Source organism: Cibotium barometz, chromosome 41 (assembly GCF_041138505.1).
Source record: "Cibotium barometz isolate CiBa-2024 chromosome 41, ASM4113850v1, whole genome shotgun sequence".
Classification (NCBI taxonomy): Eukaryota; Viridiplantae; Streptophyta; class Polypodiopsida; order Cyatheales; family Cibotiaceae; genus Cibotium; species Cibotium barometz.
The window spans coordinates 16586846-16658934 of NC_141086.1; the positions used below are offsets into that span (position 1 = coordinate 16586846).

The 72089-nt window shown below is 39.2% G+C and overlaps 1 protein-coding gene across 2 annotated transcripts; it reads left to right on the top strand.

Moving 5' to 3' along the window:
* Window positions 1-18852: 18852 nt before the first annotated feature.
* On the top strand, window positions 18853-21700 carry LOC147614718 (pentatricopeptide repeat-containing protein At3g09040, mitochondrial-like). 2 transcript variants are annotated; one of them, XM_086780055.1, is made up of 2 exons: window positions 18853-19139; window positions 19238-21700. In XM_086780055.1, exons 1-2 carry the CDS (start codon window positions 19137-19139, stop codon window positions 21140-21142), a joined length of 1908 nt encoding a protein of 635 aa, XP_086636181.1. In that variant the 5' UTR covers window positions 18853-19136; the 3' UTR covers window positions 21143-21700. The 2 variants fall into 2 exon arrangements, with proteins under 2 accessions (XP_086636181.1, XP_086636180.1); XM_086780054.1 differs by having other exon boundaries at window positions 18853-21700.
* The last annotated feature ends 50389 nt before the right edge of the window (window positions 21701-72089 follow it).

Below are 72089 nucleotides of genomic sequence, written 5' to 3' on the forward strand. Positions count from 1 at the left end.
CAGTCGAAACGCTCCAGTCATATCTCAATTCTGAGATCGTTTGCTCACCGTATGAGCAAAAGACCACAGCGCATGAACCCTCTTTTAAGGCTAAAACCTCTTACTAAAGTCCACGCAAATGGGGGGGATTGTGAGATGTCCTTAACACAAAAACGTTTTTGCTGAAGGGGAGAAGGGCTGCTGTAAGTCTCTTCACACGGGGGGTGGGGGGTGGGGGGGGGAAGAAGAGTTAAGGACACTGCCTCCTAGCAAGAGGGGGATAGAGGAAAATTGCCTTATCTGAAAAGTGGCAAATGAGGGGGTGTGGAGAGGGGTGGCTGCAAGGGGCAACTGTACTACAGCAAGTACACTGCACAGGGATAGACGGTGGTACGGACGGCGGCACAACAGAGCATAAGCTACATAGAAATGCGTGTTGCCCATGGAGCACCCCGGGGGTTTATATAACTGTGGGGTACGGGTGTGGCCACTACGCAAAGCAAGGACGAAAGGACGGTGTACCAGCAAAGGCTGTGGATTAGTGGCCTGCATGGCTCAGGGAAAAAGGTACAATGTCGGTTGACAGGGAAAGGAATGGTATGCATGTACCTTATCTGGTCGTCAGGGGCAGCATGTACCTTATCTGGTCAGGGACAACATGGGTGTCCACGTAGCAGTATACGTGTGGACCACACAGTGGGCGGCCGTTCTTTGGTTCTTGTGCGGCCATCGTATGGGCACCCTGGTAAGTGTGTATGGTCCAAATTTTGGGGTGGGGTCCCCAAATTTGGGACGCCAACCTCGATTTGCGTGTTGGACCGCCCCGGGGGGCGAATTTTTTTTTTGTGCGGGATGTTCTCCTGGTCGTTGGGGTGCAGACCATTCGTCAATCAAACGCCCGGTCGTGCATTTATTAAGGTTTAAAGGTCATCACTTTTTAACTAAAAATGACTGAAATTTGCGTATAAGCTTGATCCGGTGTCCGTTTTGGATGCTGTAAAATCCTATATTAGGATAAAATCGCACGCAGATTCCAAGTTTGGGCTCAGAATTTGAAGATTCTAAGGAGAAATGACTCATTTAATAAAATCATTGATTTTTATAAGAAATCCAGATGTCCTCATCTCGTCATGAATTGGGGATAATCCTTTAAGAGTGTAGCTTCATCTTCCCCCAAGTTGCATCCTCTTCAAGGTAATCTTTCCACTGTACTAGATGTTCTACAAGAGTTCTATTTCGGAGTTGCCTTTCCCTAGAATCTATGATGCTACTGGGCTGTAATTCGGGCTGTAATTCAAGGACTCCTTGAGTAGGGATTACAACTTGTTCATCATCAAGAATATGATCGAGACTGGGTACATAAGGTTTTAACAAACTTACATGAAATACATTGTGGACTTTGATATGGGCTGGGAGTTGGAGTTTATAGGCACTTTTACCTAGACACTTGATAACTATATAGGGACCACAATACCTAGGGATGAGCTTCTTATATTTCCCAAGTGATAGAGAACTTTGTTTGGGTTGCACTCGTAGAGAGAAGAACTTTGTCTCCTTCCTTGAAGATCCTTTCAGACCTCTTGGTGTCAGCATAATGCTTTTGTCGATCTTGGGCAGCTTTAATATCCTTTTGGATTGCCTTGGTTTGTTCCTCCATCTCTTTGAGCATTTTTGTGGATGCCTCAACTCTTATGGTTGGATCAGAGAAATTTAGAGGAGACAAGCATTCTTGCCCATAGAGTGCTTTGAATGGTGACATTCCTATGCTCTGATGATAAGATGCATTGTAGGCAAATTCTACCAGAGGAAGGTATTGAATCCACCTTCTTGGTTCCCGTCCACAATATGCTCTGAGAATGTCTTCAATTACTTAATTGACTCTCTCAGTCTGGCCATCGGTCTCTAGATGATAAGCTGTGCTAAAGCAAAGTTGAGTTTCGAGGGCTTGAAATAAGGACTGCCAGAACTTTCATGTGAAGTCAAAATCCCGGTCACTTACTATCCTTTTTGGGAGACCATGAAGTTTGAGGACTTCCTTGATGAATATTCGAGCAACATCAAAAGCTTTGAAGGTCTTCTTTGGCTGGTATAAGGTGAGCTACTTTGGTAAGTAAGTCCACTACTACTAGAATGGAGTCATATCCTCCTTGAACAGTGGGGAGACTTGTGACAAAATCCATACTAATGCACTTCCACTTCATTTGGGGAATATCCAAGGGTTGAAGTTTCCCAGGCATCTTGACCCTTTCAGCTTTGATCCTTTGGCATGAGAGACATTGCTTCAAGTACCCAAGGAGATCATTTTTCAAGCCTACCCAATGAAAGCTCCTTCTTACAGCATTTAATGTTTGTGCATAGCCTGGGTGTCCTGTAGCAGGACTATCATGAGCTTCATGGAGGATTAGTTTCTTTAAAGCATGATCCTTAGGGATACATAGCTTGTGATTGAAGTAGAGGCTTCCTTCATGAGTGGAGTATCCCTTGATTAGATTCTTCTCTTTCTCTGAATTTTCCCCTTCTTCTACTAACTTCATCATCCTCTGAAAATCTGGATCATGAGATGAGACTTCTTCCACCTTGACCAGTATGGGATTATTTGGCATTGAAATTGCACTTAAGAAAGATTTGCGGCGGCTAAGTGCATCTGTTACCACATTATCTTTCCCAGGGCAGAATTTGATGTCGAAGTCATATTCTTGTAGAATTTCAATCCATCTCCTTTGCCGCATGTTGAGGTTAGGCTGTGAAGATCCACTTCAGACTTTTGTGGTCAGTTACAAGCTGAAATTTGCCCCCCAAGAGATAATGTCTCCATAATTTGAGGCAATGAACAACTGCTAAGAGCTCCAAATCATGGGTGGCATAATTTGCTTCATATTGCTTTTCAGCTTGCGGCGGGAAGTATAAGCGACTGGTCTTCCTTCTTGGCCTAAGACACCACCAAGTGCTAGACTACTGGCATCAGTAACCACTTCAAATTCCTTGGTGAAATCAAGAAGTTTCAGGACTGGGGTAGAAGTAATAATGACCTTGAACTGATTAAAACTGTTTTGATGGATTGGCAGCCACACTATTTTGCAATCCTTCTTAAGAAGATCCGTCAAAGGTGTTGCTACCAAGGCATAATCTTTGATAAAAATCCTATACCATCCCGTGATTCCCAAAAACCCATGAACTTCACAAACTGATTTAGGGGGTGGCCACTCCAGAATATCTTTGACCTTGGGGGGGGGGGGGTCTCATCTTTGGAGACGATGAATCCAAGATACTTAATTTGATGAGTAAAGAAGGTACATTTTCTCTTCTTGGCATAGAGTTTGTGTCTGCGTAACAATTGCAGAACTCTACGCACATGCTCTTCCATTGATTTGGAGTAGATTAAGATATCATAAAAAAAACAAGCACAAATTCATCCAAGTAAGACGGAATATATCTTGCATTAGGCGGTTGAAGGTTGCAGGAGCATTGGTTAACCCGAATGACATTAGTAACCAGACCTCAAATCTATTTTTGAGAAGACTTTGGCCCCATGAAGCCTGTCAAGAAGTTTGTTGATGTGAGGGATAGGATAGTTATTCTTAACAGTGACTTGGTTTAGCCCTCGATAATCTATGGAGAGGCGGAGAGTTTCGTCCTTCTTTTTTTGGAAAAGAACAGATGCCTCCCAAGGAGAGCTATTGGGGCGTACGAATCCTTGCTCAATGAGTTGGGAAAGTTGCTCTTTAAGTTCAATGGCTTCAGGAAGGGACATTTTATAAGGCGTTTTTGAGACGGGTTGAGCTCCAGGGATCACCTCGATTTCATGATCGACTTCACGAGGAGGCGGTAGCCCTGTAAGCTCGTCAGGGAAGATGTCAGAGAATTCTTGGAGCCAAGAGGGTTCTGTCTCCTTACTAGGTTCAATGGCTTTGTTGAGCTTGACTAAGAAAACTTGCTGACCCTTACGTGTTCCCTTGAGAAGATGTTTTGCCTTGACTACACTAGATTTAGGTTTTTCTGTTATCCCCTGAACGGATATTACTTGGTTCAGCCATTTCCAAGGTCAGTTCTTCACTTATAATACAGGCGGTCCTAGCAACTGCTCCTCCGCGGCCTCTACCACGCCCACCACCTCTTGCACCTTGGTGGATAGGGGTTCCATGGCCTTGATTTCCTCTGCCACCTTGGTGGATAGGGGTTCCATGGCCTTGATTTCCTTTGCCACGCCCACCGCCTCTTGCACCTTGGTGGATAGGGGTTCCACGGCCTTGATTTCCTCTGCCACCTTGGGGAAATGATGTTGCCATCTTGGGACAGTTGGCTCTAAAGTGTCCCGGCTCATTGCACTCAAAACACAAAGGGCCTTCTCTGGAAGAAGTAGTATACGAGCGGGGGACAAAAGAGTTGGTTTGTCGCCCTCTGTTGTAGTAGGGGGAATTGGGCTCAGAATTTGAAGATTCTAAGGAGAAATGACTCATTTAATAAAATCATTGATTTTTATACCATAAAAACTCATAAATTTATCTATTACATGGACATTTCTTTACTAGTGAAGATGGGTATGTTACATTCTTCCCCCCTTAAAGAAATCGAGATGTCCTCATCTCATCATGAATTGGGGATAATCCTTTAAGAGTGTAGCTTCATCTTCCCCCCCAAGTTGCATCCTCTTTAGGGTAATCTTTCCACTGTACTAGATGTTCTACAAGAGTTCTATTTCGGAGTTGCCTTTCCCTGGAATCTATGATGCTATTGGGCTGTAATTCAAGGACTCCTTGAGTAGGGATTACAACTTGTTCATCATCAAGAATATGATCGAGACTGGGTACATAAGGTTTTAACAAACTTACATGAAATACATTGTGGACTTTGATATGGGCTGGGAGTTGGAGTTTATAGGCACTTTTACCTAGACACTTGATAACTGTATAGGGACCACAATACCTAGGGCTGAGCTTCTTATATTTCCCAAGTGATAGAGAACTTCGTTTGGGTTGCACTCGTAGAAGAACTTTGTCTCCTTCCTTGAAGATCCTTTCAGACCTCTTGGTGTCAGCATAATGCTTTTGTCGATCATGGTGGGCAACTTTAATATCCTTTTGGATTGCCTTGGTTTGCTCCTCCATCTCTTTGAGCATTTTCGTGAGGATGCCTTAACTCTTATGGTTGGATCAGAGAAATTTAAAGGAGACAAGCATTCTTGCCCATAGAGCGCTTTGTGAGTGGTGACATTCCTATGCTCTGATGATAAGATACATTGTAGGCAAATTCTACCAGAGGAAGGTATTGAATCCACTATGCCTTGTCAATGGAGATATCTTATGTGGATAAGTAATATGGATGCTATGAATGGTTAGTATTAGGGGTGGCGGGTGCTGGTGGGAAGTTGGTAGCAAAGGCAAAGGCGGATGACTAGAGGTGGTTGGGTTGAAGGGAGAGCACACAACATGCTTGATTAGGGATGTTCAGAGGTAGAGTAGGTAGCAGATGTAGGCACAACTAGGGGCAATCAATGGAGTAGTGGAAGGATATGGTTGGGCCTTGGAGAGCCACACAAGGGATAGGTCTTTGTGGCTGGGGGAGAAGACCCAGCCTTGTGACCACACTAGAGGCACTCTTCAAAAAATATATATATATATATTTTCAAAAACGTTATATAGATAACCCACGACAAACATTATGCTCTAATTAGTGCGGTTGGGAAGTACTATAAAGTAATAATAGGTGGGGTTTTACAAGGAACATAAAAATAAAAAAAGATACTAATTGGAGCATAATGTTTGTTATGGGTTATCTATTCTAGCTTGGTCTGTCTCCTCAATTTCTCAAATGGTTTGAGATTTTCTTTCATCCATTATTGAACTTCTTCCCAAGCCTCTGGCTTGCATGCCAGATATGTGGCCATGGTTATCATGATTGGGGCTGAGAGAATTGCTCTCAAGGCTGAGAGAATTGCTCTCAAGGCTCCAATTTCTTCTTTCAATGTAGGCCTTAAGGATGGCATGTTTACAACTGTCATCAAATCCTTGTCTATACCCATGTAGGACCGTGCGATAGGTAAATGAGCTAGGTTTAGGTTTGTATGGTACCAATGACCATTCTAAAGGCACTCTCTCAGTGTATCTCCCCATTAGGGATTCCACCTGGGCATATTTCCTTTCTTGGGTGAGCCACTCTCGTATGCTATGCTCGTGGAGAGTAACCTCATATTCTTAGTTTCTTCTAATTCTTGAAGCTCTTGTAATGTTTTTGTTTCATTTTTAAGCTCTTCATGAGACACTCTCTTTTCCTTAGGTAATTCTTGTTCCTTACTTTGATACACTCCCCTCAATTGATTCCTCTCTGACCAGCTCCACTGGTGTTGTGTGATAGGGATTCCATAGGTGATTCTTGTTCCTTACTTAATACACTCCCATCAATTGATTCCTATATAACTGGCTCTAATGGTGTTGTGACGACAGGGATTCTTTGTGGGAACATAGAGACTGGTCCTACCCAACTGGCCCTTCTATTTCTAGCTCGATCTATTGCACCAATTCATGCACGCCATTCAACCTCAAAATTTTCTCTCTCGGGTTAGGGTAAGCTTGTAACTTATTGGGAAGGGGTTCTTCTAATCCTTTGAATTTATATCTCCCTTCCATACCTTTCTTGGCCATTTTAAGAATCTCATCCTTTTGGTCCATTGTGATTGATCTGTCTTTACTCTTCCTGCCGTATAAGGGTAATTTGAACTGGTGGTTCTGTGATGATTTCTATTTCTACATAACTAAAATTTTCAATTGCTTTTACTTCCAGGGTTGTTCGTTCTTCTCTATACGATTGCAAAGCTCTTTTTGCTTTTGCCCCTAGAGTCTTGGGGTTCTCTCTAGGAAGACATGCCCCTTAGGACCATTTAACCCCTTCTCTTTGTCCAATGTTATTTGACTTACTGAATCAGAGACATCTTTGATCTCAGCATAACTTGGATTTTCCTTTGGGTTTCTTACCCTTGACTCCTTACCACTAGGAATTTTTTGAGGTCCCATGTTGATTGGGTATTTAGTTGGCTCCCAGGAAGGTAACATAGATTTTCTTACACCATTGGCATGGTTAGTGAGATTATGAGTGATATGCTACTAGTGGTTTTTAGGGTGTGTGACAATAACCACTTTGGTTTACTAGAGTTATGACATAGTTGTAGTGAAGTTTACACTATGGACATAGTTATAGTGCTAATCATGTAGTGAAGTTCACACTATGGATAGACCATTGTATGTTATAGTAGGAGGAGATTACTTTCCTTGATAGAATGTTACCTTATCTCTTTAAGTTATGGTTATAGAGAAGAGAAGAGAATAGAAGAAAATTAGCCATCCATCTCTCTTGTGTGCTTCTTTACTCTTGTGTATGTGCGTTTGTTTGCATGGAGCTCAAGCTCTCCCTCTCCCCTACTTACTGTCAGAATGCACAACGGAAATGAAAGACAACTGCTGTAGAGAGCAAAACGCTGAATAGAGAGAGAGAGAGAGAGAGAGAGAGAGAGAGAGAGAGAGAGAGAGAGAGAGAGAGAGAGAGAGAGAGAGAGAGAGAGAGAGAGAGAGAGAGAGAGAGAGAGAGAGAGAAAAGCTGTATAAAATCTGCTCTATACACAAGATCCGATACACATGATACAAAAGGTGTGGGGGGGTAGGGCCATCTATATATATGGCCCTAGGGTGCTAGTCGGCTAGCCCAAAACAGGCAGACATTAGCCCTAACTACTCACGACCAAGAAAATCAATAGTCAGCCAGATAAAACACAATCAACCAGGACTGAATGAAGTCGGCTAGCAACACGTACAGTTGGCCAACAGATAGATTCGGCCAGCACATGGCATCCCCCCATGACCTAAAAAAATGAGAAAAATAGAGAAACACCTAAATGGGCGGGCACACCCACAACAATGGCCCTGGTGTGTAATGTACAGACAAGAGATAACTATTAACACCCCCTCTCAGCTCCTGGATGTGGATCCAACCCTAGTGAGCTAGAGTGCTACCAGAGCAGAGCCTGAGGTAGATACTTTTCTAAAGAGGTCCGCCCCATTATCCTTCGTCTCACAATAAATAAGCAAGATGTCACCAGCCAAAATCTTCTCATGAGCAAAGCGATATTGTATCTCTATGTGCTTGGTCCGGGCATGGAAGGCCGGGTTCTGAGAAATAGCGATATAGCTCTAGTTATATTGCACCTGGATGACCTTGGGCTCCTTCTGTGGAAACCCAATCTCACCAAGAAACCTCCGCAGCCACACAACCTCATAAGCAATACCACAAGCAGCCCGATACTCTGCCTCTATAGATGACAAGGCAATAGTTGGATGCCTCTTGCTGCTCCATGAAATAGCTCTTGAGCTGGGGTGAAACCATAGCTTGATGTAGGTCTCCTCATGTCTGGATCTCCTCCCCAATATGAGTCACTCTAGCCTTGGAGTCAGACTCCATCCGTCGTTCCCCCTCTAGCCGCAAGATCCACAATCTTGCGTGTCCCAACTCCGTCCAATGAGTCTTCAAAGGCGTCTGCATCATGAATGAGCTCAGCAGACCCATAGGAAAGCTCAAGTCCAATATGGTGTTCAAAAACCAAATTAATTAACCAACACGCTTCCGATACAGAGAGGCATCAACCTGCTCACAACAAGGATCATTCACTGTAAGCTTTGTGTTGTTCGGGTCCATCGGTGAAGTAATAGGCTTGTAGTTCTCCATCCCAAAGGCCTCAAGCAACTCATGAGGGACAAAGAACCCCCTCTGGGTTTGCTAAATCTCCAATCCCAAGAAGAAGTGGAGTAAGACTAAGTCGATCATCTCAAACTCCTTTGACAAGACAACCTTCATCACTGCTATGTGCTCCGTAGTATGACCGCCAGTGAGAATGAGATCATCCACATAAAGGATAATTAACGTGACCAAACCGCGTTCCTGAGAGAGATACAAGTTAGGATCTGCAAACTGATCTGTGAAATCCAGTCTGTTGAAAGAAGGAATCAATCTTCTGATTCCAAGCCCTAGGAGCCTGCTTAAGACCATACAAGGCCTTCTATAACCTGTAAACCATCCCCTTTGATCCTGGAACCAAAGTTAACAAGGAAGATCACGATGCTCCAGCATTGTCCTCACCATCTCCACTGTAGTCCAGTTCTTTCGCTCAACAACTCCATTCTCTGAAGGTGAACTTATATTGGCCAGCTCCCACTTGTTGATGCCATGTTTCACACAAAACCGCACAAACGCATTAGAAGAGAACTCTCCTCCTTTGTCAGCCTGAAGAGTCTTTATCTGCAATCCAGACTCTTTATCCACCATAACATGCCACTCCTTGAACCAAGAAAAAGCTTGGTCCTTCTGGGAAAGGAAATAAACCCATGTGAATTTGCTACAATCATTAACAAGCAACATAAAGTACAAAGAGCCTCCCAAGAATGGGGTTTGCATAGATCCACATAAGTCAGTGTTGTGTACCAACTCCAAAGGTTTTACAGCCCGCTTAGAAGCCTGCTTTGGAAAAGATTATGTGTGCTGCTTACCACATGAATGCAAGAACTACAACGTCCTTGCCTGCTACCAACATCTGGCAAGCCATCCACCAACTGGTCCCAGAAAGCCCACCACAGTGCATCCACATTCAAGTGGCCAAAATGGAAGTGTCACAAGTCACCGATCTGAGTGCTTGTCAGAGAAGAGAGTGCTAAGAGTTTGTAGATACCATTCTCCACTCTGCCTTGCCATACAACATGGCATGTTTCTTTGTCTTGTAGAGAAACAAAATGCTCCTCAAACTCCATCCAGAAGCCGATCTTGCAAACCTCATGCACTGACAATAGATGAAAGCATGAGCAAGTACATGGTCTTTGTTTGCCATGTATGGAACTGCTCCCCATTAAATTTAGCTATTTCTTATACATTGCTCATGATGATGTGAAGAGGTTCTTACCTCTTTATCCAATTCAAGATTCAGAGGTAGTGTCTACCCTTTTACAACTCAAATATGATGTTTAATGATGATTACAACAAGTTTATCAATATGAATTCACCAAAAATTACATAAAGCCAAGGGTGACTAATCTGTACTGAATGGTTAGGATATCAAACCATCTTCGAATTGTAATCTGAAGTGATAGGGATCTGTATTAAATACCAATGGTAAATTTGAACCATCAATTGCACCAAAAAGTAGTGATTAATATTGATTAATCACTCATTAGCAAAATAATCCCTTGTTTTGTGTACAGAAAATAGAGTGTGCGGGGAGGCCAGACCTGGTGCCTTAGAGTTCAAATGAGCTCAAATCCTTTCAAAGGCATCAATAGCAGTTAGTTCAGTAGAGGATCAAGTCAAGAAACAAAAGATTTGATCAAATATTGAATGCTTAATCTCTGTTTTACCAAAGTCACTTGTAGATTTGATGCAAAGCTTGATGCCACTTCTCCTTGAGGAATTTCACAAATCTAAGATCACCAGCATGTAGACTACCCTTGAAAACCCCTGGGGCTAAGAGGAATCAGCTTAATTCCATTGGAGGGAGAGAAGATCTGCACTTTACTTCAGATTTTTGACAGCGAAAAACGGGGGCAACAGAGCCGGTGGCGATTCGACGGGCTGAGGTGATGGGATGGAGCACCGGGGGGCTGCCTAGATGATGCTAGAAGATCTTTGCCTAATTTTAAGGCTGGAGGGAGAGGGAGCTCCTCCACCAGCTGGGGGTGTAGAGAATGGTTGAAAAGAGGCTTAAAAAGTGATTATCTTCTAATTATGATTAATAGGGTGATTAACAAGATAATTAGACTCAAAAATTGGATGAATCCTAAGCTTGGCTCTAATACCATGATAAAATGCAAGCAAAGTGATGAGCTATGGTGGATCAAATGCAAGAATAAACATCATTAGCATGTAATTAAGATGATGATTAAGATGAGATTAGTGAGCATGTAATTAAGATGATTAAGATGAGATTAGTGAGCAATTAAGCTAATAGGATAATGCAGGCATGGATACTCAAAAACCAGCAATTTCTCATTAGGCCAATGCCTCAATTTATAGGTTGTACATCCACAAGATGCCAAGCATCTAATCCCACAGATTTCTCCTTGATTTGTGCCACCTCCCTTACATCTGGGGACACCTTTTCCTAGAATCTTTCCACACCCCTATATTCACTCATGCTACCCTTGATTCTCTCATCAGTAGGATACCTCTCACCTTTTCACTACTACCCACTCAATTACAGACTCCCTTTTACAGTCTCTTTGCTAAGGGCTTGTTCCTGCACACACCCATTCACTTGCATATTTCAACATCTCAACACCCCCCCTTGGTGCCATTTTCTTAGGCTAATGCTGCAAGGTGGTTGGATGCAAATTTTACAACATATTTTTACCCCCCTTATTTTCAACTTGGCTAGGTAACTCAGAGGCTCTTTGGCTTGGGTACTCTCTACCTTAGAGGTTACTTTTAGAGATGGTCGGGCTGATTTTCACTCCCCTAGGGTTCTACTTTGGCTGCAAACTAGTGGTCGAGTGTTTTTAAAACATACAAATTCGCCTACTCATTTGGTGGTTTTTACAACATATGATTTAGGTTAGGGCAGTGGTTGGTAGCTCCATGTTTCTTACTAATGTTGTTAGCTTGAGAACTCCTTGCTTTTGCTTAATGAAGATCCATTGTTGATTCCTTCATTCTTCATGTTGATGTCGTGTCCTTTTTCTTCTTTGCATTGTTAGATGCTTGTTGGCTCTTGGCCTTTGCTCTTTTCTCTTTGGCTTGGACTCTTGGCTCTTTGACAACTTCTTTAGTGTGGACGGTGTTCTTCTTGTTGCCACGTGATGTTTGGTGCTTTGATGCTTTTTTCTTGATTTCCTTATATGCCTTTTATGCATTTAGTGTGGATGCAATGCTATGTGTTGTGATCATCTCATGCACTTATGCTTTATACATGCTTAGGACAATTTGTGCTTTATGCATTCATGCTTTGCTTTGTGAGATGCTTGATTTGCTTGAGGATATGTGACCCTTCCCCAATAAACTTCCTAATGTTTGATGCCATGCAAGAGGGTCTTACCATGAGCTTGTGACAAGTCTCTATATGGCAGTGTTTGTACTCTCTTACAAGATTAAGCTTTGATTTTTTATGAAATGATTGATTTCAAGCTAATGAGGATGATTTGGATGCAAACTATACATTAAAATTGAATTGAAAGTAGTGAAAAACACTCAAATTGAGCAATGCAAATGAATGTGATGATTTCGGATGCAAGAGAGAGTTTCCCATAGTGGATTTCAAGCTAATGAGGATGATTTGGATGCAAACTATACATTAAAATTGAATTGAAAGTAGTGAAAAACACTCAAATTGAGCAATGCAAATGAATGTGATGATTTCGGATGCAAAAGAGAGTTTCCCATAGTGGATTTACACCCTAATTCTCCAATTTTAAGTTTTAATTAGCCCAAATTTTTATAATACTGCACTAATGATGCTTAATCAAGGTGATTAGAGGTAATAGAATGTGGAGGCTGAAATTGAGCTTGTAGATGCAAGCATTGAAGGGGATTTTAGTATAGCTTTCTTGACTTGAGGACAAGTGGCTTTGTGCCAAAAAACTAGCTCATTTGTGCCCCTTTGGTGACTAGGTTTTTGCTTGGTATATGATGAAACATGCATTGTTTTCCATGAGATTTTAGCTGTGGAGGTAAGTAACAAGCCTACCAAAGGGATTAGACTAATTTGAAGCACACAAGGTGAATGGGTTAAATATTCAATCATCGCTAGATATTCACCACATATGGGCTGTAGTGCGCGGTTCAGCGTGTATCCTTGGAACTATAGCTTCCCTTAGAGATGGATAATGTGTGGCTAAGGGGGTTTCTCCAATGTTTATGAGTACAAGGAGAACCAAGCAAAATAAATTTTTGGCCACAAGGAGGTAATGAGGATAAGATTAAGATTAGTGAGTCAATGATTATCATTAGTGATGATAAAAACTTACTAATGAGCTATGAAGGGAATGATTTGGAGAAGCTCAAGGAGGAAAGGGGAGGCTCTAATATCATGTTAAGATTCATGATATCTCCTACACATAGCTATGAAGATTAGGGTTTATCTAATGATCTACTAATGACACATGATTAAGCTAATCTAGGGTGGATAGTGCCTAAGTACACTCATGATGATGAGTATGAAAAATAGACTCAAGCACAATTAGGTTACAAGATTAAAACTTGTACTCATAAAGAGGCTTGAGATGTGTGTAAGTGATATGATTTCATTGCTTGAAATGGTCCCCCTTTATATGAGGAGATACACCCTTGGGCTTGTACATAAATGTGGGATAATCCCCTTTACACATGTGGCTGCATGCTATGCTTTGCTCTTGCTTTTCCATTTATTCTCACTCCCTACCTCTTCCTTGTGTGCTCTTTGGCACCACATTTCTCAACAATATCTTCATGTTTAAGTCCGTGTGCTCCATGTGTGCTCTTTGGCACCACATTTCTCAACAATATCTTCATGTTTAAGCCCATGGATAAATCGATCAAGAAGTTGATTATTTGAGAAGCACCCCTCTGTAGAGCACATCAAGAGTTCAAATGCTTGAGACGACTAATAGAGTCCCTCACTGACTCATCTTCTTCTCTCTCAGGTTTGTGTAACTATGAAGCCACAATCCACAAAGCTCCCTCACGGACAAACTGCTTTAGGAATAACCTTCAAAGCCTAATAAAGTTTAGACATTATTTAACTCTCAAGGTTTGATACAAATCACCAGCCTTGCCATCTAGTGTAAAGCTAAAGGCATTGGTCTTTACAAGCTCATTCCTCCCACTTAAGGCCACACAAACTTGATCGAAGATCTTGAGATGTCTTCTAGGATTGCCCTCGGGCCATTGAACTTGTGTGTAAGCTTCACAATTTGTGCAACCTTTCCAGAGCCACTCTGTCCGTTATCTCTCATGATTGGTCCTATACTTTCGGCCACAGCTCTCCCCAATGCTTGCACAAAGGCTACTAGATCAGTTTAGGAGGAGGGCTACAGCTAGAATTATGGGTACAGCACAAGAAACATGTGATATGAAGGGCGCTGTGCCTGTACGGGTGTAGTGGCATGAATCTTGGAGGAGTAACATGAGTCCGATAGGTGGGGGGTCATATAGGAATTACCATAGGTACCAATGACATATGAGCCAAGGGTGCCACACTGGTCTAGTCATTTGTGAGGATGTCCCCCTTGATCTAGGTTGCATTCGCAACATTCGCAAAGTAGAGGAAGTCACAAGGAATCGAGGATGTTGGGTGAAGGTTCCTCCTTCTATGCCCTAGTATATGATACAAATGCGTTAACTAGGCCTGGAGCCATTGTTGTACGGATTGTTGTAACCATGGTTGCCATAATTGTGGCCGAGGGCATGACACTAATGGGAAATGTTGCATGGTTGGTCACAATCGGTGCCATTATGAGTGGTGTAGTATCCAATACCATAGAGTCTGGGATTATGCTAATATCATCTTGAGTGGGTACCTCTCTACTATGATTTTGGAATGTGAAGCACATGCTAGTAGACTCTTGGAGCCCTGTGTAACCTTGAGGTACAATAGCAATAGTCAGGGCTTAGTCCATCACAGGCGTCACCACATATGTGGGATTAATAGGGCTTATTGATGGTGTCTCCATCTTACTTAAGGTAGAGCCTAGTGCATTGCTTGTCCCAACATGTGTCATGGAAAATCGCATGGGCATGGTGATTCCTCCCTATCTAAGCCTCTCTTGCTCTACAATAGCCTGAATACATTCCACAACCATCCGAAGTCACTCTTCCTGGTCTATAGAAGTAGAGACGGCTTGCTTGATCTCCTCCCATAGCTAATAACATAAATGAGGCCCGTAGCTAGGTCTATCAAGGTTCCCTGGGTGGCATCAAATTCCCAGCTCTCGGTTTGCAATAGTAAGTTCGAGAATCTTACACCTAGATCCACCTTGGATATGAATTGGTGCTCTCTAGGCTGTTAGTCACCCGTGCAATTGGTGAATCTTGGGTGGCTTGCCCAATTGGTGTGATTTGGGCCGCTAATTGCTGTGGAGCTTAGCGTAAGGTCTCTTCCTCTTTAGCCCTAGCAACTTGGATTAGGGCTTCTACTTCTTGTACCTCCTCTTCGATCTTGCCATGTGTGGCAGTAAGGTTTGGGCAATGTTTTGGTCTACAAGCATCAGGTTGCCAGTTAGGATTGGTCCCATGTGGACAGGGATTTCCACATGCATAGGGCTCATGTGTGCGACAACACTAGGTGTGGCCTTGGACTCTCTCATCCCTAAATTGATATGCTTCTTGGTTAGGTGCAGAGGTTGCAGTCGAAGCCGAACCCCTGAAGTAATTAGTCATGTAGCCTATTAAGCTAGTGTGGCTGGCCTAGCGTCGTTTAATGTTTGAGTGGGGATTTCTCTCCCATGGTCTGGTACCCCTTCCATCGATTCTAGATCAGAGGAAGTGTTCCTGTTCGTTGAGAGTCTCATGCCCTATACCACACTGAATCTCATTCCTAAAGAGGGTCTCGAGATGAAGGTGGGCTGATAAGAGCCTACTTGGTTTGACATGGTTTCCTCAAAATCTTTCTCTAAAATATGCTGAGATCGCAACTGCATATCATTGAAGGTTGTTTTAGGGCTAGGTGGATTTTTAATATAGATTTCATTTTTTTAAATAATTTAATTTTTAAATTAAATTTTTGGGTGTTAGAGAAACTTGTCCAAAATGGGTTTCAGATAATTCTAAACACTTTTGGGAAGGATTGTGCAAGCAATTTTTTTGATCCGACTAGAGATGGTTTCCTATAGTTGGTCCCTTTTGGGAAATTGTATTTTTTTTGGGTTTTGTATTAAGTGCGCCAAAATTATCGCCAGCCTAAAACAAACCTATAATTTAGGCAAACTAGTACGTGTACTTTTAAAAAAAATGCTATATATTTTTTTCATGCTAGTCTCTTCCAATTTGCCTTTTACCTTCTTTTGTTTCTCTTTTTTATAACTTTTTTATTTTTTTTCTTTTCCTTTTTTTTTAACTTTTTACTTTTGTATTCTTTTTTTTACTTTTTACCTTTTACTTTTGTGGTTTACGATTTTTGATTTGTGGTGGAAGAATCATTGGAAAGGAAGGATTATCGATTTCAAAAAGCAACCCAGTGGAGCACAAGTGTTGATAAAACATGTTTACATGAACAAGGATATTCATGTGCATCCCTTCATTAAGATTCCAAAGCATAAACCTAATGGTGAGTGTTCTTAAGCTCTCTCTACATTTAATTATATGGTTATACATGTTTATACTGAGATTGTCAAATTCTGTGCTCATGTTTGTATTATTATATATATGTTTTGTGCAGCTTTGTATCCTTCTAATATTGAAGAATGGCAATTAGTTGAATGCCTGAGGGAAAAATAATTGTGTTAGCGAATTTCTGTATGAGACTAAGAATGCAGATTCCTTGGCAGCTCAATTTTTTTTCTTTATGACTCCATGTATATTATATTATCTAGAACTAAACTAGTACATATGGCATGTTAGAACACATCTCTCTACCTCCCTTGCCATCTATGTAGTGGCCAACACCCACCATGGACTTAAGTGAATCATGCAGAGTTAAGTTGGCGAATGATGTACATGCTTCAATGAAACCAACAATTGGTTTAAAGGATGTTCATTTAAGTTGGCTCATGCCATTTAATTGCTTTGCATATTATTTGCAACTTGTGAATGTTTGAAGAAAACCAAAATCATGTATTCTTGCAAGGCTCTAAGTGAAATATGGTTGATTCACTTGATGGAAAATGATTGGGATACAAAGAGAACCAAACATGAGGACATGATAGAATATCGAGTTACCATACATGATGTTTCTTTTAAGTAGAATCTTTTAATCTTTAAATCGTTTGTTAAAATAATATAATTCATTGTTCTCACTTTATTGATCTTGTAGCTAGATATCTCGACAACATTGTGTATGTGATTCAGATATATTGAGATGGAGGCTTCTCAGAGGTCATTGGCTGAGCTTGGATCAAGATACTCGAGATCAAGAGCATTCTATAATGGTAGATATTGAGGTCCTTTGTTGGCAAGGGCATGACACTATCCCAATTAGTGTGAATGGTAAATGGCCTTTGTTATTTCTTAGACAGGAGATTCCACTCATGTTAATTAGTCCACGAGTTAATTTCTACTTTATATTAGATAGTAGAAAAGTCAAAAGTAGAACTGCGAACACTCTCATGTGTGCACAATGTACTACTCCTCATGTGCTTGAGACCGTGTAAAATTGCCTTTGGCTATTTTGGAATGAAATAAAAGCTGTGTTATTTTTGTCGAATTATGTCTCTTTGGCTATTATGATGTTTCTTAATTGTTATTTTTTACTTAAAGATATTAATGTTAAAAGTTTACTTTACTAAAATGTTAAGAATAATGAATTAAATTTTATTTTACATTAATAATAATAATAATGAATTAAAGGTGGTAGAAAGATTAGAATCAAACACGAGACTTCAACACTTTGCATGCAATGTGTATACAATCTTTGTAAAACAGTATATATAACTATGATAAATTTAAACTACTTTTTCAATTTATTAAGATGCAAATAGAATGGATAACGACAGAAGTAAAATTTATTGAATACACATTTAGTAATATTAATGAATGTGTTATTAAGTCTAAAATTAAATTCTATTATAAAATATAAAGTTAAGATAAAGTTTTAATGAAATAATATATAAGTTTATATTTATAAGTATAAATGTCAATAAGTAGGGGTTATTTTCATTCACTTCTATTACATTCTTTATCTCTCACCATCTACCCAGCTTGCTTACTACTCCCCCTACACCTTCACCACGGCTTCTCAGGATGCATTCATGTAGTGGATGAGTGAGACCCACTATGGTTAAATGTGGGACCAGGTTTACCCTAGGTTTTGCATAGTCTTGATCAATTAACAAGGCTTGTGCGATTTTCAAACATAATAATATGGCACCAAAATGTTTTTTTGCATTTTCATTAAATATATTATGCAAGATGTTCAAGAATAAGAGTGTTTTTCGGTTTCATTTTAGTATGTAAGGATTAATAAAGTCAATGAAATGATGACCCCCATATCCTCTCTATTTAAGGCAATAAAATGATGACCCCCCATATTATTTCTATTTGCATACATTCACCCATATGCTTTCTATTTGCAATCCTATCTATTTAAGGCAATAAAATGATGACCCCCCATCATATAGTTTTTATTTGCATGCATTCACCCATATCCTTTCTATTTAAGGTCCACAATTCTCTATAAAAAGCCTCAAAGGGCTCACTCAGCAAGTAGAGAGAGAGAGAGAGAGAGAGAGAGAAGGACGAGAGGGAGGGCTGCGAGAAACCCATCTTCTAAGGTTGTATTAATTAAATGCCACATCAGTGACATTTAATTAATAAATAATTTGTCAAAATGTATATACATCAGTGACATTTAATTAATACATATATCAAATAATTTGTCCAAATATTAAGACACCTCGAGCAGCCGGTAGCTGCAGACGACGAGGAGAGAAAGATGCCATGCACAAACGAAGGAGCAACCGGCAACTGTAGACGATCCGGAGAGCAAGGCGCCATGCACCATCCACAGACGATTCCACAGACGAAGGAGAGCGCTGAAGAAGACACCTCAAGAAACCGGCAGCTCTGCAGAGGACCAGGAGAGAAAGACGCCATGCACAAACAAAGGAGAAGAGTACATAAACGAAAGAAGGAAAAAAATACACGTGTCAAAAAAGTGGAAAATTAATAAATGCACCCAACAAATATGTGATTTCATTGACTCTCAATATATATATGTGTGCACATAACCAAATCAGAGGATTAATCCACAAACTCAGAGGATTAACCCACAAACTCGGACGCCTTCATCAAACACCTCCGTTTGTATCGATGTATGAGAACGATCCAGAGTAGGCACATTAGGTTTTTGGTAGCTAGCAGAAAAATAAGGGTTTTTTCCGCCTTCGCGCAGGAGAGCTTGAAAGTCCATGAATATGGGCGCCTTACGACTACTCAGAAAACTTGCACAATTGCGAATATGGACCTGCCCGCTGACAGGATCAACCTGACCTCCCTTCTCAGATCTCATGGTAAATCAAAGGCCCTTTCTGATGGTAGACTCACACATGCCCACATTGTCTCATGTGGTTATGACCATGACATAGTCATATCAAATTGCCTCGTGCAGATGTATGGTAGCTGTGGGACTGTGAAGGACGCACAAGCAGTGTTTGACAGATCATTAGATCCAAATGTGTACTCATGGAATATACTAATCAATGTGTATGCCCAGAATGGGTTTCTGGATGATGCAAGGGGCCTTTTCAATGGCATGGTATGCCGGGATGTCGTGACATGGAATGCCATGATTGTGGCATGTGTTCGGAATGGGAATGGCAAGGAGGCCCTGTGTCTCTTCTGGTTTATGCAGTCTGATGGCATTGCACGCAACAACATCACCTTTGTAAGTGCACTTGATGCCTGCAGTGGGGATGGTGATTTTGAAGAGGGGCGGGAGATCCATATTGCTATCATGTGTGTGGCATTTGAGGACGATGTGATTGTTGGTAATGCCCTCATCAATTTTTATAGAAAGCATGGTGTTGTGTATGATGCACAGAGTGTGTTTTGCCAGATGGCACACCGTGACATAGTCTCGTGGACTACCATGTTGTCAGCATTTGGACAAAATGGTGATGGACAAGAAGCTCTTGATACCTTTTATCTGATGCAGTTGAACGGCGTGAAAGCAGATAAAATTGCACATATCTGCGCTCTTGATGCATGTGCCAGCTTGGAAGCTTATGAAGATGGTCAAGTGATCCATTCAGCACTTGTCGAGGGTATGTCAGAGCGAGACGTCGTTGTGTCGACTGCCCTCATAAACATGTATGGAGAATGTGATAGTGTGCAGAACGCAAGGAACGTATTTGCAAGAATGCCTCTCCGTAGTGTTATTTCTTGGACTGCCATGGTAGCTGCTCTTCAGCGGAACGCGCATGGCAAGGAGGCTTTGGATCTCTTTTATAAAATGCAGATAGAAGGCATCAATCCAAACAACATCACATTTGCTTTTGCCGTGGATGCATGCACCAGCCTTGTATCTGTAGCAGAGGGGCATGTGATCCATGCTGGCATAGTTATCAGAGGTCTTGAACATGATATCGCAATCGCGACTGGTCTTGTTAACTTGTATGGCAAGTGTAGATACGTGAATGATGCCAGGAGTGTGTTCAGCAAAATGCTTCATAAGAATGTCATCTCTTGGAGCACCATGATTGCAGCGTGTACTCGAAATGGTCTTGGCAAGGAGGCCCTGGGTCTCTTCCATCAGATGCAGGGGGAGGGGATTAAACCGAACAGTGTCACATTTCTTTGCCTGGTGGATGCATGTTCCAGCCTAGCAGCTCTCAATGAGGGGCGTGCTGTTGACGTGTCTGTCATTAAATGTGGATTTGGGAGAGATGTAATGTTAGGGAATGCTCTTATGAACATGTATGGAAAGTGTGGGAGTTGGCATGATGCTGAAACGGTTTTTGGCAGGATGGCCTATCGAAATGTCGTCTCCTGGACTGCCATGATTTCAGCATTTGCACAGTGTGGGCACGGTGGGGATGCCATGGCGGTTTTTTATGAGATGCTGTCACAAGGCATCAACCCAGACAGCATTGCCTTTACATGCATTCTGACTGCCTGTAGTCATTCAGGGTTGGTTGAGGATGGCAGGAAGTTCTTTTGCGCCATGCTTAAAGACTATGGTATTCCACAAACGATGGACCACTTCGTTTGCATGATTGATCTTCTCGGTCGTGCGGGGCACTTGGATGAGGCAGAGGCCTTGATCAGGCATATCCCTTTTCAAAAACTGGGTCTACCATGGCTATGTCTTCTGGGAGCATGCAGAAGTCATGGGGATGTGGAAAGGGGATTACATGCAGCGAATTGTTGTTTTGAGCTAGACCCACAGAGCTCTACACCCTACACAATGTTGGGAAATGTTTTTGCAACAGATGATAAGTTTGAGGATGTAGCAATCGTGCATTTCTGTCGTGAGGAAAAGTGGTGTGAAGGTGGAGACTGGGTGCACCTGTAATTATCAAGCCTTGGTCATAAAAGTAGACAGTTATCTGCCAAGCTGTGGTTATGAATACACTTTAATCCCAGTCGATCCTCAATCACCTTAAGCCTCAATCATGAAACCGATTCTCGATTGTCTCATTGTTCAAGGCTTTGTAACTAACACACATCCTGCATGCGTAGTCATTGAACAGTATGGGTAGTTACTAGGGCAAATAAGATCATCGGATAGCAAGTGACACACACACTCTCATTGCACCAGTAATGTGTACCTTCATGCATGAGGAACAGGAAAAGCATAGGAGAGCATGTAATCTTGTGTTACATGGCCTACCAGAAGTGGCACATGGAGGTGCTACGTCACATAAAAGTATCCTTGTGACTTGTTCTTGCATCCATAGGGGGTGCCTTTTGGGATCCTCCTATGCCCTGCTCATACCCTAAATGATATGTTTATCTGCTACCCTTTAGGGATTAGCCCTGAGATGAGCATGTTCATGTGCATGCACATGACACACTAGAAGAAAGCATATGTAGAAAAAACAAGGGATTACACGGGGATGTTCTGGTAAAACACCAAGGGAAAAAACCATAAAAAGTCATGAGATTTCATACTTGAGGACATGTACCAACATTGCTAAACGTCTACCTTAAAGGTGATGCAAGACAAATGCAATTATGAGCACCTCACATAAACTCTCCCTCTTTATCGATAAAGACATTAGGGAGGGGGTCCAAAACTCTCAAATGCACCTTACTTGTAAGGATGACATGCTTAGATAGACATGAAATATGACTAATTGGTGGATCGAAAATATGTTTGATTTGGCAATACAACTTGGAATAGTCATTGAATAAAACCTCTGTATGAAGGAGGAGTTAGACAACTAAGAAAGCAAGGGTTAGCTCCGTAATGACCAAGCTCTTTGGGACGGTCATGGAATGCAAACTAACCGAATGAATCGACTAAAACAAGTGCTCTTTGCTTGCACATAGCACTATTGGCCATCTAATAACTCTTTGCTTGCACATAGCACTATTGACCATCTGATAACCGAAAGGGTACATATGGGAGAATAGACTCAAATGTAACCTTTGGGTTATCACATGGGAGAGAGTAGACTTAAAGGTGATGGGTTGTATTATTGTGTTCACTACTCCGTAGGTTAACATGGTTTCATATGCCCGACCTATCGTAAGGCGCTTTATGTGAGCTGCATCAAAATTATTGCTTACATTAGCATAGCTTCTAAATGCTTATGGATATTAATATATAGCTTAAGGATGCCCATTGGGTGATAAGGTAGACCACAAAGATTTAAATGTTGGTGAGTATTATATACTTCTAACCACATTACCCATTGATAAGTATTAGCCACAACCTCGTAGTTGGGGTGTTGCTGCTGGTATGTCATTTGGAACAAACAGGTCGAGTTTGTCGACCCTGTTGTTCAGAATTTCTGAATTTTGTAAGACACGACACCAACTATGGAGGTTGAGGACTATTGGATGCAAAGGGTAAAAGAAAATATCTTGTGGGTTAGCTAATATCAGATCCCCCCTCAAAACACCCATAATGATAGTTGGGTCAGCATCTCGCTTGGTATTTTGTTTAATAAGGATTAAAAAACCTATATCTTCACCTAAGTTAATGTCATGTTGAAGTAATGAGAGTGTTAGTGTAGACAAAAATAAGGTAAGAGTTTAAGAAGGGGCCCGAGGAGTTACTGGCAATTGTCCCAATTTCGAGGCGCGCTCAAGGAGGGTATGTAAGTCATCTGTAGGCTCCGGCCTTTGACTCCTTTCTTGTGTGGCCAGTTGGTGGGCCAGTTCTCTTGTATGATGATATCAACGTTGCTGAGCTATGTAGAAATGGCTATTTCTTTAATCATCAGTTCAACATCCAGCACTTCAAATCTTCTTGTTGTCACTTCTTGTGCTCTTCTTGCAGTAGCTTCTCTTTGATTGGCTTCAATAATTTGAAATACTTGTTGTGTTGCTAATCTTTGTGCATCCTGTAATTGGTTTTCTAGTTGTGATATTGTTTCTTGGCTTCTTTGTGCCATTGTTTGGTTAGTGATGATTATTTCATTGAGAGCCTTGAGTTTTTTTGCATGTGCTTTGTTAACCTACTCTCGTTCCTGTTTTACAATCCTTGTACTCTTTCTTGTTCTTCTTTGAGGTTGGCTGTGAGGAGAGCTATTTGTTGTCGAAGCATATCCTCAGTACGCTTTACGCTCTCCTGGTACTCTTGCATTTCCTTGGCATGACTAGTTGTTAGGCTCTGTGTGTGATCTATCTCCTTTTGTATGTGCTCCTTTGCTTGCTCCAGCCTTGCATTCAAGTCAGTATTCTCATTTATTTTTTGTACAATGGTTTGACTCAAAACCAAGTTATTGCTCTCCAATGCGCTGTATCTTGTTTTCTGTTCTTCTGCAGTCTGTAAACTCTTTATGATTACTTATTTATGAGTTTTCTCTGCTGTTCTGCCAAGGTATCTTTCACACTTTGTGTTTGTGCATTGGCCGCTGCTTCCATAGGCTGGCGTTCCTGTCGTGCAGCATGTGTATTATCAACAAATGGCAACGCCATACTTTCTGTTCATGTTCCCAGTGGGTACTAGTGGCCATACTTATTTTTGTAAGGGGATCATGGAGGAGTGTGTTGAGGCCTTCCAAGGTATCCTCAAGGAATTGTTGAGAGTCCACCTCCTTGAAAGAACCAAGATGCGGCAGTGGCTCATCTTTATCCAATCTTCTTTGTTTGGACGTCTCTGGGGAGTGTGGCCTCTTACTATATTGTGCTGCCTTCTATAATTCTTGTTGTGCAACTGATGCCTCCTCGTATGCTGGTCCTTCCAAGGTATGATCTTTCTGTGTTTGTTCTCCAGCTTCCTCTGTGTGTATCTCCGCTAGTTGTGAATCCTTGAGCGGGGAGAGGTCTTTGAATATTAGTTGTGCAGGGCTCGTTGGAGGGGAGAGCTGTTGGTGTTGTTCCTGCATAGTAGGGCTTTGTAGTTTTTCTTGGAGAGCCTCTTGGTATGTCTTGATCTGTAATGCCACAACCACTTCCAAACTGCTGAGATTCTGTGGTGACATCCACTAGTAGCCCTCTCATCCTTTTGTTAGTCTTCTTCTTTCGATCTTTCTTGATTGACTTTACAAGCTGTTCTGTCTCCATTAACACTGCTTGTCCTTCATCCACCCTTCTAGTAGATTCGGTAGGTTGATTGGGGATTAGGGTTAGCGACAGGTTTTCCTCTGGTTCATCTTTCACTGGCTGCTGTGCCACATGGTTAAGTATCTGTGTTAACGGGTATGGGTTGCTGACCTTGGACTAATGTGCCTTGAGATAATTTTCCATTTCTTTGTGCATAAAAAAGGCCCAATCGTCCTCCTTCTCTTCATGAGCTTTGGTAATCCTGTTAAGGTTGACCCTGTTATACCTGTCAACTGGTTTGATTGCATCATCAACGACATTGCCGTGCAAGCTTTCTCCGTGGCTTCATCCTTGATGTTCTTGTACTCTGCCCCATTGGAGTTATAAGAATCTCTCTTTAGCATCTCCTTGATGGGCATTGTATCTATTGTGTGTTTGTGGGCCTTGACGGGGAGCTGTAAAGTGTCTCTGATGAGGTCTTCTATTACGAGCAACTCTTCCGTGTGGTACCATATACCTTTGTAATTTTTCCTCTCTTTGTCTGCTTGTCATATGTATGGAGATATTCTATGCACAGGTATGTGTCGATCCCTCTGGGTAGCACTGTAGCCATTCTACCAAGGCTGAATTTTTCCAACTTATCCTTTACTTTAGCATCTTCCAATAGATGGAGGCACTCCTTACTATGGCACTACAGAGTGATTTTCCCATGTGGTGTAGTGACCTTTCTTTTGATGAGAGTTCCCTGGAAGGACTGGGCGGAAGGGCCCAAGAAGTTGCTCCTCATCTTGCTGGCACTCTAGGACCCTGCGTGGCATTGCTGGCTTGTGTTGGAGGTGGTTGCTGTGAGACCCCTATCCCCTCCACAGTGCCCCGACGATGGAAGCAGCATCGGCCTCCCGTGCGGCGGGGCAGGGATCCACACTCGGGGCCTCGCTTGCGGATGTTTGGACGAGAGGCTAGCCCGACGGTTCCTCCGAAATCGATCCCGGAAAAACTCCTCTCGCTCGGAAGGCACGGGCGATTCCGCCATGGGAAAAATCTTCTAATGGGAAATTACTCTAACGAGTCATTAACTAGTTAAACTGATCCGATCGAACCTGAAGTCACATGGTCAGATCAAGAAGAGACTTGCACTTGGTCCATGGAATCACCGGTTTTTTCCTCCTTTAACGAGGCACAGCCGGCTGATCCCCTCCCATAGAACAAGGTCTTCTCAGGACTTAATCTAACTAATGTAACTAATCGCATCTTAATTGTTTCGCAGGAATCCTCCGATCCAGCCTACGGCCCATAGGTTAGCCAACCACTGTATTGGTGGTATTCCTTTATAAAGATTTGGTTGTGTTTTTCTCGGGTACCGAGGAAAAGAGTTCCCAGGGTCCCCTAGCCGGTGATTCATGCAAAAATTAAGGTAGGCATATCACGTACGCACCCAATATGAAATTGCCATTTATAACAAATTTGGTTGGCTTTAAAACAATCTTTCAATAGAAATCATAATATTACTGATCATCATCCTCCAAAATTTTGAGTCCATTGTATTACAAAATGTGTCCTCTGGACTCTCCGTTGAAGACCAGCTGGCCAACCAACGAGATCCAGTATCAAAATTTGATTCACAAAAATCTTTCCTTTTAGTCCATCCGAAATGCACGCATGGGTGTCCTAGTAACCGCGAGCCCGTGCATCGCGCCTAGTCAGAACCCTTCAGGATCCTCCTTAGGTGTCCTAGCACTTCACTCAGGGGCCACTTCGTCGGTCCGCCCCATTTGTACACCAGCAGAAGCACACCATTTTAACCGTACCGAGGCTAGTCAAGATCTCAGCAGGCTTTGCCGCGAGCGACGTCCCTTGACGACTCCCTGCCAACTGTTGCAACAAACCTCCTCTTAGTAAAACACATGCCAAATGCTTCCTCCAGCATTCTGGTGTAAAACAGTCCTTTAAATAAAAAACAGAGGTTCCAATGCAAGTAAAAATCCCACTTTGAGATTGGTTCCACAAAACCCCTTTTTTCATAATTCCCAGTTTCATAATGAGGATCCTTAATCTCTCATCAGGGTAATCTACCCATTATTTGACTGATTGTCCAACTAGATTCTTGGTGAGTTCGGTCAAAGGAAAACTAGTTTAGTTCAACGGTAGTCTATTCTTTGTATTTAGGAACTGGAATAGGTCATGAAGTTTGTGCTTGATTCAGATCAAGAGATGGACATGTAGGTTTACTCTCCGTCCCTCTCGTAGTCTAACCAAATTCATTCGGTTTAGTTCTAACAAGGATTCCCTTCAGATAAACATCTATTTTTGGGTAAATACCAATTTAGTTATTTAACCAATTAAAATATCTAAAGATATTCTTTCTGCCATTAATTTCTCGACCTTAATTCCCTAGGTAGAATTATGGTGGAAATTCATCTTTTGACACTAAAAATTAATTCAAATCCTTCTTTTCTTAAATATCATAAAAATTCTTCTTTTAACTAAATACCAATATCTATTTTTTTTTGAATAAGCTTGAAATCCCTCTTTTTCTCATTTAATGAGTGCATAAAATCTATATAAAATTTCTCTTTAAAATAAATAAAAGTATTCAATATTTCAAATATACCAAGAATTCTCTTTTTCCATTTAAATGATTGAATTCCAGTTATGATGGGAATTCCTCTTTCATCATTTAAATTTATACATGCATAGAATAATTTTAACTAAAACTTTCTCTTAAAAATTACATAAAAATATCCACTAATCCTAATATGACAAGAATTTCACTTTTTCCATTTAAATGATTGAATTCCAAATATGGTGGGAGTTCCTCTTTCATCATTTAAATTTATTCATGCATAATGTTCTCTTAAAAATTAAATAAAAATATCCATTATACTAGAAATTCCACTTTTCTCATTTAAATGATTGAATTCCAAATATGGTGGGAATTCCTCTTTCATCATTTAAATTTATTTATGCATAAAAATAAATTTAACTAAAATTCTTCTTTAATTTTAAATAAAATTTACATTATTTTGATATTCCAATTTTTCTCTTTCTCCATTGGAATACATGGATCTCTATTATCATGGAAATTCCTCTTTTTCTCTAATTAACTATTTATGTATAAACATTAAAAATTAAATTTCCATGAATATGATGAGAATTACTCATTTAACCTAGGATGACTAATCTTAGAATATGGTAGGAAGTTCTCTTTTCACATTATGCATAAAAATGATTTATGTGTTAATTTTCAAAAATTTTACCATAGCTCTGCTGCTATTACTGATAATTTTTAATAATTTTAAAAAGCATAAGGTTTAGTAATACAATATGATAGAATAACTATCATTTAGACTAATATCCAATTTATGGACTTAATCCCTAAGTTTATCATAATTTAAGTAACATAAAAGCATTAAAAAGCCACTTCTTTGGCCTCTAATTTGACTAGCATAGAGTTTACTTTTAGAATTAAGAATTGCTTCATGAGAAGCATCATTTGAATATAGAATTGGTCATAGGAATGACCATTCTTTGGGGGAGAGAAAGATATGCTTAAAAAAACATTTTAATTTAAGCATAAATGTAAACTTTATGTGATTAATCACTAAAATTCATTAGAGAGCTTCATTTACATTGAAGAACCATTCAATTGAATACTTCTCAAGCTTGAGAGGGGTTGAGAAGTGAAAAACATTTAGAAGATTAAGAAAAAATACCATAAAGTCACACTTAACCTCTCGTTTTGCTTGATTCTCTAGTCTTAGGAGAGGCCCCCAACCGCGATCAATTGGTTAGTATGTTGAGGAAAGCTCCAAAGAAGGTTGAAGAGAGAGAGAGAAGCTCCAATCTCTCCAAATTATAGAGGAGTTTTAGAGGATAATAGAAAATATGCTTATTTTAATGTAATACTGACATAGTCTAGTTCAGAGATGAGAATACAAAAGAATGAGGGTTTATTTATAGGTGAGGGAGGCCACTAACTAAGTCCAACTAAGTTCTAGAATTTTCCAGCTTCAGTTTGGCTGAATTTTGGACAAGATTTGGTCAAGTTTAGATCCCTTTTTGATTTGGTGTGATCCAGGAGAGAGGAGAGATAAAAATATCTTAATATTTTTGAGTTTAAAACTCTTTCACATGTGTGAAATAGGTGCCTCCTTGAAGGCTCCCCCTTTCCTTACCAAGGTGTCAAAATTGTATGATTACTCCAAAATATCTCGTTTTTTTAGTAATATCTCATAATTTTTAACTGATAAATCTTGTACTCAGCCAACTCTTCATCTTATGTGGGCATTACTCATTTTTGGGTATTTTCTTTTATTCATTGGATTTATCTCATCCCCACACTTGGATTAATCTTGTTGGTCCATAGGAACCTTAATTGGACCATAATCTAAAAATTTTAGAAAATCTTGACCCTTAGGCTAAGGTCTTTTGAATAATTTTTAATTAATTCCAATTGCACCTTGGAAAATTTATTTTGATTTTCTATTTTCTTTAGCCTTTAGGCATTTTTGGGATTTATAGCATTCATTTCTATTTTTTCCTATTTACACATTTTTGGGTGGAGGAACTTTTCTAGAGATCCGTTCATCTTGTGCCTATATATATGAGGCATTGTAGTTCATTTCTAATCAAGTTGGCTAGTGGTTCATTGATGAGTTCTTGAGTACATTGTCTCTTCTCTCATCTCTTCTTTCTCACATGGGGATCCGGAAATTCCAGTTCCTTGAACTTTGTTCCCGTGAAGATCATGGAAGGAAATGGTTCCATTGTGACAGTGTATGTCAGCTTGATTTTTGTGGAGCCAATATATTCCAAGGATCCCGTCAAAACTCCCAGAGGTAAGACTTTGAACTAACAGTTGGTTACATTACCATCTAGGTTAAATTGGATAAGATCTGTCTCATGGTGAGTAAAAAGAGTCTTCCCACTGGCCAATTCAACTTGCATAGGTTTCCCTGATTTCTGTTCTAAGACTATCTTACGCAATCATCCAGGGGAAATGAATGAATGAGAACTTCCTGAATCAATCAAAAGCTTAAAAGGCTTACCTTGATATTCTGCTGGAGTCTGGATGACTGAGAATTGATGGTTAGGTCCTTGGTTTTCAATTACAGCAAAGATCTGCCCTCTTTCCTCTTCTACTACATTTGAAATTGTGACTGCTCTGGCTGCTGCAGTCTGAGGTGGAACTTTTTCTCTTTGGTTGCCCCAGTTCTGGGAGGGAGTTCTGAGGTTACTCTAGACAGAGGCAGATGGCTCAATTGGCGAGATGGACCTTGATTAGACTGGTATGAAGGGGTTGGTCTCTGAATTCGGGGTCCTTGACTTCCCTGTCCCCTTGACATGGCAGGAGTCGGGCAGTCTTTCAGTTGGTGACCAAAACCTTGGCATCCAAAACATCGGTTTTCACTTCTGAGTTCATCCTTCTGATTTCTTGAAAGAGGTGGGGCTCCTGAGAAAGTATTCTGGGGAAAGGGTCTTCCTTCACTTCAGAATCTTCTTGCATCCTGATTCTGATTCGGGCCTTGCTGCCTCTTCGGGGGGGTGGAAAGTTTGAGGTACTTCCCTGGGCTTGGAATCTTAAAGTTAGAGGGTGCAGGCTTTGGCGGGACCTTTACTACAAAGGCTTTGGCAAAATCTTTTGCTATTCTTACTGCTTCAGCCATGGACACTGGCTTGGCATTTTTGACCAGTGTGTCCAAGGGTTCATTCATTCCCCGAATGAACCTGGCCATGAGTTGTTCTTCATCTAGAGGTGGTGAATATTTGAGTAGAAGAGCAAAGGCCTGGTGATATTCCTCGATGGTTTTGCTCTCCTACTTTAGCTCTAAGAATTCGTTCATTATGATTTCCAAAAATCCAGGGGGACAAAATCTCTTTCTTAGATAGGTTTTTAAGTCGTTCCAAGACTAAGTATTTCTATCCAGATGGTTGGTGTCACAGTGGTTTCTCCATGCTACCCTGCTTATTTCCACTATTTTGAGCTGGGCAAGAGCCATTTTGCTCCGCTCATTGTAGCCTGTGACATCAAAATATTCTTCCATGGCTTCCACCCATTTCTCCACAGCCTCGCCCAGGTTCTCCCCTTCTCCTTTGAAGGGTCCTGGCTGAGTCCTATGAAGAGCCTTGCGAACATCAGCGTCATCAAGCTCGTCATCTTCAAAGAGAGGGTCTGGCTAACGGCCACGGTTTCCTCGTCTCATGATTCTGCCAAAAATTTGTATATTATTAAATTTTTATTTTGATATCATCCACGAGATCCTAAGACTTAAGAGGTTCAAAAAATAAATTCTTAAACAAGACAATGATCTTATTGGAGATCTATGACATATGTCCGATAACACATTTTTCTTTATCATATCGTCCATAAACAATCACTTGTACAACAGGGAATTTTTCTTCAAAAAATATTTCTATATTTATATAAAAGTTGCAATATGTATATAGAGCAGCTCGGCTCCAGAATCACTACCTCAGTCTTGTAATCGTATAAAGAAGCAAAACTATGAAGAAGACATACCATGGTACACACCATTCATTACACAAAGAGGTGCTCTAATTCTATTTCTTAGGATAAAGCGGCTAAGAAGTCTAAAAAATCGGCATGAAGTTTTGAAGTTCCTGGTGAATGATCACAGAGTAGAACGTGCTGAACAACAAGCCCTAGTCTTATCAGAATCATGGTCAAGGAAATATTTTGCTTGAGCCTCTGACGCTGACTGGTATTGATGTTAATACACCGTCCTCCACAGAACCACATATACCGACGTCGCTCAAGAGGATCAGGAAAGTACAGACTCTCAAAATGGCGAGCGAGCCTCACTCTGCTCATTCGGGTCGTCGTAGCAGAGTTGATGAGGTGATCAAATGCAAAAGCTATCATGTCCTGACTCTGAGAGAGTCTAGGAAATCCAAATAGGTTCGAGGTGTCCATCTATAAATTTTCAATTCAATTTACAAGTTTTTAATTTTTGAAGTTCATTCACAAAGTATTAACAAGTGAAAAACATTTCTTTCCCAGATTTCTATTAAAAGTTTAGGCAAATTCCGCTTTGATATCAAGTGTGAGATCCCTCTTCCCCCTCCACGCACCGGTCCCGGTAGCTGACAGCGGAAGCAGCCCCCTCATGCGCGGGGCAGGGTTTCTCACTCGGGGCCTCGCCCACGAATGTCCGGGCACGAGACTAGGCTGGTGGTCACTCCGAAAACCGAAACCGAGAAAATTTCCCATGTCCGAAAAGCGGGGACGATTCCACCTTTTTGAATTTTCTTAACGAATTTTTTTCTAATGAGATCAATTCTAAACTATCCTTCACCTGAATAAACCAGATAGAAGGAAACTATCGCTGATATAATTTGATCATTTGAGTAATTTCAACGCTTTTTTCCTAATCAAGATCAGGCACAGCCGTTGTTCCACTCAATTGAGAAATTTATTAGGGAATTAACTAGCTACTCGAATCCTAGCGTAATCCTAAGATTTTTCAGTTTGATTATTAAAACTCCACTGATTCCAGCCTACCCCATCCGGCCGGGTTAGCCACCACCCTGCCACACTGGAATCGGTAGATCCAAACAAGTACTCACCCATCCATAATTGAAATGCCTTTCTTAACTTTAGCTTTAGAAAACAGATACACACACACTCCTCTTTAAAACTTTAATATAAAAATAATCCATTGACAAAACAGATATGATCATAGATTTCATAATTCAAAATTTCCATTCAATCCATTGTTTCACAAAAATAGTACCAATCTGGACTCTCCGTTGGAACTTGCTGATCAGCAACGAGATCCAGTAACATATTACAATAATCATTTCGTCTCAACATACTTATATATATCTTCCTCGACATACGTATGGGTGTCCTAAGCACCGCAAGCCCATGCATCGCCTGGTCAGAACCCTCCAGGATCCTCCTTAGGTGTCTTGGTACTTCACTTAGGGACCGCTTCATTGGCCCTTTCCCATTGTAAGATTCCTCCCCTAGCCCCTCATGATGTCCAATATCTTCCCCTATAATCAATTCCCTCTTCAGAAATATAAAAGATCTTGTTTCTATCAGTTTTGGATTAGAGAGAGAAAATCTTCTAGAGAGTGGTTATTCAGATTTTAAATATTTTTGGATAGAAAAATACCTCATCTTATTAAAATAAGTTCCCTTGAAATAGAAGTTAAAAAAAAAAGATTTTCAGAAGGTGCATTAGACATTAAGTATAATCTGTTCAAGAGGCACTATCCTGGGGGTGAAGATTTTTTCAAAATTTTCAATTAAGGTTCCTATGGACCAATAAGATTCATCCAAATGTAGGGAGGAGATAAATAGAAGAATAAAAGAAAAATCCCCCAAAAATGAGTAAATACTCACATAAGATGAAGAGTTGACTAAGGATAAGGTTAATAGTTAAAAAAGAGAGATATTTAGGTGAAATGATGCATTTTTGACACCTCTGCATGGGGGAATTTCCCTCATGAAGAGGGCGCCTATTTCACATGCTTGAATGAGTTTTAAACTCCCAAATAATGAGATATTTTTATCTCTCCTCTCTCCTGTTTCAACTAGATCCAAAAAGTGAGCAAAACTGACCTAAAATTGGTCAAAAATTGACCAAACTGATCTGGAAAATTCTAGAATCAGTTTGCTTGGTTAGAGGCTCACTTTTTCCTATAAATAGAAGTCCTCCCCTTTTTTGAAACTTAATAGTGTTTTATGCACTGTTACTCTGCTCCTCCCAAGCCAAGAACTGTGAATTTATTAATAATTCACTAGTTTTTGACATTTTCCTCTTCCAACAAAGATTGGTGGCCACTCTTGTTACAAACAGGAGTTGAACCCTCAAACCATCAAGCCAAAGGAAAGCTCCAAGAAATTATGTAAGTAGAGATTCTTTTAATTTTCTTTATTGATTCTATGTTTTTCTAATGTTTATGATTGTTTGAAGTGATAAATGGATGTTAGCCTTGATCGAAAGGCTTTTCCCCTCTCTCTTCTTAGAATCAACCCTTCTTTATCCTAGTTAAGTGAAAATTATTGGAATTAAACTTTTCTCTTTTATAAGTAAAATTTGATTAGTATAGATTTCTTTAAATCAATTAGAGTTAATTTTTAAGATAAAATTAAGTAAGAAAATTTAAAAAATGGTCAGCCATACAAAGGAGGTTATGCCAAAATTTTTAGAAATAAGAATTATCTTTTATTATGCTAAAGAGTAATTCCTATCAAATTCTATACTCTAAAAGTGTCATTTTCATGCATAGAAGATGCATATTGATTATAATTTTTTTATGCATAAAGGAATAATTTTCTTTTATTATGAAAGTGTTACTTTCATCAAAGTAGATTTTCATGCATAAAGGAATAATTTTCTTTTGTTATGAAAGTGTTACTTTCATCAAAATAGATTTTCATGCATAAAGGAATAATTTTCTTTTGTTATGAAAGTGTTACTTTCATCAAAATAGATTTTCATGCATAAAGGAATAATTATCTTTTGTTATGAAAGTGTTACTTTCATCAAAATAGATTTTCATGCATAAAGGAAAAATTTTCTTTTATTATGAAAGTGTTACTTTCATCAAAATAGATTTTTAGGCATAAAAGATTATTTCTATCATATTTGATTTTTATGCATAAAAGTATGCATAAAATATTATTATTTTTATTATAAAAGTGTTACTATTATCATATTTGATTTTCATGCATAAAAGTATGCATAAAAGATTATTTTTTATTATAAAAGTGTTACTTTTATCATGTTTGATTTTCATGCGTAAAAGTATGCATAAAAGATTATTTTCTATTATAAAAGTGTTACTTTTATCATATTTGATTTTCATGCATAAAAGATTATTTTTTATTATAAAAATCATATTTGATTTCCTGCATAAAAGTATGCATAAAAGATTATTTTTTATTATAAAAGTGTTACTTTTATCATATTTAATTTTCATGCATAAAAGTATGCATAAAAGATTATTTTTTATTATAAAAGTATTACTTTTATCATATTTGATTTTCATGCATAAAAGTATGCATAAAAGATTTATTTTTTTATTATAAAAGTGTTACTATTATCATATTTGATTTTCATGCATAAAAGTATGCATAAAAGATTTTTTTATTATAAAAGTGTTACTTTTATCATATTTGATTTTCATGCATAAAAGTATGCATAAAAGATTATTTTTTATTATAAAAGTGTTACTTTTATCATATTTGATTTTCATGCATAAAAGTATGCATAAAAGATTATTTTTTATTATAAAAGTGTTACTTTTATCATATTTGATTTTCATGCATAAAAGTATGCACAAAAGGTTATTTTTTATTATAAAAGTGTTACTTTTATCATAGATGATTTTTATGCATAAATGGGTGCATTAAAGATATGTTTTTTATATAAAGTGTGATTTTTATCATAAATGATTGTATGCATAAACATATGCATAAAAGATATTTTTTATATTAAAAGTGTGATTTCCATCATAAATGATTTTATGCTTAAATTAGATGCATAAAAGAAATTTTTTTATATTAAAAGTGTGATTTTCATCATCATAAATGATTTTATGCATAAACAGGATGCATAAGAAAAATTCTTTTATTCTAAAAGTGTAATTCCTACTAAATTGATTTTATGCATAGAAAGATGCATAAGAAATCTATTTTTAGTTCAAAAGAGTTATTTTCATCAGTTTTGATTTTATGCATAAGAAGAAGCATAAAAGATTGATTTTTAATTCAAAAGTGTCATTCTCATTTAAAATGAATTTATGCATAGAAAGATGCATAAAAGATTGATTTTTATTTCGAAAGTGTTAGTCTCCTTAAAATGGAATTTATGCATAATTAGATGCGTAAAGAAATCTTATATCAAAAATAAGAATTCTCTTGTATTCTATAAATAGATATGAGGATGTGAAACGAATCAAATAGATGAAAATGAACGAGGAATAGATGGAGATATATGTATGTGAAAGAATGGATGTAGTTATATGTATGTGAAAGAAATGATGTAGATGTGGAATGTGGATATGGATGTATGGATGTGAATGTGAATATGAATGTGGATGTATATGAATGTGTATGTGGATGTGCGAATGGGGATATGGATGTAGATATGTAATGTGGATGTGGATCTATATGAATGTGAATGAGAATGTGGTATGTGGATATGGATGTATGGATGTGAATGTGAATGTGGATATGAATGTATGGATGTGAATGTGAATGTGGATGTGGATGTATGAATTGGAATGTGGATATGGATGTATGAATGTGGAATGTGGGTATGGATGTATGGATGTGAATGTGAATGTGAATGTGGATGTATGAATGTAGATGTGGATGTGGATGTATGAATGTGGATGTGAAAATGGATGTATGGATGTAGATGTGAATGTGGTGTACGAATGTGGAGCTGTGTGTGTAATAAGGAATGCAAATATGAATGTGAATGGATATGAAGTCGATATGAGCGAATGGATGAGATGTGATGTCATGTGAATCAGAATGTGAATGAATAATATAAGATCTGAACGAATGAGATATAATGAGAAATGGATGTGATGAGACGTAATGTAAATTAAGAAAGATAGGAATGGATGTTATGTGAAGTGAATGAATCTGATGTGATGGGATGGAAAATGATGTATCTAGACAAGAATGGATACACATATGATTTGGAATTGGATTAAGTAATATGGATTGATGTGGAACAATCTGGAAAGATGTGAGTTCATTATAGAAACTGTATTTGTGAACTGTTTGTGAATGACTGTTTTATGTCAAGAATGCTGGGGAAGCATTTTGACTGTCTTGAGAATGTGGTCGTGGAGACCTACCTGTTAAAGTTGCAACACCCGACGGAGAGTCAACGGAGGACGTCTCGCGTAGCAAGGTCGGCCGAGGTCTTGACCAGCCTCGGTTCGATTTAAATGGTGAGCTTCCGGTACGGTGGATGAGGGACCAAGGAAGCGGCCTATGAGTGAAGCGCTAGGTGACCTGCGAAGGATCCTAGAGGGTGCTGACCATACGGTGCTCGGGCTCTGGGTCGCCGAAGATACCCACACGTGCATCGTGGAAGATATTGGAACAAGGAGTAAGAGTTTTTTTCTTTAACCGGGCATGGATTTGGTTGATTGACCTTGCTAGACCTCAACGGATGAGTCCATGGCTCTTTTATATGGATCTGTTGGTTGATCTTGCTGATCTTCAACGAAGATTCCATCTTGACTTTTATAAGTGATTATATTGCCGGGTACTATGAGCTAGGAACTATTGAAAAGACCCTTGAGTGAACAGGTGGTGAGCGTTCTGGTTGCCAATGATGCCATAAGTACGCCGATGAAGAAATGATTGGAAATAAGGATTCAACCAGAGATTTTGAGGATAATGATCAGTGACACAATGGTTTCATTAAAGAATTATTTTAAGGATAGCTGATGCTGAGAAAAAGGCAATTTCATATTAGGTGTGTAAGTGGTGTGACTGGCGTTAAATTTGCTTGAAATTTCGGCTAGGGGACCTGGGAACTCTTTTCCCTAGTACCCGGGACAAAACCTAACCAAATTCCTAATTGGATCCCATCACTACAATGGTTGGGCGGTTGGCTAACCCATGGGACTGGATGGGGTTAGGTTGGACTGATGGATCCGTAAATCGAGACTCAATTTCTGTTTAGTTTGATAGATGAAGTAAATCCCGAATAAAAATTGTTCTATGGAAAAAGGATCAACGGCTGGGACTCTCGATGAGGAAAAAAGGGTTGGTCTCTATGATCCAAGTGCAATCTGTCCCTTGGTCTGACTATGGAACTTACAAGTTCCGTCAAATCAGTTCAGTTAAGTAAGGCTTTTGACTACGTTAGGGAAAAGTTATCCTGGTGGAATCGCCCGTGCTTTCCGAGCAAGAGAAGTTTTTCGAGTTCGGTTTGGAAGAATCGAGGAATTAGTCACCTATCCGGATATCCGTGGGCGAGGCCCCGAGAGTGTGGGACCCGTGCCTCGTGCAAGATGTGCTACTTCCGCTGCTATCACCCCGAATCCGTTGCGCGGTGGGGACAGGGATCTTACAGTTGGTATCAAAGCAATTTGGTCAATGAGGATCAACCGAGAAGCCAAATGTCAAAATTTCATCAAGAAGCACTAAAAGGTTGTAATTGTGTGATAATAATTCGTACAATTTGATATTCAAACTGAAATTCGTAAATTGGTAATTGGGTCTTCAGATGGAAGTACCGCAATTGTATGGAATCCTTGACTTGCTTGAGGCCTAGACATGATGGTATTTACCTTATAGTTCCAAGAACCATGACTACCCATATATACCAAGGGTATAACTGCAGCTCTTTACTGGCAGTATATACGAGTAAATCTAAGACTTAAAATTATAAGCATTAATGCTATATCCAGATGATGAATTCGAATGTGGTTGGTATGATTTTTAAATTCTGGTTGTTGAGAACTGATGATTTGATTTGGATTCTGATTGAAAAATGATGATCCCTGAAATTTGGTTGAAATGTAATAAGCTGAGCGAAACCGCAATGAAGATGAATGGGACGAGGCCCTGTGATGATGTTCTTAACTAGAATGATATTAATGACTTCAGCCAATCACTATGAGATTAGTGGATTGTGCTGGCAGATTGCTACTGTTAACTTTTGTCCAGTAGTGGATCAAGTTAAGGGTTGATAAATTAAAAATCAAAAAAATTGAAACCCCCATGGAGGACTGTTCAGATGAAAAAAAAAATCAGCCCAATGGACTATTATTGTGTTAAAGATATGAATGAGATATTCTGAATGAATTGTTAACTGATAATGCGTTCTATATGAATATCTTTATCCCTTGATTCTGTGGGGAGCCAACCTATTTAAAGAACCCCAGAATCAGTTGAATCAAAAATCGGATTAAATCATAAATAAAGAAACTTAACAAGAATTTTCGTATTGATAGGAACATGGATCGAGGTCGTCGTGGTAGAAATGATAACCCCCAACTCGATGAAGAAGAGCTCGACCTAGATGTTTGTAAAACTCTTCATAGTTTACAGCCTGGACCCTTCAAGGGTGAAGGGAAACAGTTAGGTGAAATTGTAAAAAAGTGGATTGAAGCCATGGAGGAATATTTTGATGTAACTGGCTACAATGAGAGAAGCAAGATGGCTCTCGCTAGGTTAAAGATTGTGGAAACAGCCAGGTTGCATGGAGGAATCACTGCAAGACAAACCGTCTCGACCGAAATACCCAAACATGGACGGATCTCAAGGCTTACCTCAGAAAGAGGTTTTGTCCCCCAGGCTTTCTTGAAACTAAGATGAATGAGTTCCTGGAACTAAAGCAAGAAAACCGGACAATTGAAGAGTACCATCAGGCTTTTTCCCTTCTCCTTAAATATTCCCCTCAATTGGATGAAGAGCAGCTGGCCAGGTTCATTCGGGGAATGAATGGGCCATTGGATACTTTAGTCAAGAATGCCAAACCTATCTCAATGGCCGAAGCAGTAAGAATGGCGAAGGATTTCGCCAAAGCCTTTGATGTCAAAGTCTCGTCAAAGCCAGCACCATCACCTTTCAAAAGGTTTTTATTCCCAGAAGGTGATTCCAACCTTCCTCCGCCTAAGAGATATCAAGGTCATACCCAGGATATGGGAAGTTCCAGAATGGAAGAAATGTCCTTTTCCCGAGACTCAATTCCCTGGATTTCAACTTCAAAAGTTCCACCCTTGAACAAGAGAGTGAAATGTTATAACTGCCAAGGATTTGGACATCGCAGTATGGATTACCCAACTCCTTTTGGATCAAGGTTTTCAGGGCAGGAAAATCAGGGGTCAAGATTCCAGACTCCAGCCCCTTCCTTCCAGAGTAATCAGAGTAATCAGGGTTGTATCCACCAAAATCAGGGAAATCCCATAGGTAGACCCTCTATCCAACCTGCAGTTTCAATCCAAAGTAATGCAAGACCTCCACCTCAGAATAGGGGAAGTCAAAGAGAGTCGTTCCCAAATCGGCCGTCCACTTCCAAAGCAGCAACGTTGGAAGTGACTGAAGAAGAAGAAGAAGATGAAAGAGATCATACTCCACCTGCGAGATGAGGACATCTCGCATTTTTTAAGTGGGGTAGAATGTAAGATTCCTCCCCTAGCCCCTCATGATGTCCAGTATCTGTTAAAAAACCATCCTAAGGAGGATCAAACACTAGCTCCATTGCATAGTTGAATAGAAATGAAGAAGATGAAGTTAAGCTACTAATCAAGAAGTAATTAGCATAATGATGAGCATAATGACAACATAAGTGAGGGGCAAATATGTGTTGATTTCAATAGATGAGAGCCTCTTTATATAGGCTGAAGTACATGAGGATTAAGCTCAAGATTAGGTGTTAATCATCATCTAAATCATCTCCACCTTCCCTCCTAGATTCAAGCACCTAAAAGTGACCACCAACCCTAGAATCTTGCTAATCACACCAATGCTACCTAATCAAGAGATCACGACCCCTTTGGCTGATGTTGAGCTCCTAAATGACTCTTTTACATCATGGTAAGATTGCATAATAACCTTTGTATCCATTTGCCCATAATCTATGACTTTAGTGCATAGTGCTAGTTACAAGGTATGTGCCCTACACATCATTTTAGTGAAGGTGTTTGCAATATTTTTTAACACCCCTCCTCAAACACTGAATCCACTCAATGATGCAGTTGGTCATGCTGACTCTCATGAGCCTAATTAACCACCCAATGCTCAGTGATAGCATGCATGAGCGTGGTCTGACTAGCAATGCCATACATAGGTTATGCCAATGTGAACTCAGAGGCTTTAGTCATGCGTACAAAAGAGGTATGGGACGACTTTAGAAGAGTGTGACAAGACATGGCTACATGTATGAGTGAAGAGGACACCCATGTGTATAGGGCATGCCCTTGCTTTTAGCACTTTAGAATAAATGATTTGATCTAATCATAGATAGGGCCTCATGATGGTGGCCCTTGTCTTCATCTTTTTCTTCTTCTTGGTCTTCTTCCTGCTGCACTTCTTCCATGATGTAGACTCGTTGCATCTTCTTCTTGGCAAAAAAATTCTTCTCTACATGACCAGGTTTGTGACAAAAGTCACAAATGAGATTGTTGTTGTTGTAGCCCTTGTTGTAGTTGCCTTTGTTCTTGCCATACCTACTAGATCCTGCATAATAAGCATTTTCAGTAGACAAGGTTGATGACGATGGAGACTCCATTTGCTTGGTCTTTAGTTTTCTCTCCTCCTCAAGAAGAGATGCTTCAATGTCCACAAGCTTTGATATTGGCATATTGGTCAAGGTTGTGACCACATGGTCATATTCTTCAGGTAAAGATTTAAGTAATACACCAATGGAGACATCTTCATCCATCTTAAGACCTATTCCTGCAAGTTGTGTTAATAGGCCTTTCATGTAGTTCAAATGTGAGGCTAGGGATGTGCCAGACTTCATTTCTAGCTTAAAAAATTCAATGAGCAAACCAAACTTTGAACTTTTAGATCGAGCCCCAAATAGAGTTGTGACTTGGTCCCAAACTTCCTTGGAAGTTTCGCATCCATCCACATGATGAATGTAAGTGTCATCAAGCTCCAATGTGATGATGGCACGAGCTTTGTCATCTCTTACTTCCCAACAAGGAACATCAGCAAGAGTCCTTGGCTTCTTCTCATTCCCATTTACTATGTTGAAGAGCCCCTTCTTCATGAGCATTAACTTGATGCGGGTTTGCCATGTGTGAAAACCATGACCTTTAAAGCGCATTGATGGAGAATCCTTGGTAGCCATTATGATATGGAATGAAGGGGGTCTTACCTCTGATGATTGAGGCAGTGTCTACCCTTTTACAAGAGAGATTAAGACCAAAGAATAGTGCTAAATCAAGTTATTTAGCATATGCTTTCCAAAAGATAAAACCAGAAAATATATTGATTTGTGGGAAGCAAGGGAGACACCTAATCAAAGGGAAAATTAAGTGTGAAGTAATAAGGGGATGTAGCAAGTCCCTAATGACATGTATGAACCACTTATTGCACCAAATGATAAGGATTAGGATAGATTAATCATTGATTAGTGGAGTTGAATATTCTGCTCACTATGCAGAGAAATGAGCTCACTTGGAGTCAATATTTGAAGGAGTTGCACAAAGAATAAGCTAAAAAGCTTCAAGGGCATTGAATAGCAGTATGTCTAGATGATTTTAGAGCCCACAAACACTTGCTTAAGCAACTTAATCAATGAGTAATCTCAAATTTACCAAAGTACCTTTTCTGGCTATGGCAGTTCTGGACAGCACCCTAGTTTTTTGCTTGGTGTGTGAAGCACACTCAATCATTTGCAAAACCCTCTTAGGAGGAGTAAGTTTAGGTTCCAATGAAGCCACACCTAAGAGGAATTAGACCGATTTGATGTGTGTGAGCTGCAACAATACTTTTGGTGGTCGCCTATCAAGAACGTGCCTGTTTTGGGGAAAACGAAGTTGCCGGCGACGTGGAGCTATGAATGGTGCAATTGAGGTGCCATGCCCCTTAGCAATATTGCTGGTGAAGTGCCCACAAAAGGATTTTGGCAATGGTTACGTGGTTTGTGAGCACCAAGGCCTCCACTCAGCTGCTATTCTAGATCCTATTTTCTAGGAAACCCATAAAAGCTAATGAAACCCTAATTTTCACTAATCTCTTGCTAAGCAAATAAGATGGGGCTTGATTCTAGATGAATGGGCTAGTACTAGCTCTGATACCATGTTAAAAAACCATCCTAAGGAGGATCAAACACTAGCTCCATTGCATAGTTGAATAGAAATGAAGAAGATGAAGTTAAGCTACTAATCAAGAAGTAATTAGCATAATGATGAGCATAATGACAACATAAGTGAGGGGCAAATATGTGTTGATTTCAATAGATGAGAGCCTCTTTATATAGGCTGAAGTACATGAGGATTAAGCTCAAGATTAGGTGTTAATCATCATCTAAATCATCTCCACCTTCCCTCCTAGATTCAAGCACCTAAAAGTGACCACCAACCCTAGAATCTTGCTAATCACACCAATGCTACCTAATCAAGAGATCACGGCCCCTTTGGCTGATCTTGAGCTCCTAAATGACTCTTTTACATCATGGTAAGATTGCATAATAACCTTTGTATCCATTTGCCCATAATCTATGACTTTAGTGCATAGTGCTAGTTACAAGGTATGTGCCCTACACATCATTTTAGTGAAGGTGTTTGCCATATTTTTTAACAGTATCTTCCCCTGTAATCTATTCCCTCTTTAGAAATATAAAAGATCTTGTTTCTATCAGTTTTGGATTAGAGAGAGAAAATCTTCTAGAGAGTGGTTATTCAGATTTTAAATATTTTTGGATAGAAAAATACCTCATCTTATTAAAATAAGTTCCCTTGAAATAGAAGTTTTAAAAAAAAAGATTTTCAGAAGGTGCATTAGACATTAAGTATAATCTGTTCAAGAGGCACTATCCTGGGGGTGAAGATTTTTTCAAAATTTTCAATTAAGGTTCCTATGGACCAATAAGATTCATCCAAATGTAGGGAGGAGATAAATAGAAGAATAAAAGAAAAATCCCCCAAAAATGAGTAAATACTCACATAAGATGAAGAGTTGACTAAGGACAAGTTTAATAGTTAAAAGAGAGAGATATTTAGGTGAAATGATGCATTTTTGACACCTCTGCAGCATGGGGAAACTCCCCTCATGAAGAGGGCGCCTATTTCACATGCTTGAATGAGTTTTAAACTCCCAAATAATGAGATATTTTTATCTCTCCTCTCTCCTGTTTCAACTAGATCCAAAAAGTGAGCAAAACTGACCTAAAAATGATCAAAAATTGACCAAACTGATCTGGAAAATTCTAGAATCAGTTTGCTTGGTTAGAGGCTCACTTTTTCCTATAGATAGAAGCCCTCCCCTTTGTTGAAACTTAATAGTGTTTTATGCACTGTTACTCTACTCCTCCCAAGTCAAGAACTGTGAATTTATTAATAATTCACTAGTTTTTGACATTTTCCTCTTCCAACAAAGATTGGTGGCCACTCTTGTTACAAACAAGAGTTGAACCCTCAAACCATCAAGCCAAAGGAAAGCTCGAAGAAATTATGTAAGTAGAGATTCTTGTAATTTTCTTTATTGATTCTATGTTTTTCTAATGTTTATGATTGTTTGAAGTGATAAATGAATGTTATGCCTTGATCGAAAGGCTTTTCCCCTCTCTCTTCTTAGAATCAACCCTTCTTTATCCTAGTTAAGTGAAAATTGTTGGAATTAAACTTTTCTTTTTTATAAGTAAAATTTGATTAGTATAGATTACTTCAAATCAATTAGAGTTAATTTTTAACACAAAATTAAGTAGAAAAATTTTAAAAATGGTCAGCCATACAAAGGAGGTTATGGCAAAATTTTTGGAAATAAGAATTACCTTTTATTATGCTAAAATAGTAATTCCTATCAAATTCTATACTCTAAAAGTGTCATTTTCATGCATACAAGATGCATATTGATTATTATTATTTTTATTCATAAAGGAATATTTTCTTAATTATGAAAGTGTTACTTTCATCAAAATAGATTTTCATGCATAAAGGAATAATTTTCTTTTGTTATGAAAGTGTTACTTTCATCAAAATAGATTTTCATGCATAAAGGAATAATTTTTTTTTATTATGAAAATGTTACTTTCATCAAAATAGATTTTCATGCATAAAGGAATAATTTTCTTTTATTATGAAAGTGTTACTTTCATCAAAATAGATTTTCATGCATAAAGGAATAATTTTATTTTATTATGAAAGTGTTACTTTCATCAAAATAGATTTTTACGCATAAAAGATTATTTCTATCATATTTGATTTTTATGCATAAAAGTATGCATAAAAGATTATTATTTTTATTATAAAAGTGTTACTATTATCATATTTGATTTTCATGCATAAAAGATTATTTTTTATTATAAAAGTGTTACTTTTATCATATTTGATTTTCATGCATAAAAGATTATTTTTTATTATAAAAGTGTTACTTTTATCATATTTGATTTTCATGCATAAAAGTATGCATAAAAGATTATTTTTTATTATAAAAGTGTTACTTTTATCATATTTGATTTGCATGCATAAAAGTATGCATAAAAGATTATTTTTTATTATAAAAGTGTTACTTTTATCATATTTGATTTTCATGCATAAAAGTATGCATAAAAGATTATTTTTTATTATAAAAGTGTTACTTTTATCATATTTGATTTTTATGCATAAAAGTATGCACAAAAGGTTATTTTTTATTATAAAAGTGTTACTTTTATCATAGATGATTTTTATGCATAAATGGGTGCATAAAAGATATTTTTTTTATATAAAGTGTTACTTTTATCATATTTGATTTTCATGCATAAAAGATTATTTTTTATAATAAAAGTGTTACTATTATCATATTTGATTTTCATGCATAAAAGTATGCATAAAAGATTATTTTTATTATAAAAGTGTTACTCTTACATATTTGATTTTCATGCATAAAAGATTATTTTTTATTATAAAAGTGTTACTTTTATCATATTTGATTTTCATGCATAAAAGTATGCATAAAATATTATTTTTTATTATAAAAGTGTTACTTTTATCATATTTGATTTTCATGCATAAAAGTATGCATAAAAGATTAATTTTTATTTTAAAAGTGTTACTTTTATCATATTTGATTTTCATGCATAAAAGTATGCACAAAAGGTTATTTTTTATTATAAAAGTGTTACTTTTATCATAGATGATTTTTATGCATAAATGGGTGCATAAAAGATATTTTTTTATATAAAGTGTGATTTTTATCATAAATGATTGTATGCATAAACATATGCATAAAAGATTTTTTTTTATATTAAAAGTGTGATTTCCATCATTAATGATTTTATGCTTAAATTAGATGCATAAAAGAAATTTTTTTATATTAAAAGTGTGATTTTCATCATCATAAATGATTTTATGCATAAACAGGATACATAAGAAAAATTCTTTTATTCTAAAAGTGTAATTCCTACTAAATTGATTTTATGCATAGAAAGATGCATAAGAAATCTATTTTTAGTCAAAAGAGTTATTTTCATCAGTTTTGATTTTATGCATAAGAAGAAGCATAAAAGATTGATTTTTAATTCAAAAGTGTCATTCTCATTTAAAATGAATTTATGCATAGAAAGATGCATAAAAGATTGATTTTTATTTCGAAAGTGTTAGTCTCCTTAAAATGGAATTTATGCATAATTAGATGCGTAAAGAAATCTTATATCAAAAATAAGAATTCTCTTGTATTCTATAAATAGATATGAGGATGTGAAACGAATCAAATAGATGAAAATGAACGAGAAATAGATGGAGATGTATGTATGTGAAAGAATGGATGTAGTTATATGTATGTGAAAGAATGGATGTAGATGTGGAATGTGGATATGGATGTATGGATGTGAATGTGAATATGAATGTGGATGTATATGAATGTGTATGTGGATGTGCGAATGGGGATATGGATGTAGATATGTAATGTGGATGTGGATCTATGTGAATGTGAATGAGGATGTGGAATGTGGATATGGATGTATGGATGTGAATGTGAATGTGGATATGAATGTATGGATGTGAATGTGAATGTGGATGTGGATGTATGAATTGGAATGTGGATATGGATGTATGAATGTGGAATGTGGGTATGGATGTATGGATGTGAATGTGAATGTGGATGTATGAATGTAGATGTGGATGTGGATGTATGAATGTGGATGTGAAAATGGATGTATGGATGTAGATGTGAATGTGGTGTACGAATGTGGAGGTGTGTGTGGAATAAGGAATGCAGCTATGAATGTGAATGGATATGAAGTCGATATGAGCAAATGGATGAGATGTTATGTCATGTGAATCAGAATGTGAATGAATAATATAAGATCTGAACGAATGAGATATAATGAGAAATGGATGTGATGAGACGTAATGTAAATTAAGAAAGATAGGAATGGATGTTATGTGAAGTGAATGAATCTGATGTGATGGGATGGAAAATGATGTATCTAGACAAGAATGGATACACATATGATTTGGAATTGGATTAAGTAATATGGATTGATGTGGAACAATCTAGAAAGATGTGAGTTCATTATAGAAATTGTATTTGTGAACTGCTTGTAAATGACTGTTTTATGTCAAGAATGCTGGGGAAGCATTTTGACTGTCTTGAGAATGTGGTCGTGGAGACCTACTTGTTAAAGTTGCAATAGCTGACGGAGAGTCAACGGAGGACGTCTCGCGTAGCAAGGTCGGCCGAGGTCTTGACCAGCCTCGGTTCGATTTAAATGGTGAGCTTCCGGTACGGTGGATGAGGGACCAAGGAAGCGGGCTATGAGTGAAGTGCTAGGTGACTTGTGAAGGATCCTAGAGGGTGCTGACCATACAGTGCTCGGGCTCTGGCTCGCCGAAGATACTCACACGTGCATCGTGGAAGATATTGGAACAAGGAGTAAGAGTTGTTTTCTTAAACCGGGCATGGATTTGGTTGATTGACCTTGCTGGTCCTCAACGGATGAGTCCATGGCTCTTTTATATGGATCTGTTGGTTGATCTTGTTGTTCTTCAACGAAGATTCCATCTTGACTTTTATAAGTGATTATAATGCCGGGTACTATGAGCTAGGAACTATTGAAAAGACCCCTGAGTGAACAGGTGGTGAGCATTCTGGTTGCCAATGATGCCATAAGTACGCCAATGAAGGAATGATTGGAAATAAGGATTCAACTAGAGATTTTGAGGATTATGATCAGTGACACAATGGTTTCATTAAAGAATTGTTTTAAGGATAGCTGATGCTGAGAAAAAGGCAATTTCATATTGGGTGTGTAAGTGGTGTGACTGGCGTTAAATTTGCTTGAAATTCCAGCTAGGGGGCCTGGGAACTCTTTTCCCTAGTACCCGGGACAAAACCTAACCAAATTCCTAATTGGATCCCATCACTACAATGGTTGGGCGGTTGGCTAACCCATGGGACTGGATGGGGTTAGGTTGGACTGATGGATCCGTAAATTGAGACTCAATTTCTGTTTAGTTTGATAGATGAAGTAAATCCCAGACAAAAATTGTTCTATGGAAAAAGGATCAACGGCTGTGCCTCTCGATGAGGAAAAAAGCGTTGGTCTCTATGATCCAAGTGCAATCTGTCCCTTGGTCTGACTATGGAGCTTACGAGTTCGGTCAAATCAATTCAGTTAAGTAAGGCTTTTGACAACGTTAGGGAAAAGTTATCCTGGTGGAATCGCCTGTGCTTTCCGGGCAAGAGAAGTTTTTCGAGTTCGGTTTGGAAGAATCGAGGAATTAGTCACCTGTCCGGATATCCATGGGCGAGGCCCCGAGTGTGGGACCCCTGGCCCGCACAAGAGTCTGAATCAAAAGTCTGAATCAGATTTTGGGTCTGGAAAGGTTCTTCCTAAATTATCTTTCTCGAAAGGTAATATTTAAATTTCTCTTTTTCTAAATTTCGTTCATCGAATATTTGCTTACAGATTTCTAAAACATGAATTTTCTATGAGGAATAAAATAATCATTTATCTCGATCTTCGACTTCGATAGATTAATTGAATTTTCTCATAACCATCTTAGTAAATATGAAACGGTAGCATTTCTTTCACAGATTATCTACTTATTCATTTTTCTAATTTTTACAGAAATTAAATAGAGGATTAAGAGAACTCTTATTTAAATATAATCATTCTATATGCATCTATTTATGCATAAAATCTATTTCTGATGAAAGTCACACTTTTATCATCATAAAAATCATTTATGATGAAAATCACTCTTTTAATATGAAAGAATTTCTTTTATGCATCCATTTATGCATAAAAATCATTTATGATGAAAATCATTCTTTTAATATAAAAAAATATCTTTTATGCATATGTTTATGCATACAATCGTTTATGATGAAAATCACACTTTTAATATAAAAAATATATCTTTTATCCATATGTTTATGCATACAAATCATTTATGAGATGAAAATCACTCTTTTAATATAAAAGAATTTGTTTTATGAATCCATTTATGCATAAAAATCATTTATGATGAAAATCACACTTTTAATATTTAAAAAATATCTTTTATGCATATGTTTATGCATAAAAATCATTTATGATGAAAATCACACTTTTAATATAAAAAAATATCTTTTATGCATATGTTTATGCATAAAAATCATTTATGATGAAAAAAACCATCTTTTAATATAAAAAAATATCTTTTATGCATATATTTATGCATAAAAATCATTTATGATGAAAATCATTCTTTTAATCAAAATAAAATTTCAATAAGCTTCCTTCTATGCATAGAATTTAATTCTAAAGAAAGTAACACTTTCTTTTTATAAAATATTTTTAGTAAGCATTTTTCTATACCTAGGATGAAAAATAACACTTTAAGAATACATATACGATGGGAATTACTCTTTTTGAATAATAAAAAATCATTTATGCATCTTTCTTTGCATAAAAATTAATTTTAATAAGGATTACACTTTTATAATAAAAATCAAATTTAATAGGAATAACACTTTTGTAATAAAAAAATTCCTTTATGCATCTTTCTATACATAAAAATCAATTTTAATAAAAATATTCCTTTATGCATAAAATTAAATTTAATAAGAATAACACTTTTGTAATTAAAAAAAAATCCTTTATGCAATTGTCTATGCATAAAAATCAATTTTAATAAGAATAATGCTTTTATAATTAAAAAAATTCCTTTATGCATCTTTCTATGCATAGAAATCAAATTTAATAAGAATAACACTTTTATAATTAAAAAAAATCTTTTATGCATCTTTCTATGTATAGAAATTAAATTTAATAAGAATAACACTTTTATAATAAACATTTTTCTTTATGCATCTTTCCATGCATAGAAATCAAATTTAATAATTAATATCAGTGATATCCATGCATATTCATAGGTGAATATGTACATGGAGTAATTAGAACACTTATTTCAAAATGGTGGGAATTACTCTTTTTTGAAATAACATAAAAACAAACTTTCTTTTTCACAAAATTTTGAAAAATTTTGCCATAACCTCCTTTGTATGGCTGACCATTTCTCATTTTTTTCTTTCTTTATTTAAGTTAATTAACACAATTTAGAACTATAGAACTCTAATCTACACAATTTTCTAAATTCAAGAGAGTAAACAATAAGAAGAGTTTAATTAATCCCTTAGTTATTCTTTCTAGGATTAAGAAAGGCTGGAATGTAAAGAAGAGAAGGGGGTGGCCTTTTCATCAAAGGCATAGCATTTGAATTTAATTCAATCAATTGCAAAATATAAAAATCAAGAAAACCATAGATTTAAAATTCATAAATAAGTAAGAAAATTAGCGTACAAGCTCTCCTTTGGCTTGAGGGATTGAGGGTTCTACTCTTGTTTGAAGCAAGAGTGGCCACCAATTCACTTTGGAGAGGATTAGGCCAATAACAATTGAATTATTAAAAAATTCAATGTAGATGGCTTAGGACAGAAGTAGAGTAACAGTGCATAAACACCATTAAGCTTTTACAAAGGAGGAGGCTTCTATTTATAGGGAAAAGTGAGCCTCTAACCAAGCAAACTGATTCTAGAATTTTTTAGATCAGCTTGGTCAAATTTTGACCATTTTTGGGTCAGTTCAGTTTACTTTTTAGATCTAGTTTTGAAACAGGAGAGAGGAGAGATAAAATATCTCATTTTATTGATTAAAAATTGGGAGTAATGATGAGAAAAAGGTGCCTAATTCATGAGGAGAGATCCCCACTCTGAGGTGTTAAAAATTAGTTTTTTAATTCTTTTCTTTGGTCCTTAGTCCACTCTTCATCTTATGTGAGCATTTACTCATTTTTGGGGGGTTTTTCTTTTATTCTTCAATTTATCTCCTCCCTACAATTGGATTAATCTTATTGGTCCATAGGAACCTTAATTGGACCATAATCCAAAATTTTCAAGAAATCTTGACCCTTAGGCTAAGGTCTTTTGTGCACATTATAATTTATTTCTAATGCACCTTAGGAATTTCTTTTTAAACTTTTGTTTTCGGAGAATTTATTTTAATAAGAAGGGATATTTTTTCATCCAAAGATATCTAAAAATTAAATTATCTCTCTCTAGAATATTTTCTCTCTCTAGGTCAAAACAGGTAGAAACAAGATCTTTTATTATTTTGAAAAGGGGATTGATTACAGGGGAAGAAACTGGACATCTTGAGGGGCTGGGGAGGAATCTTACATCCTCTCCCACTTGAAAAATGCGAGATGTCCTCATCTCGCAAACTGGGGGTAATCCCGCAATAGTTTGGCTTCTTTCTCCCAGGTGGCATCTTCAAAAGGATAGAACTTTCATTTGACTAATAATTCTCTCAAAATTTTATTCTTGAGAACCTTCTCTCGAACATCAAGGATTTCTTCAGGTTGGAGTTCCATCTGCCCTTGGGTTGAAGAAGTTAAGAGTTCATCATTAAGCACAGGATTCGGGCTCGGCACATACTTCTTAAGTAGGCTGACATGAAATACATTATGTACTTTGAGATGAGGAGGCAGAAGAAGTTCATAGGCTAAGTCACCTACTTTCTTTGTAATCAGATATGGCCCACAATATCTAATGGATAACTTTTTGTACCTCCCAAGAGATAGAGAACTTCTTTTGAGGCGTACTCGAATGAAGACCATATCTACTTCTTTGAATTTTCTTTCTGACCTCTTCTTATCTGCATACTGCTCTGTCTATCTTGGGTAGGTTTTGTATCCTTGCGGATTGACTGCATCTGCTGCTCCATGTTGTCAAGCATCTGTCTGGACATCTGGACCCTAATCAATGGGTATGACCAAGTTAATGGTGTTAGGCAGTCTTGTCCATACAAAGCTTTGAAAGGGCTCATCCCGACACTTCGGTGATAAGAAGCATTGTAGGCGAATTCGACTAGGTGCAGATAGCTTAGCCACTTCTTGGGTTCCCTTCTGCCAGCATGACCGAAGTATATCTTCGATTACTTGGTTCACCCTTTCTGTTTGACCATCGATCTCGGGGTGGTAAGCTATGCTGAGATCCAAGAAAGTTCCTACTGCTTCAAAGAATGCATTCTAGAATCTTGACGTGAATTTGGGATCTCGATCACTTACTATTCTCTTGGGTAGGCCATGCAATCTGAAGATTTCCTTGAGGAACACTCTGGCCACATCCACTGCAATGTAGGTTTCTTTTATTGGAATCAGATGGGCAACTTTGGTTAGTCTGTCAACAACTACCACGAAGATGGAGTTGTAACCTGATTGCACTAAAGGTAGTCCAGTAATAATATCCATACTGATACATTCCCACTTCATCTCGGGGATGTCTAATGGATGTAGCTTCCCAGGAATTTTTACTCTCTCGGCTTTGACTTTTTGACATATCAGGCATTGACGTGCATGATTAAGTACATCCTTTTTTAGTCCATGCCAAAAGAAGCTTTTCTTTACAGACATGTAGGTCTTGGTGAATCCTGGATGTCTTGCTATAAGGCTATCATGGGCTTCATTCAGAATTTGACCTTAGTTCCCTTATCATTGGGAATGCATAGCTTGCTATTATTATACATAATTCCTTCATCTAGGTTGTACCCTTGAACTCGGTTCAACTCCTGAAGGAGTTTTGTTTTCCAGCATAAGTAGGGTAGCAATAGGCCCAAAGAATCTATTCTGCATGATCTTCTTCTTGCTTCATTAATCAATGGATTTGACACCATTGTGATTGCAAGCAAGGAGGATTTTCTATTGAGAGCATCTGCTACCACATTTTCTTTGCCTGGACGGTGCTTGATTTTAAAATCAAATTCCTACAAGGTCTACATCCACCTTCTTTGGCGCATGTTGAGATCCTTCTGAGTGAAGATCCCTTCTTTTTCTGAAAGAGAACTGGCGCTCCCCAAGGTGAAACACTGGGTCTTACAAACCCTTGTTTCTAACAGCTGCCTAAGCTATTCCTTGAGTTCAATGGCTTCAGGGACTAGCATTTTGTACGTGCGCTGCTGGGCTACTATTCTATCTCATGATCTACTTTCCGAATCGGACGCATCTCAGTTAGCTCTGCTAGGAATAAATCATCATACTCACTTAACCATTCTGGTTCTTTAGCCTTTAACTTTGTGTCTACCTGATTCATTTTAACAATATAAATGAGCTGCTTATTTCTAAGTCCTTTCAGTAACCTAGAAGCTTTTACTAACTGGGGATCCTGAAACTCCAGTTCCTTGAACTTTGTTCCCGTGAAGGTCACGGAAGGATTAGCTTGATTTTTGTGGAGCCAATCCATTCCAAGGATTCCGTCCAAAACTCCCAAAGGTAAGACTCTGAACTGGCACTTTTAGTTACATTCCCATCTAGATTAAACTGAATATGATCTGTCTCTCATGGTGAGTGAAAAGAATCTTTCCACTGGCCAATTCAACTTGCATAGGTTTCCCTGATTTTTATTCTAAGACTAGCTTACGCAAGCATCTTGGGGAATAAATGAATGAGTACTGCCTGAATCAATCAATAGATTAAATGGCTTACCCTTATACTCAGCTGGAGCATGGATGATAGAGAATTGATGATTTGGCCCTTGGCTTTCAATTGCAGCATAAATCTGACCTCTTTCCTCTTCCACTACTTCTACTATCGTAACTGCTCTGGCTGCTACAGATTGGGGTGGAACTCTTTCTCTTTGGTTACCCCCAGTTCTGGGAGGGAGTTCTAAGATTACTCTGAATAGAGGCAGATGATTGAGCTCGAGTTCTCCTGGGATTGCCCTGATTTTGGTGAGACGGGACTGATATGAAGGGGCTGGTCTCTGCACTCTGGGTCCTTGACTTCCCTGCCCTCTTGACATGGTAGGAGTCAGGCAGTCTTTAAGCTAGTGACCGAAACCCTGACACTTAAAATACCTTTCTCACTTCTAAGCTCATCCCTCTGAAAGAGGTGGGGCTCCTAAGAAAGTGTTATGAGGGAAGGGTCTTCCTTCACTTATGAATTTCCCAGCATCTTGATTCTGATTAGGGCCTTGCTACCTCTTTGGGGGTGGAAAGTTTGAAGCATTTCCCAGGGTTTAGAACCTTTTAAAGTTTGAGGGTGCAGGCTTCGACGACGGGACCTTAAAACAACAAATGCTTTGGCAAAGTCCTTTGCCATTCTGACACCTTCTGCCATTGAGATTGGTTTGGTATTTTTCACTAAAGTGTCCAATGGCTTGTTCATCCCTCGAATGAATCTGGCCATCAGCAGCTGCTCTTCATCCAAAAGTAGAGAATGTTTGAGGAGAAGGGCAAATGCCTGATGGTATTCTTCAATTGTCCGGCTATCCTGCGCTTCAGTTCTAAGAACTCATTCATTTTGGTTTCCAGGAAGCCCGGAGGAGAGAACCTCTTCCTGAGGTAAGCTTTAAGATCTGACCAAGTCATCTCGGTATTTCACTTGAGACGGTTTGTCTCGCAATGGTTCCTCCATGCGACCCTGACCGTTTCCACAATTTTCAATATGGCGAGAGCCATCTTGCTCTTCTCGTTTTATAACTGGTTACCTCAAAGTACTCTTCTATTGGCTCGATCCATTTTCCACTACTTCTCCTAATTGTTCCCCTTCACCCTTGAAGGGACCAGGTTGGGATCGGTGCAGGGCTTTATGAACATCCGGATTTAACTCTTCATTATCGGTAAGAGGATTCGGCTGCCTACCATGGCCCACGTGCCTCATGATTCTGACAAAACGATATTTTTGTCAACTTAACTTTGTCATCACATTTATGACTATTAATCAATATTCACAACCACGAAAACAATTTGGAATCTTTTGCAAAACATCATTTATTATCAAAAGTTTTTGATATATACATAGAGCATCTTGGCTCCAAAAGTCACTGCCTCAATCGCATACGCATAAAAAGCGATACTGCGATGGAGACATGCTATGATATACACGATTCATCACTGATAATGGTGTTGTAATTCTTCTCCTAGCAATAAAGCGACTAAGAAGTCTAAAAATACGGCAGGAAATTCTAAAATTTCGGGGTGAATGATTATAGAGTTGTACATATAATGAACAACTCCTAGCCTTATCAAGATCATGGTTAGCGAGATATTTTGTCTGAGTCTCTGTCGTTGATTGGTATTGACGTGAATACTTTGCCCTCCAGAGAACCACATATGCTGACGTCGCTCTACTGGATCAGGAAAGTATAGATCCTCAAAGTGACGAGCGAGTCTCACTTTGCTTTCTCGGTTTGTAGTGGAGTTGATGCGGAGTTGATGAGATTTTCGAAGGCAAAGGCGGTAATATCCTGACTCTGGGGGGAGAGTCAAGGAATGCTAGACAGATTTGGGGTATCCATCTAAAATCGAGTTCTTTTCAATTTATAGTAGCGTCCCAGTTGGTTAACTGGTATCTTAACCACTCGCGTTTCCTTTGTATGCCTCAAGGGTCTTTCTACTAAGGGTGGCAGAGCCTCATCCATATTCTCCGCTGGCCTTAGACCTCCTTCGACCCATTCTTTTACATTTGTCCATAGGGTGGGTGAATTGCATAACAACTGACCCAAGGGCATCTGGACAGGCGTGGATCACACAGCTGCTAGGCTTCCTATCCCTGGGTTCCTTAGATATAGAGTGTTCTTCCCATCGAGGTGTCTCGTATTCTTCCACCATGGGGAAAGAATGAATGGACCCCCCCAACTCATTTTCCTTGAACATTCTAGTCATTATGTTTGTTTGGGATTCTGCTTTAGTTCCTTCCAGAATTGGGGTGGGTAGGTTCAAGGCCCTATTGCGGGGTGGTACATCCAGTGGATAGATGGTATCCCTTACTCGATTGGCCCTAGGCTTAGTTTCATGAATTTGTTGGTACTTTTCAACTAGGTCCTTGGCATCTTCTAACTTCCTTATTTCTTCATCTAGCATTAGGATATTCACCAACCCCCTTTGGGGTTGCTAGTTGTTCTCCTTGTTTTCCTAGGTCTAGCCCTTCCAAATTGATCCCTTGATCCCCTTCTTCCTTCGATTGTGTGGATCCGGTATCAATTGTATCTTCTTCAGATCCGTCTTGGATTGTAACCCGTGTGTCCCCCTTTCCTAATTTCTTCACTCTTCTCCTGCGCGACCAGATTTGGAAATAATAGCATCCGCCCGATTCCTTCCTTTGTCACCTAACTGAGCTTGAGCTCATGTTAGGACATTGAGCAGTGTGATCTTCTCACATTGTACACTAATGGTACGAATGGTGGCCTGATTAGCAGTAGAAGCTGAACCACTTGCTCAGTAGGGACAATGTTTGATCATATAATCAATTCCACACTTAGTGCAAGTGAGCACTGGCATGTCGTTGGATGTGGTCACCACTTGTTGTTGCTGGTGTGTATAAGTCATATTCTTATTTGGCCATTCGGCTACTCGATGTGTCCCACCATAGCCATAGTATTGTAAAAGTCCTCTTCTTAGATTTGAGTTGATTTCCTTGCCCTTCCACTGTACCATGGTTTGAAACACAGATACTGTCTTGTTATTCTATAGGACATAATACTATGGTGTGACATCACCTATATCCTTGTAGTATTCCCCACTAAATTCTAGTTCTCGTGCCAGTTCAATATCTTTTAATGGCTCTTCAATCACTACTTGATTGATCTTGGCCTGTGGTGGTTGTGGCGGTAGAACTGTGGCAAGGGCAAGTGTCTTGTACCCGGAACATCCCCCTAGGTAAGTAAGAAGGGTTGGGTTGTACAGCAGTGGCAATGGTTTGCACAAGTGGTGCCGAAAAAGTCAGTGGGGCTCTATTTGTTTGCAGTTGTGCTATATTTTGAAACCTTGAAAATCTACACAATGATGTTTCATGATTGCCCAATTTTACACAATGTGCACAATACACTAATAGTCTTGCCCTTAACTACGGACATTCAGTGGTGGTATGGTTTAGTCTGCACACATGGAGCACCACACCAATTCCCTGTGGGGATAAAGGTGACTATTTCCATGGCCCGGCATCTCTTCTCCTTCCCTGTAAGATTCCTCCCCAGCCTCTCAAGATGTCCAGCATCTTCCCCTGTAATCAAATCCCTCTTCAGAAATATAAAAGATCTTGTTTCTACCAGTTTTGGCCTAGAGAGAGAAAATCTTCTAGAGAGTGGTAATTCAGCTTTTGACCTAGAGAGAGAAAATCTTCTAGAGAGGTAATTCAGTTTTGGCCTAGAGAGAGAAAATCTTCTAGAGAGTGGTAATTCAGTTTTTAAATATTTTTGGATAGAAAAATATCTCATCTTATTAAAATAAGTTCCCCTGAAACAGAAGTTCAAAAAGATTTTCAGAAGGTGCGTTAGAAATTAAGTATAATCTGTTCTCCTGGGAGATTTTTTTAAAATTTTAAATTAAGGTTCCTATGGACCAATAAGATTCATCCAAATGTAGGGAGGAGATAAATAGAAGAATAAAAGAAAAATCCCTCAAAAATGAGTAAATACTCACATAATATGAAGAGTTGACTAAGGACAAGGTTAATAGTTCAAAAAGAGAGATATTTAGATGAAATGATGCATTTTTGATACCTCAGTATGGGGGAATTCCCCTCATGAAGGAGGCGCCTGTTTCACATGTGTGGGAGAGTTTTAAACTCCCAAATAATGTGATATTTTTATCTCTCCTCTCTCTTGTTTCAACTAGATCCAAAAAGTGGACTAAACTGACCCAAAAATGGTGAAAAATTGACCAAACTGATCTGGAAAATTCTAGAATCAATTGGCTTGGTTAGAAGCTCACTTTTTTCTATAAATAGAAGCCTTCCCCTTTGTTGAAGCTTAATAGTGTTTTTGTATTGTTACCCTACTTCTCCCAAGAGCTAGAAAACTGTGAATTTACTCATAATTCATTAGTTTTTTGACCTTCCCTCTTCTAAAGATTGGTGGCCACTCTTGTTTCAACAAGAGTAGAACCCTCAAACCATCAAGCCAAAGGAAAGCTCTCAAATTCCTTTGTAAGTTGGAGATTCTTCTCTTTTCTATTCATTTTATGGTTTTTTATGATTTTTGTCTCCTCTAAATTGAATGTGATGTTATGCCTCATTGAAAAAAGGCATTCCCCTCTCTTCTTTAGTAAATACAACCATTCTTATCCTAGATGAATGATTAATGGATAAAATCAAGTTTTTCATAATGTTTCTCTTTGATAAAGTAGAAAATGTTTACATTAGAATGATTTAAATGCTGTTGGTGAACTTTTAATTAATTATAGAGAGTTAAAAATTGAAAAATGATCAGCCATACAAAGGAGGTTATGGCAAAATTTTTCTAAAATTGTAAAAAATAAGTTTTTTAATAAAAGTGTTATTCTCATTGAAGTTGATTTTTATGCATAAATAGATGCATAAAGAATTTTTATATCAAAATTAGAATTCTCTTAAATTCTATGTTTAAATTCTATGCGTATTTGATAAATGAATAATTAAATACTCTAAGAGAGAAATTTCTATCATTTTATATTCACACGAATTGTAAAAAGAAAATTCAAGAAATCTATCGAGATAGAAATATTCAGATAAAATGATTAATTTATTCCTCATTGGAATTCGTAACTAATTTAGAAATCAGTTAAGTGAATATTCAAAGAAAGAAATTCAGTAAAATAGTAATTGAATTATCAAACCTTTTCGAGAAAGATAGTTCAAGAAAAATCTTATTCGACTCGAACCTTGAATCAGACTATGACCAAGACCAAACTCTTTTGTCAGTTTCGAGGAAAGAAGGTATGACCAGTTTAGAAAAATACACTCAAAACTCTCGCCAAATCTGAAACTAAGTTTGAGACCCTTCGAATTGATCTGTGGATCAAGGTTATAGAATTCGAGGAATTGTGGTATGAAATTCAGAATTTCAATCAAGAAGTTTTGGGGATACTAATTCAAGAAATACTCCTTGTATTCAAAAGAAAATCAAACTGAAAACTTGCATAGAAACCCTGTTTTCTTAAAAGGACTGTCTTACGCTAGAATGTTGGTGAAGGGAGCATTTGGGGAAGTTCGATTGCAACAGCTGGTGGGGAGTGTTCAAAGGACGGCTCACATGGCAAAGCCTGCCCAGGTCTTGACCAGCCTTGGTATGGTTGAAAAATGGTGCGCTTCTGGTACAATGGGCGAGGGCCGATGAAGCAGTCCCTGAGTGAAGTGCCAGGACACCTAAGGAGGATCCTGGAGGGTTCTGACCAAGCGATGCACGGGCTCGCGGTGCCTAGGACACCCATGCGTATGTCGTGGAAGATATGTATGATGGACGAAATGATTAGTGTAATCTGTTACTGGATTTCATTTTTGCTGACCAGTTGGTCTCAACGGAGAGTCCAGAGTAATACTATTTTTTGAGAAACAAGGGGATATGATGGAATTTTTGAGTTATGACATCTGTAACCAATAACTGTTTGTCAATGGATTATTTTATATGTTAAAGTTTAAAGAGGAGTGTGTGCGTATCTGTATTCGAAAGCAAAAGTTAAGAAAGGCATTCAATTATGGGTGGGTGAGTAATTGTCTGGTTCTACCGATTCTAATGGTTGGGTGGTGGCCGGATGGGGTTAGGCGCTAGAATCAGTGGAGTTTTAATAATTAAATTGAAATAATAGGAATACGCTTAGAATTTGAGTAGTTAAATAAAAACCTGAAGAATTTCTCAAATGAGTAGATCAATGGCTGTGCTGCCTGACTTTGGCTATGAAAAAAGCGTTGATTTCCTCAAATGATTAGATTAACAGCTGTGCTTGATTTTGGTTAGGAAAAAAGCGTTGATTTCTTCAATCTAAGTCAGTGATAGTTTTCCTTCTATCTAGTTTAATCAGGTGAAGGATAGTTTAGTCTCTTGACCCGGTTAGAAAATTTGTTAAGAAAATAAAAAAGGTGGAATCCTCCCCATTTTTCGGGCAAGGGAAATTTTCTCTGTTTCGGTTTCGGAATGACCACCAGATTAGTCTCGTGTCCGGACATTCGAGGGCGAGGCCCTGAGTGGGAAACCCTGCCCCACGTAAGAGGAAGCTACTTTCGCTGCTGCTAGAGTAACCAGGAATTCGGTGGGCGGAGGGGGCAGAGGGGTCTCACAGAACCACATCCCTACAAATATGCTAGCCTACAGAGGGGGAAACCAAGGATGAGGAGGATATGGAGATGTATGCATCACTACCTCCCCCAAATTTCTGTGAGAATTGGATGCATGTGTTGGCCATAATTGATGTGATGCATCCTAAGGGAACCAAGTATTTGGAATCTGGAAACATCCCTATGACTTCTATCTACATGGTTGATTGGCAAACCATAATTGATGTGATGCATCCTAAGGGAACCAAGTATTTGGAATCTGGAAACATCCCTATGACTTCTATCTACATGGTTGATTGGCAAACCATGGATGGGGAGTCAGTGGAGAAGACATCAACAAGTACAGAAGGTACCATGGTGCGAATTCGAAGCAGTAGTCAGCGCATTAGGTGATGGTGGAGACAAAAACGGTACCTAGCCCGACGAAGCGCATTGCTGCAAAGCAAACCAACGGATGCCCAATGGTTGAGATACCTTGACGCTACAAGGGTACATGATGAATTCTCTAAGGATTGGGGCGAAGAGTTGAGTAAAATATCGTTGGAAGGGAGGAATCTAGAGAAAATCACCCTTAAGGAAACCGATACACCCAAACTTACAAAAACGGAAGGCCGAAAATGCAACAATGCCTTGGCAGAGGCAGAACGTGAGGCAAAGAAAATCATGGAAAAAATAAAAAAAGATTATGAGGACAAAACGGATGTACTCTCAGTACCTAACCATTTCAAGAATTATACAATTGATGATCGAAGAGTGGTCCGATTAACAGCCACTAGGGTAAAAGAGGAAGGGCTGTCGACATCATACGATGGCCTGGCAGAAGACAAGCAGGTTGATATTACGGAATCAGGGAAAGAAGCAAGGCCCGTATATATTGCCAAGGACTTGACCTCTGTTGGCAGAGGAAGTAGAGCTTATTGCTCTTCTTAAGGAATACAAGGATTGTTTTGCCTGGAACTATAAGGAAATGAAAGGGGTGCCGCCAGAGGTGGTACAGCATATGATTCCAATTATGGAAGGATCACTGCCTGCCAGGTAGAAACCATACCAGATGAATCCAAAGTATGCAGCAATTGTAAAGGAGGAAATTGATAAGCTCATTGCTGCTGACTTTATCTATGAGATCAAATATATAGATTGGTTATCACTCATTGTAAAGGAGGAAATTGATAAGCTCATTGCTGCTGACTTTATCTATGAGATCAAACATATAGATTGGTTATCACTCATTGTGATAGTGCCTAAAAAGAATGGAAAATTGAGAGTATGTGTCGATCTTAAGAAAGTAAATGCAGCTACTCAAAGGGACCATTACCCATTGTCGTATACCAAACATCCTAGAAAGAGTGGCTGGAAGGGAAGCGTATAGCTTCTTGGTATAGCTTCTTGGTTTCAGGGTACAATCAAATGTCCATAGCACCAGAAGACCAACATAACACTGCCTTCAATACCATGTGGGGAACATTCGCTTACAAGGTCATGCCGTTTGGTCTTACAAATGCCCCCACAACCTTTCAAAGATTGATGTGCACAGCTTTTCAGGACTACTTGTGCAAAAGTGGTTGGAAGTGTTTATTGATGATCTATGTGCACATTCTCGATGGGAAGATCATTTAAACTGTTTGAGGAAGGTGTTTGAACGTTGCCGATTATATCGGATATCATTAAACCCTTTGAAGTGCCAGTTCTGGGTCAAGCATGGCGTGATACTAGGACACATAGTCTCAAAAATGGCATATCCACTAATGATAGCAAGGTCAAGTTGATCTTGGAACCACCGCCCACCAACTACAAAGGTGTACAAAGGTTTATGGGTCATGTGGGTTATTAGCTTAGATACACTTTTGGGCTTAGTTCATGTAAGAGCTCCTTTGAGAGACCTACTCTCCCTCTTCTCCATAGAGGTGAAGACTCTTCTCTCACCCCATCTACATCATTGTATGAGGTAAATCTCTTCATTGAATCATTAGCAATGTCATGAGTCTTTCTCATCCTCTTCTCTAATCATTTTACTCTTATGCATGCTTTTAGTATTTCATTTTTGAGTACATGGATTGATTTGAAGCTTTCATGGAAGCTTGATGCTTGAATGTATGCATGCTTATAGGAAGATAGGAGTGGAGTGAGGTCTTTCTCTTTGCTTGAGTGCATAGTGATTGTATTCCTCTTGCTTGTATTTGTGAATGAATGGGTGTGTAGGAATGAGGACTACGCTTGATCATATTTTATGTGGAGATAGCTAGACCCTTGTATAAACTGCTCATTGTCTTTGAGTGGACCAAGGAGTGTCAAGAGGCTTATGATCATCTGAAGCAAGCCTTGGCAAGCGCACCCATTTTGTGACCCCCCAATTGGGATCTTATATTCCACGTACACATCGATGCGTTAAATTTTGCAATTGGTTGCGTGTTAGCAACCTTGTGAATTCAAGTTGGACTATCCAGTTTGCTTTGCTAGTGGTTAATTGAATGATGCAGAGGTGAACTGCAAAGGTGAACAACACCACTACCGAAAGAGAAGGATTGGCTATGGTCTACACAACCAAGAAATACCGGCATTATCTCTTGGTGGCTAACAAATTCATATTTTTTGTGAACCATCAAGCTTTGCTATATCTAGTGAATAAACCTTGTCCAAGCCTTGGGTTTGTGCAGCTACCAACCGCGCTTTATGGCGCTCAATGGAACCATCTGATTTGCATTTCACCTTATAAACCCATTTACAACCAATGACATTTTTGCCTTGTGGTAAGGCAGCCAAATCCCAAGTGTCATTTTGAACCAATGCGTCCATCTCAACATCCATTGCCTTCTCCCATACATGCTTCCCAATAGCTTCTGTATAGCATGTAGATTCCACATGCTTCACCAAAGAGGTCATATATGCGTAATGCATAGCAAAGTCACGATATGTCAACCTGTCAACTAGATACCTGACCCTTTGGGACCTCCACAATGCATGCGGATCACTCTGAACACCTGTCACTCTAGCATGTGGAGGCACATATCTTTCTTGCCTTGCACCTGGTGTGCATAAAACTGGTATGCCAAGTTCCTCATCCAAACTTTTTGAACTTGATAACTCATAACCTGTAATGCCAATTCCTTCAACTTTCTTTTTTCCTTTATCCACAGCACTACTCCCAGTGCTCACACTCTCATGTCTCAAGCGTCCTGAGACCATGGATGTATAGTGCTACTCTCAGACTCTGCTGGCCCAGACATAGAAATAGAACTTGCTTGTGGCAAGTTCACATGCACATCAACATCAACAGAATCAATGACACCCTCATCCTCTACCTTGTACCAACCTGCAAGTTCATCAACAAATACCACATCTCGTGAGATAACCACTTGCCTAGTTTGTGGATTGTAACATTCATATGCCTTGCGATCCTGTGCATACCCAACAAAAATACACTTTTCTACCTTAGGATCCAACTTCCTCCTTCTCTCGTCTGGCACATGCACATAAGCTATGCAACCAAACACTTTGAGGTGTCCAATGTTTGGCCTAAAACCTTTAAGACGCATCTCTAGCGGCTGATGTGGGTGTCTTATTAAGTACATACACCGCTGTGGCACACGTTTCTGCCCAATAATAATCTGGCATGCTCTTTTCATTGAGCATCGCCCTGGCCACATCACAAATGACTCTATTTTTTCTCTCAGCAACACCATTTTGCTGAGGTGTATACCTGTAAGTTAACTGCCTTCTTATGCCATGCTTTCTCAAAAAATTCTCAAAAGCATGTGAGGTGTATTCACCACCTCCATCTATCCTCAAACATTTTATCCAAGAGCCATATTGCTTCTCTGCAAAAGCTTTAAAGTCCATAAAATTTCCCAACACTTCACATTTCTCTCTGAGAAAGTAAATCCAAGTCATTCTGCTAAAATCATCAGGGTGGATGCATAAATAGGTGGACTTAATACCTATGTCCGGGACATAGCTAGTACACTCATAGTAACCATCTAATACAAAGCAAAAAGTGGGTTGTTTAAAAAAAGAAAAAGAAGAAGAACCGTTTTTTTTTTGTTACAAAGCAAAAAGTGGGTTGTTTAAAAAAAGAAAAAGAAAAAGAACCATTTTTCGGTACTCCCCACGTCCTCTCTCTCTCTCTCTCTCTCTCTCTCTCTCTCTCTCTCTCTCTCTCTCTCTCTCTCTCTCTCTCTCTCTCTCTACTGCTGTGAACAAGCTTCCATGGCGACTTCATGTCTATGTGTGTCTTGTGATTGATGGTAAGGCTTACCCTCTATAGCATAATCTCTCTCTCTCTCTCTCTCTCTCTCTCTCTCTCTCTCTCTCTCTCTCTCTCTCTTGCCGTGAACAATGGCGACTTCATATGTGTGTGTGTCTCTTTGCCGTGAACAATGGCAACTTCATATGTGTGTGTGTGTGTGTTTTGTGATCGCTGGTGGTAAGCCTTCCCCTCTATAGAAGAATCTCTCTCTCTCTCTCTCTCTCTCTCTCTCTCTCTCTCTCTCTCTCTCTCTCTCTCTCTCTCTCTCTCTCTCTGCTTTAAACAAGCCTCCACGGTGACTTCATGTCTGTGTGTGTTTTTGCATTGCAGGTTTCCTGGATTTCTTAACTGAGGGCCCAACAAGCCAAGGCACCAGCCAAGCCAGGGCTCGGCCAAGGCACCAGCCAAGCCAGGGCAGCCCATTGCAGGTTTCCTAGATTTCTTAACTGAGGGCCCAACAAGCCAAGGCACCAGCCAAGCCAAGCGGCCCAAGCCACCAGTCATCGCCCGCCAGATCGAAAAAATAGACAATGTTACAAGCAGCCCTTCTCAGAAATTAGAAGCATTGCAGTAGTTGCGTACGGGGCTTGTGGACAGCTACCTTCATCTCATCTTACAGTGTCTTTGAAGTTTTGATGGACAGGTCTGACTCTCTTAAGAGCCTCATGCTATCCACAAAGTGAGCACATTCGACTTGTTGAACTGATCAAAAGGAGTTTTTTCAACATGGAAATAGTTCTAATTGCACAAGCAGAAGATGTTCAAAGCAGCTTATGTACATGTGCTGGCTCCTTCAAGTGTGCACCATGCAAATCAAAATTAATCAGGGAGTATGAAACAAGCCGAAAGCATGCTTATCGTGAGAATTTAAAGTCAAGGAAGTCACCAGTGAAACAAGTCAGGCTCAACATCACAAAACAGAAGGTGATTACTTCAAAAGTGATTAAGTGTTTCATGGATTACACATAGGGTCTTGACAATAAAGCAAAGGGTGAGATCGTCACAAGTATACTCAACCATCGAGATTTAAGAGATGTACAATTTAATTGTGCATCTCTTAATTGTCTCTTAATTGTCACAAAGCTGAGGAATCCACACAGGATCATAAGTTCTTGCTCCATGGATTACACAATACCCTCAAGGCTGTCAAAAGACCAAAAAGCTCTAGGGAATTGTTTGTTAAACGGGCAAGTATCATGATGGTCATGAATTCCACAAGTAGAAAACCAAATATAGCAGCTGCATCAAGGCTACTTGGAGTTCATCGAAGGAATTTTTATGCAGCTAGATTTCAAATGAAGCAACATGACTCACAGCTGCCATTGCATTTGTGTGAGCGACAACGACAACATAGAAGTATAATCACAGAGGAAGTGAAAGATTTAGTCATTGCATATTGGACAAACAATACACGTGTGTCGCCAAACAAAAAGGATGTATGTCGACAAAAGCTGTATGAGAAGCATCCGGTGCATCTGCTTGAACAACCTCACGTTTGTCTTCCTTGTTATGCCATACTTTTGAAATGTCCCTAATTACCTCTTGGTTGTACATTGGTCAGTAGTGCAGGGCTGAAGTTAGGCACTAGCTTCATAGTGTGTAATACTAGTCTACCATGGTAACCCTTGTAGCTACCACTTTCAATTACAGTTTTATCCTCGTAAAGGTGGCTAGCAAAGGAAGCCACCAAGGTGGTGGTAGGCTCACAGATTGGTAGCAAAGGTTTTTCTCAAGCTATATGTTATTAGGCTAGCAGACAGCTAGAAGCATCAAGTTAGGATTTCTGTCATACCAATGAACTCCAAGCCTCGGAGCTGATAAGAGTGGTATCTTCATGGTAGGTACTATGCTAAGAGTGGTGGCTCCCAGGCTTGGAGCTCAGTTACCAAGCTTGGAGCTCATAGGCATGAGGTTGGGAGTGATTCAGGTGGTATCTTGATGATAGGTACGATGCTAAGAGTGGTGGTAGCCACCACTCTTAGCATTGCAGCTACTGTTCCAAAGCTGGTAGTTACCTTTCTATCCCTAAAAGCCACCATTGTCAACCTGGTAGCTTCCACTCTTAAGATGGTTGCTACCTTACCTACCTACTGGCTTTCACTCTATACAGGTAGCTACCATTGTTAACATGGCAGCTATTGTTCCAAACCTGGTAGTTACCTTTCTGCCTTTAAAAGCCACCATTGTCAACCTGGTAGCTTCCACTCTTAACATGGTTGCTACCTTACTTAGCTGGTGGCTCTCACTCTATACAAGTAGCTACCACTGTTAACATGGCAGCTACTGTTCCAAAGCTAGTAGTTACCTTTCTGTCTTTAAAAGCCACTATTGTCAACCTGGTAGCTTCCACTCTTAACATGATTGCTACCTTACCTACCTGGTGGCTTTCACTCTTAATAGGTAGCTACCACTGTTAACATGGCAGCTTCTGTTCCAAAGTTGGTAGTTACCTTTCTGTCCCTAAAAGCCACCATTGTTCACCTAGTAGCTTCCACTCTTAACATGGTTGCTACCTTATCTACCTGGTGGCGTCCACTCTAACCAAATAGCTACCACTCTTAACACGGCAGCTATTGTTCCAAACCTTTAACCTAAAAGCTATTGTTTATTTCTGGCATGAAAAATTTCTAAATTACCAATTTAGTTCTAATTCTTTGACTTCTATAAGCTATATATGTTGTTCATAAGCTGATTTATTGTCCTGATTTATTGTAGGTAGAATTCTTTCTTGCTTTCAAACAGAGTCATCCAGAGGTACAGATTCACCAAAGAGCATTTGAAAAGCTGAAGCCTTATTTTGTACGCAAGCTTTGAGATCGGTACAGTTGTTGTTGCATCACACATGTCCAGATGCCATTCTTACGAGATGCTATCAATCATTTACGCCAAGCTGGTCCAGGTGTGCGTGGAAAAGAGTGTATATGTCAATTAACATTTGTGGTGTTGGAGAAAAATGCACAGCTCACACACAAACTTACTCAAGCCTTACAAATTTGTGGGAATCAGTATTGTGTTTGTTGAAGCCTAGCAATTCAGACTTCTTTGCTTTGAAGTGTTTGATGGGAGAGTGCCCATCTTGTGGACCCTCAAAGAAGCTTTTGACATGTCCTATGGAGGAATCAAGTAGCGTATGCACAATAAAGGTGAAGATTTTTGAAGACATTCAAGTTGGTGAAACATATTCTGGCAAGAAAAAGAAAAGAAAAGTTCTCTCCCACAAGGAGATGCAACTTGGGGAACTATTTGACCTCTTTAGGGATCACTTACAAAAGTTTATAAAGCACAACTTTATCTACAGATGGCAAGCTGAGCAATTTAAAGAGTGTCTACGTGTATTTCCTGACAATGTGGTTGTTTCAGTTGTAGACTTTGCTGAAAATTATACATTCAAAGAACAAAATGAGATTCAATCAATGCATTGGTTTTCTTGCTAAGCTACAATATTTGTCCATATCACATATGTGCATATTGCAGGAAGTCTTCAAAAGTATTATCATTTTTACATTTCTGATGATAAAACTCATGATACTCTTTTTGTTCAACATTGCTTCATGCTCCATCATGGATGGTTGAAAGAGCTAGGCTTATCCCTCAAGGAGCATTGGGTGTGGTCAGACGGGGCAGCCTCGCAGTTTAAGACAAAGAGGCCTTTCTACTGTTGCCCGGTATGGGACTCTCACAGGGTTAAAGATGACACATCATTTCTCGAGATCTGGTCATGGGAAGGGTGAACATGATGGTGCAGGTGCTGTTATCAAAAGACATTTGACTCAAGAGCAGCATAAGCTAGACTGTAGAAAATTGCAATGTGCAGAGGATGTGGTTGCCTTTTTAAGACAAACCATGTGTGATGGGGCTGCTGCCACATATGCATCCAAAGTAAGACCAGTTACCAGGGTGTTTTGGGAAGTTAAGGAAGGCGACGTGGATAGAAGCAATAAGTGGGACTGCAAATCTGTGGATGGCACTCGTGGGATACATTGTGTCTCAGGTTACTCTTTAACAAATGGAAAAGCTCTCAGATGCAGGCACCTATCATGCTTTTGCAATTCTTGTATGCAAGGCCTTTGGAGGAGGTGCTCTAGGAAGTCACATGTCAAGAAGTGGGAGTATGTTACCCTTGAACCTTCAGAAGATGTCAGAGATGCTAATGAAGTTGAAGATTTTGTATACTAAGGACACCATGATGCTTTGAGTGATGCACTTTGCATTGGTGACAATTTTGCTGTCATAGCTCCTCATGACAATGAGGAGCTTGCAGATTTTTATGTCTTGAAATGCACAGCTCAGAAGCAAAAATCTGATGAAAGGAAATCCCTTTGAGTATAAGCTATTACGGCGCAAGCCTGAAGCTATTTTGCCATCCCACCTTGTAAGATCCATCAAGTTCCCAATGGAAAAGGTTCAAGGACATGGGATGAGATTTTTGATTTCCCCAGAAGCATATGAGGCTATTTACAATACCACTCCCTTTGATGTATAGCTTGCTGAAAATAATTCAAGCTGTTTCTTTTGGACATACTTGTTTTTTTTTGGATCCTCATCTACTCATGCTAATCTCTTGCAGGCAAGGGTCACCAAGAGCCACACCAGGCTTGTGGGTGTCTGTGAATGATAATTAAACTTGCCTGATCTTTCTTAGGGATGCTCAAATTGTGGTACATGGTAAATCTTACTAGGCACATTCCATACATGTCAAGGTATTCTTTTACACTATGGGTCTTATGATGTTGCATGACCATATTGCTCAAGATGCACAATTAATAAGCTTCTAAAGTATACCACTATACCAGTACCTAGCAGAAGGACCTTGGTAGCACTTGGTAGTAGGCTACAAGCATCTAGGTAGCACCAAGATAGCAGAAGATACTGATATGGTATCAAGCAGGTAGTAGTATGGTAGCACCTGCATACTAGCTTGGCAGCACCTGGGAATAAACCAAGCATCTGCATACTAACCTAGCAGCATCTGAAAATAAATCTATCACCCACCAGTATACCAGCACCTAGCAGCAGCAGGAACTTGGTAGCACTTGGTAGTAGCCTGCAAGCACCTAGGTAGCACCAAGGTAGCAGCCTATAGATTATACTAGTGTTTCAAATTTAGTAGTGCAAAAACATTATAGTAGAAATTGAAAAACTTTACATTATACGAGTGTTTCAAATTTATACCTGTAATCAAGACAATAACTTATATATCCAGTCTACAGCTTTGCAAGAGTGCAAAAACGGCCATCGCATTATGTCAGTTAGAACACTTCTACAACATATACAATGTTCCAAAGTGGACTCCATAATAAAAATTTACATTTAGCTTGTTGGGAACATAATGGGCTGATCACAAGTCTTGCCATACTACAGTTCGTTCATATGTTCGTCCATCCACCTCCTTCGCACAGCTATGCTGTCATCATCTTTCATGATTGGTAGCGACGTATCTATAGTATAGGTTAAACCATACCAAATTGAAAGTAAAACCTCACAACTTAACACAAGCTCTAACGATTCCAGCTACAAAAGTTACATACTAGAAGCTATCATACTTACCTTCAAACCTTGGTAGCTTTCAGCATCTTGGTATCCCTTGGTAACTTTTAGCATGGAAGACTCAAGCATATCTTGGTAGCTTTTAGGCATCCCTTGGTAGCTACCAAGCTTCCAAGGGTAGCTGTTAGGCTTCCTAAGGTAGCTACCAGGCTTCAAAGGGTAGCTATCAGGCTTTTAAGGATAGTTGAGAGGCTTCAAGGATAGTTACCATGTACCTACCAGGTGTTAACCTATGACGGACATTGAGACGTACTATGTTTTACGTCATGTAATTAGTTTAACTATTCTGAGTCATGGGCCGGGCTTGTCGGCACCATATGCAAAGGATAAAGGGATTGGGTGATCGCCGATGAGAGGCGCACCTTAATTATCAATAGGATAAGGGTTAGGATCGGCTGGCCATGTATGGGCGCCCATGTGTGAACGGCCAAGTCACCTATAAGAGTCAAATGTAACCCTAAAACCATTATTCTCATGTGTGGAATACAAGAGTGCTCTTGCCTTATCTCCTTGGTTTCCTTCTCCTGTGTGTGTGTGTGTGTGTGAGAGAGAGAGAGAGAGAGAGTGAGAGAGCGATCAAGCACTGTGTAGCGGCACGACGGCAGCAAGGCGATAGAGCGGCGAGACGGCAGCTCCTCCTTCACTGCTGCGACGCGGGAATCCTTCACGGCGGCGGTTAGAGCGGTGAGTGACACACCCTTGCATTCTGTTTGAGCTTGCTTTCCTGGTTGTATGCTTGCAGCCATTCGTGGCTCGCATACGATGTTCGGCAAGTCCCCAGCTATGACCTGTGTAGCAAAAGCGCACAAGCGTCGAAAACTGATAGCGTGGAGGACAGTGCTCAATGTGCTCTACCTCATCAGTGGGGGTGGGGGGATTTTCGAGCCAACAACTTGAATTTTAACTACATGCACAACAATTAAGATGGTCAGGACACGTACAAACACTGAGACAAAGGACTTATATATTATATTGCCACAAAATAATGTGGCTTGCATGAGCAAAAAGCTACAAAGTTGCAAGAAGCTTTAAGCATGCTCGAGCTTTGGGAAAAATTGGGTTAGTGCTTTTCTTGGGGTCCTGAAGAGGCCCATCCTCCACCTGCCTTTTCTTCTTCTTTCGCAGCTCTCTTGCAACAAATTGGAGGGTCTCTTCCATATCTGGGTCCAACTCCTCTTCAGTATGTACACCTTTGTCGACGTGGCTTGGCTCTCCAGTTGGAGCACTAATATGACTTAATGTCTTAATGACATCAGTACCTGGGATAGCAATAGGAAATCAAGTTAGGAGCACAGGTAGTTAATATGATCACAATGATCATGGATAATCATGTCTGAGGATAACATGTTACTTGACCAAAATTACCTTTTGTGATCTCAGAACCAGGTGTCTCCCTCAGGATGCCTCCATCACCAAGCACATCAGTTTTTTCAGCAGACAGACTACAACCATCCACCATGTTTTTGTATTTCATCACAAGGCGTCTAGGTCAAAGGGGGCATCCACATCATGCATGGACGAGGTGGAAGCGGCTGGGTCCACCCCCTCGCCAGCCTCTGGCTCACCAGACAATTACTGTACATATCAAAAGTAGCATGAATCCTGTCCTATGAAAGAGGCATGCCTTACCAATGGACTCCTCATATGCATTCCCAAGTGCCCAACATCTTGCTACAAGTGGTATCTCCCACGAACAGTCCAGAACAATGCACTTGGGCTCAGTCACAACAGACAATGGAAAAGCAAAAGGGGTGGAACTTGTGGGCACATGGCAGATAATAAACGCCAGCCGCATGTTTGCTTGACAGCAGCTGGCCCACAGGCCGCACAAGATCCACCAATGAGGACAGTGTTAGCACCTAGGACAGACTTGGCAGGCGGGGTAGGCACTAGAAGGGCTCTCCCCTCTCTCTTCAAGAAAGTGCATGCCTCCTTCACGAAGGAGGCCTGTCTCCTCAGCTCACATAACACATGCTCCATTTCCTCAACCGAAGCCTGCACATAATGAAAAACAACCAGCCATTAGAACTTTCAAGCATGTGTAAGTGTGCAATGCCCTAAGGTCTAAGCACCAGTGAGTGGTCTAAGCACTTGAAAGTGGTCTAAGCACTTGCAAATGATGCAACCACTTGCAAGTGGCTCTTCCAAGTGTTCTAAGCACTTGTTAAAGGTCTTAGAAATTGTATGTGCTTTTTGCTTTTGCTAGTGTTTTAAGCACTTGCAAGTGGTATGAGCACTTGAAAGCGGTATGAACACTTGCAAGTGGTATTGAACTTCGCTAGTGGTCTAGGCACTTGCAAGTGGTATGAACACTTGCAAATGGTCTTATAACTTGCAAAAGGAATGAACACTTACAAGTGGCCTTAGCACTTGCAAGTGGTATGACCACTTGCAAGTGGTCTTAGCACCTTCAAGTGGTCTAAGCACTTGCAAGTGGTCTTAGTACCTTCAAGTGGTCTAAGCACTTGCAAGTGGTATGAGCACTTGAAAGCGGTATGAACACTTGCAAGTGGTCTTGAACTTCGCTAGTGGCCTAGGCACTTGCAAGTGGTATGAACTTGCAAGTGGTCTTAGAACTTGCAAAAGGCATGAACACTTACAAGTGGCCTTAGCATTTGCAAGTGGTATGACCACTTGCAAGTGGTCTTAGCACCTTCAAGTGGTCTAAGCACTTGCAAGTGGTATGAGCACTTGAGAGCAGTATGACCACTTGCAAGTGGTCTTAGCACCTTCAAGTGGTCTAAGCACTTGCAAGTGGTATGAGCACTTGAATGCGGTATGAACACTTGCAAGTGGTCTTGAACTTCGCTAGTGGCCTAGGCACTTGTTGCAAGTGGTATGA

Bases quoted from the DNA above. Each gene is read 5' to 3' on its own strand.
- LOC147614718 (XM_086780054.1), top strand. From the start codon at position 18,944: ATGAGAACGATCCAGAGTAGGCACATTAGGTTTTTGGTAGCTAGCAGA.